The 68,842-nt window shown below is 47.2% G+C and overlaps 5 protein-coding genes across 6 annotated transcripts in view; 3 read left to right on the top strand and 2 right to left on the bottom strand.

Annotated features, from left to right (window-relative positions):
• Nucleotides 1-8,462, top strand: part of NOXRED1 (NADP dependent oxidoreductase domain containing 1) — a 10,844-nt gene extending 2,382 nt beyond the window's left edge. Inside the window, exons 3-6 of the mRNA XM_077820002.1 lie at nt 664-844; nt 2,144-2,298; nt 3,323-3,545; nt 8,228-8,462. Coding sequence (XP_077676128.1) covers nt 664-844; nt 2,144-2,298; nt 3,323-3,545; nt 8,228-8,462 — 794 coding nt within the window. The remainder of the gene's footprint in view (nt 1-663; nt 845-2,143; nt 2,299-3,322; nt 3,546-8,227) is intronic.
• Nucleotides 8,463-10,548: 2,086 nt separating this feature from the next.
• Nucleotides 10,549-17,327, bottom strand: SAMD15 (sterile alpha motif domain containing 15). Its single transcript, XM_077820001.1, has 3 exons — nt 17,052-17,327; nt 16,471-16,569; nt 10,549-10,827 (listed from the first exon to the last, which is right to left on the bottom strand). Exons 1-3 carry the CDS (start codon nt 17,205-17,207, stop codon nt 10,549-10,551), a joined length of 534 nt encoding a protein of 177 aa, XP_077676127.1. The 5' UTR covers nt 17,208-17,327.
• A 65-nt stretch (nt 17,328-17,392) lies between these two features.
• TMED8 (transmembrane p24 trafficking protein family member 8) lies at nt 17,393-37,627 on the top strand. The gene is made up of 6 exons (XM_077819192.1): nt 17,393-17,672; nt 21,840-21,918; nt 24,922-25,051; nt 26,038-26,179; nt 29,069-29,368; nt 30,315-37,627. Exons 1-6 carry the CDS (start codon nt 17,543-17,545, stop codon nt 30,530-30,532), a joined length of 999 nt encoding a protein of 332 aa, XP_077675318.1. The 5' UTR covers nt 17,393-17,542; the 3' UTR covers nt 30,533-37,627.
• Nucleotides 37,628-47,171: 9,544 nt separating this feature from the next.
• On the top strand, nt 47,172-52,794 carry LOC144266567 (kelch domain-containing protein 3-like). Its single transcript, XM_077820000.1, has 7 exons — nt 47,172-47,178; nt 48,462-48,485; nt 49,419-49,541; nt 50,438-50,625; nt 51,594-51,793; nt 52,214-52,305; nt 52,736-52,794. The coding sequence occupies exons 1-7, from the start codon at nt 47,172-47,174 to the stop codon at nt 52,792-52,794; spliced, it is 693 nt and encodes a 230-aa protein (XP_077676126.1).
• Nucleotides 52,795-55,260: 2,466 nt separating this feature from the next.
• GSTZ1 (glutathione S-transferase zeta 1) lies at nt 55,261-67,848 on the bottom strand. Of its 2 annotated transcripts, XM_077820363.1 has the most exons (9): nt 67,790-67,848; nt 63,722-63,773; nt 62,651-62,718; nt 61,515-61,595; nt 60,848-60,973; nt 60,185-60,263; nt 58,867-58,919; nt 56,410-56,459; nt 55,261-55,581 (listed from the first exon to the last, which is right to left on the bottom strand). In XM_077820363.1, exons 1-9 carry the CDS (start codon nt 67,808-67,810, stop codon nt 55,455-55,457), a joined length of 657 nt encoding a protein of 218 aa, XP_077676489.1. In that variant the 5' UTR covers nt 67,811-67,848; the 3' UTR covers nt 55,261-55,454. The 2 variants fall into 2 exon arrangements, with proteins under 2 accessions (XP_077676489.1, XP_077676490.1); XM_077820364.1 differs by lacking the exon at nt 63,722-63,773 and having other exon boundaries at nt 67,790-67,837.
• Between the last annotated feature and the right edge of the window lie 994 nt (nt 67,849-68,842).

Genomic DNA, 68,842 nt, shown 5'->3' with positions numbered 1-68,842 from the left:
GACTCTCCTTGGCCTATCACTGTAGGGTCAGTAGCACAAGATACTTCTTTCTCTCTTTACTCCAAAATGTTAAAAATACAAAGTGAAAAAGGGTGGATTGGTGCTTGTGCTACGTTATAGATCGTAATTGCGTGCAAAATGTCCAATGCCACATGAAGTTGTTACATAAACCAAAATGAACAGAGGATAACTTTCCTATAGGGAGACGCTTACAACAATAAAATCCTCTCAAGGGGCAGAGAGGGAGGGGGAGTTATTAAATGGCTTTTTATAGGTCTTGAAAATCACCCAGATCCTGAGGGTTAGCTGCTTCAGTTAAAGTTTTAATCAATATTCATGACATGGTGCCAGACAACCACATTTTCTGACTATTTATTCCCAGCAGAGAGGCTCATTTCTCTGTTACCTGGCTACCATGGGCTGTGCATCAATAATGATAATGGGTAGCTGCTAATAAAGCTCTGAAGGTCCACCTGGTGAGAGGACCTGGATTACCCCATTATGAGCTGAGGTAACGCATGCTTCTCACACCTTACCAAGGTGTGCCTGAGAGCAAACATCACGATGACCCTACACAAGTGTGGATGTTGCAGACTATCTGGCTGCTGCTCCTGGCCTCTTGGAGCTGGGGTGATGATTGCCTTTTCTGTTTGTCTTCCCTAGCAGAGTTCCAGCAGCTGGGAGTCGAATGTTTTTATGACAATGGCCAGCTTGTGGCCTGGGCAGACATTGTGTTTCTTTGTTGCCTCCCATCTCATCTACAGCAAATCTGCTCAGGAATTCATTCTGCACTCCGGGAACCTTGCATTGTGTACAGCCTGGTCACTGCTGTCCCGCTGCCCAGGTAGTATTGATTGCATCAGTGCTGGTGTGATAGCCCAGCACACTAAATCCCCTGATTTGTCCACACATCAGGCAAGTACAGTGCCACCATTGCCAACGTGCCTGACCTGGCATGGTGGCAGCAGTGTTGCCAGCTCTCATGATTTTATCACAAGTCTCGCAATAACTGGTGGTTTTCTTAAAGCCCCAGCCTCGGGAATCACATGAATACATGAGAATTTCAGTGTTTATTTTTTAAAAACGTAAGTTTCTAGCTCTCATGGTTGAGGAGAAAAGCTTGAAACATGGCCTGAGTGCACCCTAAGGGCTCAAAACCCAGGAGGCCAGAAATAAAACGTAGGCAGTGTGAAGTATTATGTAAAACAAATTCATAATTTTTAAGTTAACTTCATTATTTGCGGGGGCTGACCTAGGATTTTTGAATGTTTGGGGTGGCGATATTGGGAGAGGTTCAGTCTCTGTGGCCCATTCAGTTCTTGGCTGCTCTGCTGAGAGGCTAACAAGGGGACAAATGTAACAAGGCTCTTTGTGCTGTAGATATCTACTAGGAACAGTGCTGAGACCCGCAATCTCATTTTACACAGGCTACTGAACAGCCATTTCATGGGAACAAACACCCTTCAGTAACTACTGAGATGGGCTGGATTTAAACCAGGACCCTAGCAGTGAAAAGCTAATGTCCTATTACTGGCCTCCAGAGCCACCCAGTCCTTCTCTTGGGCTTCTATTATTCTGCAGGATATAGAAGTTACTTTACAAAAGTAGGGAGGGATTAAGGGCCAAATCCTAGTCAGTGGAAGTTCTATCAATATTGGACCAGGATGTAGCACAGACTCACTCCTTCCCTTCCTTCAAAAAAACAAAACAAAACAAAACTGCTAAAGTCCCAGCTGATCAGTGAAATGTCTCAGCTCTAACATGCTCAGATTAGAATCCTAGCAGCATTGACTCAGCCTCCTCTGACTAGTGTATTTGGTGCCCTGCACTTTACTGCATGTGGTTCTTTCAGACAGGATCTTAAACATTTAAAGTTCCGTCCGCTGTGTGGGCATTGACCATCCCTGGAACTTACTGTAAGAGCAGAGATTTGCCTTGTGTCTGGCTATAACATTTACCCTTATCCCCTCATGTTGTCCAGTGTTTGCTTTCTTTGCACCCCAGAGGTGGCAGCATTTCAGTGATGCTGTAAACAGAGTTTGGAATAAATGGTATTATAGAAATGTACTTTTATTCTCCTTTGGTGTGCCACTCTCTGGGCACTAGATACCTTTCTGAGTTATTTGAATGACTTTGCTTTCAGGTTGAAGCAGCTCCTTTCCTACAGTGCCATCCTGAGGCCACAATACCAGTGCACTAGCAGAAACTTAAGGAACATGTGGGGGACAAATGGGACAATCACAGCTGCACTCCAAGACCCTATTGTTATACAGGCTACCTGTCCCTGTGGTCCCAAAGGTGAATGTATTTCTCCTCACTTTGCAAATGTTTTCCTGTGGAATTAGAAACAATGTCTTTGCTTGACATTCACACTATTCTGAGCCTGTCCTAGCCCCAGCAAGATTCATGAACAGGGCTGGCTATAGAGTAATAGCTACTCAGTTTCTATGTCACCTGAGCAGCACTGAATGAGAATAATGGTTTGGAAATGCAGAATATGGAAGAAAAACCTCCTAATAAAAATGCTGGCAGGGCTGTCACTGGCTAGATAAGACTAGACTGGACAAAACACAGAATTAATATCTAGTGGGGGCCAATCCTGTATGGGCAGGAGGATGGAGTAAGTGACCCCCAAAAATCTTTTCCATCTCTGACTTGTCTGATTTTGTTAGAGTTTGCAAGTGCTTGCTTCAGTGCCCCACTGTTACGGTCAGGACAATTACTGTGGAGAAGACCTCTCTCCATGTGTATGCCTCTGGAACTCTTTTCTGACTCTTCTGAGAGCCATTGTTTCCTTTGGTGAGCGAGCAGGAGCCTTGGCACTCTCAGATGGGAAAGCCATGAATGGGAGCTAGGAGGCCTTCTGATGGAGTATAGATCAAGACCAAGTCCGTATTTTGGTGTCAACCCTGACTAAATTCCAACTTGGGAATTGACTTGCCACCCCTAGATTCTCCCATCTCTTCCATGGTTTCACCTGGATATGGTATTCCTCTTAACTTCCTGTCCTAAACTGTTAGCTGTCGTTTTCTACCACAGGGACAGCTGCAGTGGATGAGTGGTCCCTTTATACACAGCTTATTTCAGCCCAACGTGCTTTACATGCTAGATGGGTATAAGCTAGTATATTATTGTTACTTACTGGATTTGAGCCTCTCCTGCCTGGCCTGTAAATAAGCACATTGTGCGTTGTTGCCATGTTGACCCTTCTTGATAGGGAACAAGAGAGGACGAGACATTAAAAAAAAAAATCTCTGCTGTTTCCTTCACGTCAGTATGCATAGTGATAACTGACCACGTTTGTTCTCTGATTGCTGTGCAGAGAGAATTGCTGTGACTGGCAAGTGGTTGGAGGCCATTTTCTACGCAGCCCTGAACAGCTGCGTCTGGTGGCATCTGCCCCACCAGCGCACCCTGAAGTTACTGAATGGCATATGTTTCCCCGAGCACTGCCCCATCTGTGCAGAGCAGAAGACTTCCTGCCCACGCTTTGTGTGTGGGGACTTTGTCAACCAAACTTTTGTCTCCTCCCTGACTCAAGAGGAGTAAGTAAAGTGCCAAACTTCAAATGTTTCTACTTGGCCATCCTCCCTGAACTTTTGCCACATCCCAGGATTTGAAAGCTAGGAGTCTTCCTATTACAGAGGAAGAATATGGTACACGCCCTCCTGACTTCGTGTCATGCACCAGTGAGTGCTGGGTCAATTTTCAAAAGCGCCAAAGTCTCATTGATTTGAATGAGACTTGGCTTCCAAGTTCCTAAGTCATTTTTGAAAATGGGACTTCAGCACTTTTGAAAATGTTACCCTGTGTGATAAGGGATGGACAACCCAAAGTCCAATATACTGCGAGTTGTTAAGCCGCCTGAAATCCACCTATTGAATACTTCAGTATCTCACTCTGAGCCCCTCTACTCCAGTTTTTAGAGATAAGAATTTACTCAGTGAGGATATGTAGGATATTCCAGTTGTACAACTTGGTGTGAAACAACAGAACACAGAAATGTCCATACTGGACAACCCAGACTGGTGGGCCTTCTAGTCCACTATCCCGTCTTTGACAGTGGCTAACCAAATGCCTGAGAGAAGGTTCAAGAAAACTCATAGTAAAAAATTGAGACTAATCTGTCCATAGGGAAAGTTTCTTTCTAACCTCTCATTCAGTGCTTGGGTTCTGCTCTGAAGCAGGCAGGCTTATATCCCTTCCTTTAAATAAATTAAATTAAAGAGAGAGAGGGGAAAAGACATGTAATGTGTAACTGTGGCTGTTCTTAGCCATCTAAATGTCCAATCCTGTTTTGAATCCTATGACCCTGTTGGCATCAATGCTATCTTGTGGCAGTGAGCCTACAGGTTAAGTATGCAACATATAAAAAAAATATTTTATTGATTTGAAATTTGTGGCCTTTCAACTTCATCAAATGTCATTTTGCTCTTATGTGAGAGGACATGATTCACCATCTCTGGATGGTTCATTATTTTATATACCTCTATCATGTCCCTTCTCATTGCTCTTGTGGCTAAACTAGACAGTCCCCATATTATCAATCTCTCTTTACACAGAAATCTTTCCAAGATTTTCAATCTTTCATTGCTTATCTTTGAAACCCCTTCTATTTCTTCTATATTTTCTGCTTGAGATGGGGAGACCAGAACTGAACAGAGTATTCTGGGTAAGGACATATCATTGATTTATGCAGTGTTATTATAAAACTGGCATTAAATATTGTCAACGTTATTTTCCATTCCATTATTTATGCAAACTAACATTGTTTGCTCTCTGGCCACTGCACATAGAGCAGAAATGTTTTTCCTAAGTAGTTACAGGTAATTTAGAACCCAGCGACTTTGAGTAGTTCAAATTACTCTTTCCCATGTGCATTATCTTGCACTTGTCAACACTGGATTTCCCCTGTCATGATATTACCGTTCACTTAGTTTTGCAGGGTCCCCCTGAAATTACTGACTGTCATTTCTAATGTTGACTAACCAAAATAATTTCATGCCATTTGCAAATGTTGCCAGCTTGCTGTTTGTTCCTCTTATAGATCACTGATAAATCTACTAAGCACTGGCTCTAGCATGGAAACTTTGGGGCACCCTATTTTTTGCATGGTGAAAATTGATCATGTATTTGTACTCTGTTTCTGGTCTCTTTCCCACTCTCTGATCTATGACCGAATTTTACCCTAGGATTCTAATTTACAGCAACTTCATTGAAGGGTTTTGGAAGCTCAAATGAATTGTTAGCTGCAGGGCTTTGGAGCTCCACTCCAGCTCCAGGCAAAAACCTGCAGCTCCGCTGCTCCGCTCCAAAGCCCTGGTTCCCTGATTCCTCCATATCTATTGTTTTGTCGATACATTCAAAGAACTTTAGAAAGGCATGATTTTTCTTTACAGAAGTTGTGCTGGTTAGTCCTAACATATCATATTAATCTAGGTCTTTTATAGATCTCTTTTTGACTGTCATTTAAACCAGTTTACCTGGTACTGAAGTGTGGTTCATTTGTCTGTAATTCCTAAGATCCCGTGAGATAGGTACATAATTTCTATTCTGTCTAGTAGCTCCTGCTGCTGGCCTTGCACTCCCACTCCTTTTCCTTTTTCATTCCCAATCCTCAGCAAAACTTTTGGTTTTAATGTTTCCCCCTCTTCTTGTTAAAGAACCACCACCTTTACTAGCAGTCTGGAGAATATTGTCCCTCCCTGTGTGGTCCCTCATGTCCACAGCCCGCAGTGCCACCATACAGTTATTGTTGGGTTTTGGATGAAAATGGTGAACAATGTTCCTTTATCCTTTTCAAGCAGCCAGACTCGGAGTTAGAGAAGAGAATGGGGTGTCAGGAGACTTAGGTCCATTTTTTCAGTCTGTCACAGACTTCCTGTATGACCTTGGGATGTCACTTCCTTTCTCTGTCTCAGTTTCCCATCTGTAAAATGAGGTTAATCCTCACCTAGTTCATGGGGAGAGGAGCGTGTGAGGCTTTATTTATTTGTAAAGTGCTTTGTAATTCTCAGACAATGCTATACCGGAAAGCTTTACTGCTGCCGCCTTGGATGGCTTTAATCTTGTGGCGCTTCTGGCCTGCTCCCACCAGATTTGCACCAGTTTTGTTTTTTTGTTTAAAATGTTTAAGTTAAATTTAGTGTTGGTGGAAGTTGCTAAATGAACAGTCCCAGAGTCTGAGAACTGTTTTTTTATCCTCCCAGAGCCAGTGCAGTGGCAAAGCTAGTTTCCTTCCCACTCCCAATGTGCCTTTGAGGGACAAGTGCTAGGAGGAAGAGGGGAAGTTCAGTCTCCAGGGCCCACTCAGTGCTTGATCTCTCTGCAGAGACTGCCAAAAAGGGGGCTAATTTGTCGGGTGATTTTTCTTATGTGGTCACCTCTCCAGAACAAACAGGGGACCATCTGGTTACGGGCAGCCCTCTTTATCATCTTGATGGTGGATGGATCTGCTTGATGTCTCCAGATCATGTTGCCATGATAGAGTGGCTACATCACTTACCTAACATCTGGTGTCAGAAGCCATATGTCCTAAGATCTGTCCATTAAGAACCAATCTGAGATCCCAGCACATTTCATACAGGGCACTGAACAGCAGTTGGATGGTGTGCCATTTCCCGGTGGTACCCACAGTTCTGAGGCACCTCTTTACCACCTGCTCTTAGTCAGTGTGAGGAAGCCATAGGCCAGTCCTCCGACTCCATGGGCAACACAAACACTTCCCTCTAGGCCTTGCAGACCCCACTGTCACTCTGCAGGTTAGTGATTGGCACACTCTAGCCCTCGAGCCCGCCGAGTGTTTCCCTGGAGTATCCAGCCCCTGTTCCACACTTACAGTATTCACAGATTGGCTGCTTCCAAAGTAACAGCTTATCAGTTCCACCTTAGATCATGGGTCTGCTTAACACTCACCACTTATACTTGATTTCATTATAAATAAATCTCACTTTATTTAACAAAACATAGAGATTCGAGTAATAGTAAGTAGAAATATTGAAAACAAATGATTACATATAAAATAAAATTATAACATGGATTCTAGAGCCTAGAGATAATTAGCAAGATATTCTCATGTCTTGTAGAATGTTGCTTACCCCAAAATCCTTCTCACAGTGCTTTACAGCCAGGCTGGCTGTGACACCCCCCCGCCTCCGCCCTTTTCATAAGACAAAAACACTGTTAGCTTGCCTTCTACATGGAGAAACCTGTGTGTCTCTTTGCCCCCACAAGATATACCAGTCTGATGCTTTGTCTTCATTCACAGACAGGACACCCTCTTGCTCATTGTTTTTTTCCTATAGTTTTTTTTTCTCTCTCTCTCTTTCTCATGCGGCAGCTGGCTCAGTGTGGCCAGACAGAGAGATAAACATCTATTATCTCCTGCCTGGAAGGAACATGTCAGAGGTTTCTCACCACCTGGTAACCTGCCTTAACTCCCAAACCTGAATAACATAATTTTCAGTATAGATACATAACTCCTTAAATATTATCTGTACATACATTTCACAATGATTATGTTGCCCAGTGGGCTACCGGCTCTTGGTAGAGACCTCATATGCCACCCTTCGGTGAATCCTTCTGGCATATTATGCAGTTATCCACTCCAAGGAACCTGTGTAAAACCTTGTGTGTTCCCCTTGTACCCTCTGTCAGTGGGCACCAAGAGATCCCTGGGTCACATGTGATAATGCTTTTGGTCACTACCCAATGAAGGCTTGATTTGAACTGAGTACTAGAGAACTCATTACCAATTCTTGAACCATCCCTCCCCACTAATTCTGTTTTCTGCATTATTGTTTGATTAGTTGTTTGATTAGTTGTAGTGCAGTGTGATGGGCATAGTACAAACATGTATAGAGATAGCTGGAGGATCATCCTGAAGCGGACGGTTCTTATGGATAGTGGAAGAAGATCCAATGGCAAGGCACTGACACTCTTGCTTTGGGGCTGGTCTGATGGATGTGTTTGTTTATGGGTATACTACTGGATGCAGTAGGCCCATTAAATCCAGTTTGTTCAAGATCATCCCATTAATACCAGAGTGAGTTTTGCTCATTGTGGGTGGCTCTGGCTTTGTCCAAAGAACTCAAGGTTCTGAATCACATAGCTTTCTCAATGGGCTAAGACAGAGGACTTAAGACCAAAGAAAGCCATCTTGTTAAATCACAGGTATGGAACCGATAGCTGTTGCCCATAAATAATACACCCTGTTTTCTCTTCCCAGCACCTTCCCCTGGTTTGACCTGACAACTGTACAAATGAAGGAGTCTCCCTTCAGTCAGCTTCTAGCAAGGAGTGTGCTTCTCCAGAACCATCTTACTTTGTTTTACTGTACCTCCTTTGGAGTTTTGCTTGCAAAGAGTGGAGGGATGGCCAGCAGAATTTCTTCTCTTCCTGCCACAGCAGATCCCCGTATGGTGCTGGGTCATGAGTCAATGTCCACCCACAACTGCTATTGATGTGACTTGGACAGAAGACCCAGGGGATGTTCCTAACACTGATTCTGAAGCTTCATACAGTATAACCACAGTGTGATTCCAAACTTCCTGGGGAACTGCTTTGCTAAGGTTTAATGCTGAAGAGAACTGTGACAGAGATTAAGACCCCTTTCCTACCAGTTCCCATTGCAGGATCCATATGGTTATGTGTGGTGGAGGAATGTACAGTGAGGACTTTATCCTGCAGTGGAAAGGATAAAGCTGGAATGGCATGTAAACCTTTACCTGACTATCACCCACAGCACAAGCAAACTGCAAAGTAGTGGGCAAATTAAACAGTGAAAGTGAATAGCGTTCCTGACTCATAATTCTCAAGCACAGGCAAGCTTCCCAACTTGTATGCATCTGCAATCTCTCCTAACTTGTGACCACTTGGTAACATCCTCACAGAATGTGAGTTGGCTACCGCTAAAATCTTTGGGGTCTCTGACTTTTACATGTGTTAGCTCTGAGTTCTCTCTCTGGAAAGGGTCACCGTTCAACAAAGTACTGGACACAGTGAGCCAACAAGCATGGCTGTTACTGAACAGTCCTGGAACCTAACAGTGATGACTATCTGTCCCACAGCAAGGTGGGGAAAAAGTGGGAATTTGCGCTGCTTGCTCTTTTAAATGTTTAGAGTAACACTGCAGATTCCGCTAATCAGTGCATGTTTTTATTTATTTCTAAGAGTTTGTTTTGGTTTTCTATTAAACCTGCTTGCCTGGGAAGTTAGCACTCTGCCAGATAACTGCTTTATTTCAATCCAAGCTCACTTATTAAAATGGCATTTTGTCCTAAGACCTCAATTCAAACTGTTGGACACATTTGTTTTCTGTAGCATTTTTGATAGGTAAGCAGGAGAGCAGCCTTACAGTGGTTGCAGTCCCACCACATTGGGTTTTGAACTAATAAGATCTCACACACTAAAGAGGATTGTGCCTGTTCAGTATTTGGACTGGGGATCAAGGAAATCCCTACCGAATCATCACTACCATTTTCTGCAGCAGCAGCAGGAAGTATTTTTGCCTTTCAGTCAGGATTGAACCACCACTTAATCATAGTGCCAGGAGATGCCTTGCTGCTGAAAATGCTGATGAGACCTAAAAGCGTAGGATGAAATGTAAAACCAAAACCCTAACCATGTAAAAGATTGCATGATTCTTCTCTCAAGAATAAGGGTCTTAGCCCTGGAGTCCTGGCCAAATTCCATCTAGGGCAATTCAGTGCTTCCTCCTTAAATTCTTTCTTCAGTTTCAGTTGGATAAAATGTTCTTCTACACTTCCTGTCCTAATCTAACCTGTTGTTCAATTAATAAAAATATCTATTCTATCTCAAAAGTAACTATTTCTGTGATGAGGAAAGGGATTCCTGCATTATATAGGTTTCAGAGTAGCAGCCCTGTTAGCCTGTATTCGCAAAAAGAAAAGGAGTACTTGTGGCACCTTAGAGACTAATAAATTTATTTGAGCATAAGCTTTCGTGAGCTACAGCTCAATTCATCGGATGCATCACAAAAGCTTATGCTCAAATAAATTTGTTAGTCTCTAAGGTGCCACAAGTACTCCTTTTCTTTCTGCATTATATAGTTTGTAAAGCACCCTGAGGTCCTTTACAACATAAGGCACTATATCATAAGGCAATTATTACATACATCACTTAACTCTTTAAACTTATTTCTGTGTGTGGAGTAGTGAACGAGATTATCTGGATCTGTAAGGGCAAAGACTAGAGTTTGGGGAAAAACCTTACAATCTATCACCTGGGTTCGAGGAAAGTGGGTGTCAATGAAAGGTGATTAAGATTGATCTCTGGTCTTGGTGATAACATGTGAAGTAGCAGCAGTTCAGACATGACTGAGCCACACAGAGCTCCTGCAATGGGGAGAAAGGGAACCTTTCAGTTTAGGATAATGTAACTGCACTAAGGAGTTCGGCGCCTGGCAATATCCCATAGGGGTGTCTTTAGGAGTAGAAGTTTAAATGGCAAACGTGTTCAAGGGAGGAACTGTACATGGCTGAGCATACTGTCAGCACTAAACAAATCAGAGTATCAATGCACCTTTCTTTAATCCGGAGAGGATGGAATTGTAGCTTCTTGAACAAAGAAGGTAAGGGCGTCTGCTTCCACCTTTGTAAAAAGCCCAGACTGCTGTGAAACTGTAGCATATGGCTCTAATCCTGCTTCTTGGACAAACTGAGAGAAGGTGAGGGCATCAGCTTTTGCACCAGTTGGGGCTTTGTGCTGTAAAAACAAGCCCACGTTGTCCCTGTACGGGAGGGCAATGCTTCTGCTCCAGAGAGGCTCCTCAATCCCCAGCAGCTCTCGCACATGCCATGAAATCTCCTGAAATGCAAGAGGAAACATAAGGGAGCCTATTCTTAGTGTGGTGGCTACATCGATAGAGCTCTGTAGTGTAGAGCTGCACAGAAGAGAACTCCTGCAGTTTCGCCTTTCAGAATGTTTTCCTTTCCATAACGTAGGAGCTAGAGCGTGATCTGGCAAGATGAGTCCAATGTGCAGTTATGATTAGAAAAAAGATCATGTAAAAACAGCACATTCTGATTTGTCCAGGGAATTACTGTGTGTTGGGAGTCACAGCTGCTATCTTTATTACCCCAAACAGGTTTGTTTTGTTTTTTTGACTCCTATTAGCACTTGCAGAGCAAACACAGCTATGGGTGAGTGAGCGAGATTCTTTCTTCTCTGCCTACTACAGCATCATCAACATTGTCTGCTAAATTGTGTTTGGAGAATTTTTATTACTGATGAGACTATAAGAGGCAGAAAGGCCCAGTTGGATCAGGAGTGGCACTGCTCACTAGAAAAATCATTTTCTGACTTGTAATCTGAGATAGCTGGACCTGAAGCCACGAGTGGAAGGAGCCTGACTATAATTTTTAATATAGTCACTTTTCAGAATATAAATCTTGTCTTTTAAAACCTTGATCAATTCACCTTTTGTGTTTCTAATCAGTTTTACTATTTGCTAAACCACATCCCATAGTGCAGTTTCAAGTGGGAGGCTATTAGGGTCTTCTACCTGCTACTCTGGGTGCCTTTCATATGATTTAAAATAACTATACAACTAGAACAAAACCAGCAGCAACCCAGAGAAACTCCCAGCCCTCATACAATCTCTACACCAGGACTTCTCCACCGACATTCCACTCCTTGTAAACTGTAAGGTCATACTGCTCAACTGGTGCCTTCGTAATCACTTCTAGCAAGTAGCTGGGTTTTGGTTACAATTACATACAGGCTTGCTCTGGTGCCTGAGTGTCATGTATAGGATTATGGCCTCATCGCAGCATCAATCAGAAATTGCATTGGGTTCAGAGAGGACTCTCATTGGAAAAACCCCCATGGGCCAGATTCTGCTCTCAGCTCTAATTCTGCTCTCAGCATCACTCCTTTGTAGTCAGTGGAGTCATTTTCAATTTGTAACAGTATAGCTAAGAGCTGAATCTGTGTGCCTTCAGTAATAACAAAGGAAACCAGGAAGATAATGGCCAAGGGTGGGGTTCTCAAAAATGCCTAAATTCCACTCACAAGCTATGGGACATAAATTCCTAACTCACCTAGGTGCTTTTAAAAATATTACTCCAAGTTCATTTTGCTCTGACTGTACATTAGAACTAAAGGGTTAGAACCGTTCAGCCAGTCAAGCGTTTAGATTGGCCCAAATGCTTGGTGCTTTACAGCATAAAGAACACAATGTTCAAATTCCTGCCACAGTGCATAAAGATTTTATCTCTTGTTGCTTGTGAGCTGCAAACTCTTTGAATTTCCAGATCGTGCCCTGTGATGGAGGCAACCATAAATAATGAAGATTTGAAACAAAATTGTTATGGCTCTGCAAAAGCAGCCTGTGGCCCATTTGAAGTTCAGTACCCTCTAGCTCATGAGGATGCAGCCAGCCAGCTCTTTATGTGACAAAGAAGGCAACATACACATGCAGTCAAAGAATAAGTATGCCTAGTGGGTTTAAAGTCCTTTTCAAACAATCCCCACAGCCTCGCTATGAGATTGGGAAAGGATTTTTCAGGTGGGTAACTGATATAAAGAGAGGTTGTAGCCCAAATTTTCCAACTCAGGTGTTTAAAGTTAGGCATCTAAATCACTGACGTGATTTTCAGAGGTGCTGAATGATTTAAACAGCCGCAGCTCACAATAAGCACATGTGGCACTCAGATCGCTTATGTGCCTAACAATATGGAATTGAATGTCTATGTTTAAATACCCACTTTTGAAAAATCTGGGTTAAGGAACTTGTTCAAGGTTACACAGAGTCAGTGGCAGAGCCAGAACTCACAAGATCCAGGCTCGCTGTCCTGTTTTCTGTTCACTTGATTATGTAAAAACCTCAGTTAAAACCCCTGAAAAGGAAGACAGCTAGGGGCTCAGCTTTATATAAGTAATGGGAATAGGGTGACTTAGCAATCAAGTTGCAAACACTGAGAAGATAATAAGGTGATAAATGATAGTCAGCATGGATTTGCCAAGAACAAATAGTGTCAAACCAACCTAATAGCTTTCTTTGACAGGGTAACAAGCCTTGGGAGTAGAGGGGAAGTGGTAGATGTGGTATCTCTTGACTTTAGTAAGGCTTTTGTTACTGGCTCGCATGACCTTCTCATAAACAAACTAGGGAAATACAACCTAGATGGAGATACAGTAAGGTGGGTGCATAACTGGTTGGAAAACCATTCCCAGAGAGTAGTTATCAGTGGTTCACAAGTCAAGCTAGAGGGGCATATAAAGTGGGGTCCTGCAAGGGTCAGTTCTGGGTCCAGTTCTATTCAATATCTTCATCAATGATTTACATAATGGCATAGAGGTTACACTTATAGTTTGTGGATTATACCAAGCTGGGAGGGGTTGCAAGTACTTTAGGGGATAGGATTAAAATTCAAAATGATCTGGACAAACTGGAGCAATAGTCTGAAATAAATAGGATGAAATTCAATAAGGACAAATGCAAAGTACTCCACTTCGGAAGGAACAATCAGTTGCACACATACAAAATCAGAAATTACTGCCTAGGAAGGAGTACTGCCAAAAGAGATTTGGGGGTCATAGTGGATCACAAGCTAAATATGAGTCAACAGTGTAACACTGTTGCAAAAAAAGCAAACATCATTCTGGGCTGCATTAGCAGGAGAGTTATAAGAAAGCCACAAGAAGTAATTCTTCTGCTCTACTCCACACTGATTAGGCCTCAACTGGAGCAGTGTGTCCGGTTCTGGGTGTAGGGATGGTCTAGATAATACTTAATCCTGCCATGAGTGCAGGAGACTGGACTACTAGATAACCACTTGAGGTTCCTTCCACTCGTATGATTCTATATGTTTCAGAGTAACAGCCGTGTTAGTCTGTATTTGCAAAAAGAAAAGGAGTACTTGTGGCACCTTAGAGACTAACCAATTTATTTGAGCATGAGCTTTCGTGAGCTACAGCTCACTTCATCAGATGCATACCGTGGAAACTGCAGCAGACTTTATATATACACACAGAGAATATGAAACAATACCTCCTCCCACCCCACTGTCCTGCTGGTAATAGCTTATCTAAAGTAATCATCAGGATTACTTTAGATAAGCTATTACCAGCAGGACAGTGGGGTGGGAGGAGGTATTGTTTCATATTCTCTGTGTATATATAAAGTCTGCTGCAGTTTCCACGGTATGCATCTGATGAAGTGAGCTGTAGCTCACGAAAGCTCATGCTCAAATAAATTGGTTAGTCTCTAAGGTGCCACAAGTACTCCTTTTCTTTTTATGATTCTATATGTGTCTTAGAAAAACTTCCCCTTATTCTGTTAAGGGCTCTGCTGGCTTAGGCAATGTATTTTGGTTGGGCATACAGAAAACATAGTCACATTCAATTATAGCTAACGTTTTACCAGGTTAACTTTTTACTGCATTTCCCCTGCTGGAGCACTTGAATGTTATTATTTAAGTCAATATTAGTTTCTCAGCCACGGATTGAAAGTGAGGAAAGAAGAGCCTGATGGTTAAAGCACAAGATAGAGACAGGATACCTCAGACTTGCAACATGACTCTGGGCAACTTCTTTCCTCTCTCACAACCCTGTTTCAAAGCTGTGAAATGGGGATAGTAGTATCAGAGTTTCTGATTTAACTGTACATCCGAACCCCTTGTGGCCTCCTCAGAGGCGCTCCACATCAGTCTTAGGTCTCTAGGAATCACCTTTCCTGGGGTGAAATCCCATGATTTGCTCCCTCCAGACGGGGTCTTAGGCTGCAGACTCCTGCACTTCATTATGATCATCTCAGTCAGTCTTACTTCAGTTCAGCACCTGCAGTTCTGCTCTCTCAGGAGCAATGACACGGTTATTCAGTGACCAGCCAGCTTTCATAAAACAATGTACCATTTATTCAGAAAAAAAGTGTTTCAGAAAAAGTCAACAACAAACAGCTTATATGTATGCCTGGCTTAGCAGGTGGTCACCCACCTTCCACTTCCACTTCAGTCCACAGCAGGGCCTGTCAACATGCCTGTCAATTCTTCGATAGCATGTGAGTGACCCTCTCTTTAGGCCAGAGTTTATATTTTATACAGTTTCAAGTCCTTTGTTGTTTTAGGCCTTTTGAACCAGGTCAAACCAATCTGTTATTGTGGGGAGAAGGGCATGGCGAGGAGAGTGTGAAACTTCAAAAGACTTGTTCCAGTATTGTGGAGTTGAATTAATTTCACCCCCTCCCTGGCCAGAGATTTTAGTTCCTGCAGGAAGCATTCCTTGTCTGACCCATTTAGCCAGGATTACAATCACTAGCAAGCCCATAAAGATACATATAACATTAATAGAGTAGTGTTTGAATATTCTTCTGTAGTATTTGTCACAAAGAGTATCTCATTAGGGAGGGCAAAAATCTTTAACATCAATTTGCAGTTCTCTGATGCCTTTCATTCAAAGCTCTCAAAGTTCTCTTCTGAGTATTATCAGTACACATTCCTAGCGTTGGGCTGTGCCAACATCCTCCATATAAGCTCAGAACCCTCTAGAAAGGCTCTGACCATTTGGGAGGGAACATGGAACCTTGAACCATGGAACATTTCCTGTGAGGCTGCATAAGAAGGTGAGGCCTCTGTCCATCCCCAATGTAGCAAGTAAAAAGTCCTTCCTTATTAGCTGATTTTGGGATCCTTTAGATGGGGATTTTTCTACAGTTTTAATTAGTGAAGGCTAGTTTGTTAATTTTAAAAATTAGGATTTTGTAGACTATTTCCCCCCTATATACACATCTCTTCATTAAGTGGTAGGACAAAGGTGGGCAAAATACTGGAGAGGTTGGACTAAGCACCCAGAAATGCAGGTGCAGATCCAAACTACCTGACCCTGCTTCTCCATTCTTAAATCACTTTTACACTAGTGAGCTTCCATTGACTTCAGAAAAATTACACCACACAAAACCAGTGTAATGCAGTCAAGAATCACTGTGTCTCCAAAGCTGGGTTGTAATTGTCAAACAAACAAGTGTTTGGGCAAGATTTCTGTTGTTTCCTACTTGTGCACACACAGGAAGTACTGCCACAGCAGGCTTTCTTTCTCCTTTGTGGCCCTTCTGCCTCAGGTCCTATATGGAAACCAGATGGGCATAAAGGCATGGAAATAATTTTTTTTTTAAATACAACTTCATAAAAGATTTGGGGTCAGGGTTCATCTTGAGTTTTACATGAAGCTTCAGAAAGATTCTTACTGTAGGCAGAACAGTGTGCCCCATCGTTCGGAGGAAAATATTGTTGCATTCTATGTACAACATCCATCCAAGCATCAGGTCTTGGGCAGGTTCTAGTTGTCCTATTGAGCATGAGTGTTTAGATCCTGCTATTATCATTAACAGAGACGGAGCAGTGTTACATCTTACTTGATGTAGTCAGAGAACAAACATGAACATATAGGAGATGGGATGGGAAATCATAAACACTCCTAATGGAGGAAGGCAACTCTGTGTGTGGCACTCACCTTCATGTGGTCAAAGTCTGTTATGCCCATCTGTGGCAGGTTTGAGCAGTTAACATGGATGAGTTTGCGGCCAGTGATGCAGTTAGTTGTAAAGCACTCCTGGCAGGAAAATCAGATGGAAACACTATACAGCAGTGAGCAGTACTGCCAACCCCAAGCATTCAAAAACCAACATTAGTCAGCCGCCCAGCTGCCCAATCAGGAGACTGGCTTAAAAGCAATGAGATCTTTAAAAATAAGGGCTTCCCCCCCTTCTGGTTTCTGAGCCTTTGCGGGACCCTGGCCTCACTCTTCCTAGGTCTTCTCCACCACCACCAGGGCTAGAAACTTGCCCTCAGTTTTCCAAGAACGCAGAGATCCTGAGTGCTCTTGATGCCAGGTTCAGGGGCGCTGCCAGGCCGCAAGGCGGAGCAAGGGAAGCGGGAATTGCTCTCCAGCTCGGGCCTAGAGGGAGCTCAGGGATGGCACCGCGAGCGGGGTTAGTAACGGTCCGAGCTCGCCCCCCTCTGAGCCTGCAGCTGGCCGCGCAGCGCCCCCCTCACCTAGCTCACGGCCCCGCCCCCCTTGCCCCTGCCCCTCACCTCGTACTGGGGGAAGCCCAGCTGCCGAACCCACTCAGCCACCTCCACGGGGCTCCAGGCGAGGCAGGCCGGGCCAGGCTGGGACTCGGACTCGGGCTCGGATCCGGGCTCAGGCCCTGGCCCCCAGGACCCCTCCTCCTCCGGGACCTGCTCCATCCTGGGCGGCTACGCCCCGCCATGGAGCCATAGCAACGCGTCGGAACAGTCTCCACGGAGACCTCCACTTCCGGGCGTCAGGCAGCTATTTCCTCCCCCGCCGGGCCCGGCCCCCTGTGTGAGCTAAGCGCCGCCGTGCCGAGCAGCCCGCTCCCGCCGCTACCCTCGCGCCGCGGAACTGCCCGAGGGAAGGCCCAGGCCGGGCGATAGGCGCCCAGGCGGTCAGCGCTCGGCTCTTTCCGCCCCAGGCTCGGCTCTTCCCGCCGTTTCCGCCTCTGCCCGCTGCTGACAGCTTCGGATCTTTCCGCCGCCTCGTCCTCGCGCGTCGGCTGCCCATGTCGGAGGTGCGGGTGGCTGCCGACGGCTCCTGCTTCGAGCCCCCCGCGGCTGGGGAGCCGAGGGGCCGCAGCTGCTCCGTGTCAGAGGGGGATGCGCAGGGCCGCCGCTCACCGTCTGAGACTCCAGGTACCGGGGGGCGGGGGCGCACCGGGACGCGTGCCCCGCACACGGACCCCGGGGCGCGGGCTCTTCCCGCTCCGGTCCCTCGGGTGTGCTGGCCGCCGCGCACGGGGGCTGGAGGAGCTGCTGTGGGGCAGGGCTGCAGGCCGCGGCTGGGGGACACCAGCTGAGCTGTGTGCGTAGCCTTCGCTGTGCAGCTGGGACTCGTGTGCGCGGGGTGTGGCGGCGCCTCCCCGCGAGAGCACCGCGGCTTGACGGGGTTCCTTCCCTCCCTCCATCTCGCCTGCTCTCCCCCTCGCCTAGGGGGGACCTGTAGTGCTTGCCAGGCAGCCGAGGGAGTACAGCGCCTGGTACACCACAAGGAGCAGCAATAGGGAGAGTGGGCTGGGAGTGGGAGCTTCCCAAGGGGACTTAGGAGAGTTACAGCCAGTAACAAGATAGTCTGCTTTTACTCCAGTTAAGCTATTGCTGCAAAATCGGAGCTTTCTGCGGCTGCTACTTCCAGCCTCCTAGCATAGCACACTGTTTTCAGTACCCATCTTGAGAGCCGATTTGGCTGAGGTCTTGGGAAGACGTTAAGAAAGCTGCTGCTGACCTCTTCTGAGGTCTAAGGGTATGTCTACACTGTGTAGCCTAGCCTGTGATGGTATAGCTATGTCAGCACAGCCCCCTAGGATATGTCTACACTACAGATCCTATGCTGACATGCTCCACTAGTGTAGACACAGCCTATGGAAGAAGCCTTCCTGTCAGTGTAGGAACATATCTCCCCTAACCACATTGTCTATCTCCATAGAAGCTCTTTTCCATCATAGCTGAAACTATACTGGGTTTTTTTCCACACCCCTCACTGATGTACCAATACCGACATAACTGTTAAGCATAGACCAAGTCTAACTTGCCTCTTGATTGATACAGTTGTTTTTGAGTAGTTGGTTTCCAACAGCCTCTATCCCTAAGGGTACTGGGTTGTTTCTCTGTTCCCTAGTGTACCAGCTGCTTTATATTTAGAGAAATGTATTATGGTGTAAGCATTGCCTCATGTAAGGGAGATAATAATAACTTTGATTTGCTTAAGTTCCTAGCACTTTGGTGCCTGGAGACCAGTAAAGATTCCACTACAATCTTTAGACTAACACAGCAATACAGCTCATTATAGGGAACCAATTAAGTTTGTTTTTTAAAAAGCAGCACTGTTTAGTGTAGGGTTAAGACTTGAGATTCCTGGGTTCTAATTACATTTTTGCCACTGATTTACTGCATAACCTTGAGTAAGCCAGTTGCCCTCTTTGCCTCACTTTTTTCATCTGAAAAATGTGGCTAGTAATCCTGACCTTTCCCCCCGGGTTTATGAGATTTATTAAATGTTTGACTGGCACAGTGGTATCCTGTAAAATGCACTGTAGACATGCAAAATGTTTAATACTTGATGTGAAATCAAAGGTACCTGCCATTGTGGTACCTAAGCAACTATGGAGTTGGGTGTTAGCTGGTGACCACATCCCATGTGTCACCTCAAGAGGATAGGATGCTGGGCCTCACTTTGAAGGGCCTGTGAGTCTAGAATTTATTTCTCCTTTGAAGCACACATAGAGAATGTCTATGGCATCCTTGAGAGCAAACCTTGGGATGTTTGTTTTCTCGCTGACTCGGTCGAGTGGGTGGCTTATTACTATATGTGTAGGAGGAACGTTCTCTTCCCACCGCCACCTTCCTATCTGCTGTCTTGGTCTCAACTTCCTTATTTTGTTATGTGCAATGGTGTTTTAGCCATGTTGGTCCCAGGATATGAGAGAGACAAGGTGGGTGAGGTCTTATCTTTTATTGGACTGACTTCTATTGGGGAAAGAGACAAGCTTTTAAGCTTACCCAGAGCTCTTCTTCAGACCTTTAGAAGAGCTCTGTGTAAGCTCAAAAGCTTGTTTCTTTCAACACAAGAAGTGGGTCCAATAAAATTATATTACCTCATCCTTGTCTCTCTTTATTTTGTTATAGGCATTTCTGCATAAGGTGTTTACTACAGTATCTAAACCCAGTAATATCTATGACCTCCCTCTAGTTCTCCAGAACTTCAGGCATGTTCTCTTCCCTAGTTTACTTCTCCTTTAATGTCCCCTTTAAAAACTTCCTTATCTCTTTTAGATCATAACTGTGTGAAGCATTTTGTAATTCTGTGTCAGATCACCAGATAAAAAATTTCTCCCCACAACCAGAATCAGGAGCATGGAGCTTGCCTGATTTAACTTGTCCATCACTGCCAAATTGAGTCATATGACACGCAATCTTGCTGGCTATTGCTTTTTCAGGCCATATTTTCTCCAGCAGTTGGCAGTAAAATGTTCTCACGTTGGTTACCAGGTAGAAGAGAAGTTTTAGCTGTGCAGTAACTTCAACAGTTGTTGAATCATGAGAATGACAGATATAAAAGATCTGCTAGGTTCCCTCTAATCTGTTTCAGGGGGAGGGGCATGAAGTATTGTTTCCTGCTGTATTCTGTAGCAACTGAGATCTAGGCTGTTAAAACAGTCTTTCTAGGCATTGTAGTTCCTTTTAGGTACTCTCCCTTGGAGACTCTTAGGGGGCCGGAATAGGAACGCATGAGCAACAAGTTCAAAAATCAACCTTGTCTATTGCTCTATTTATAAAGTTGGAGTGAACAGAATTACTTCTCCCTGTTACACAAGTCTTACCACTCCTCAGATTTTGAGGCTTATTCGTGTCTCAAATATAATATACTTTAATGAGTGTACCTTCCAATGAAAGGTTCTTAACATCTTGCTTTTTTTCTAAATGATCAGAGAACAGATCATTAATGAGCATAAAGATGAATATTTATTTGGATCCTATACCCAAACAAAATATACGCTTGGGATAGTGGGGTTTCAATTCATTTCTTGGTGGAAAAATGCTTTTCTTTAAAGCAACAAAACAAATACCTCACTACCCTGGTACTAATTAGTCCCCTTGTTCGTTCTTGTCTAAAGCCCATCCCTCTCTTCTGCCTAGAGTTTCTCATCTTTAAAAGCAGTCCCTATAGGTCAGGTTGCAGAATGTTGGTGATGGGGTATGCTGCTTGAACTGTACCTGTTCTGTGGATCAGAGGCCTTTAATGTATGGGGCTATTAATCTGCTGTCTTTCACCAGCACCAAATTCCCTCTATTTAAACCAAGTAGAAGAGAATTCCTACTGTAATGTGGAACTTTAAAAATCTGTGTAATTGGGAGCCTGTCCATGCCCAATTAACTATCTTCTATGGGTAATGGAAGCAGACAGCAAGACTGTAGAGCAGGGGTGGGCAAACTTTTTGGCCTGAGGGCCACATCAGGGTTCCGAAACTGTATGGAGGGCCAGGTAGGGAAGGTTGTGCCTCCCCAACACCCTGGCCCCCGCCCCCTGACTGTCCCTGTCAGAACCCCTGACCCATCCAACCCTCCCTGCTCCTTGTCCCCTGACTGCCCCACCTGAGACCCCACCCCCTATCCAACCCCCCTGTCCCCTGACTGCCCTGACCTATCCACACCTCTGCCCCCTGACAGGCCCCCCAGGCCTCCCATGCCTATCCAACCACTCCCTGGCCCTTGCTGCCCCCTGGGACTTCCTGCCCCCTTACCATGCTGCTCAGATCAGCAGGACTGGCAGCTGCGCTGCCTGGCTGGAGCCTGCTATGCTGCCTGGCAGGAGCTTGCAGCCCCACCACCCAGAGTGCTGGCAGCATGGCAAGCTGAGGCTGCAGGGAAGGGAGGACAGCAGGGGAGGGGCTGGGGGCTAGCCTCCCTGGCCAGAAGCTCAGGGGCCGAGCAGGACAGTTTGTTTTCCCACCTCTGCTGTAGAGCATGCACTGGAGTCATGTGGGGACAGAGCTTGTTCAGGAGACTAGGGGCAAACCTAGAGCCTACATCTGAACAGAAGCTTGTTTTGATTGATCCCTATGTCTTGTGTCAGAAACTGTGTTATCTTTTCCCTTCCACTTAGGGCCACTGAAAGCATTAAAAACCCTTTCTCTCTGCGGGGGAGGGACAACATATAATACAGAAGGTTGCCAGGCCCAGCTTTAAGCGCCAAGGCTGCATGACCTTGGTGACTCTGGATAACTAGAGTTTTGCTTTATTGCCTGCACATTCTCAAAGGTTAAAAGCTGTTTAATCTTCTCTCCATCTTCCACCCATTGCTAGAAGATGAAGGTTCAGCCCCCAAACCAGCATCTGCATCCCAGACAGTCACCTCGTCAGAGTCCGAGACCTCACAGTGCAGGTAGGAAAAGATCTTTGTGTGATGACCCACATTAAATGTTCCCCAACGTCAAGGAAATGAAGGATAATAGGTCTCTCCCCCACCTCCTTCTCTATCAGTGGTGTCTGGCAGCTGTTCCTCTCCAGGGCATCGGAGACTCAACTTTCTGTTTTCAGGTTCTGTACACTGTAGACTATATTGGAAGAGCTATTCTTCTTGACTTTGGGTTATTTTAATGCTTATAAAACCTAATGCTTGTAAAATGCTTTTAATTTAATGCTTATAAAATGCTTGTAAAATGTAACCCATGACTCACCTCAGGCTTTTTGGATCACAGAGCTAACTAACTTCCAACAGGAAATTGTCTGAGCTCTGGCTGAAGGATATTTTTAATTAAAAAATATTCTTTCTGTATCTAATCCCCAGGGAAGCTGGATCGGAAACCTACTTTTTTGCTGCTGCTTTTTCAGTACATTTTATACTCTGAATATCAGTTGTTTGGTTTATTATTGAAGGATTGCTGATGAGCATTTGTGTGCATGCATCCTGGCTTTTGTTGGGGTGCTTGTGAACATTAGAGTTGCACACATTCAGCTTTTCTCTAAAACCGTTGAAGGTTTTGTTTTAACATTCCCTTTCCTCCGCCCAAAAATAACTCTCCCCTACCCCCCCAACACACTCATAAAAGCTTTCAGAAACAGATGAGTTAAATAGATCAAAATTTGGGTCTCAGCAGTTATTAGTGTCCTCCATTTTAAAAATCCCTCACAAAAAACACAATTTGAGGTAATCCTGGCTTTGCTAATGAAATCTGCAGCACAGGAGAGACTGAGATTCCTGCTGCCTTCATAATTACAGTTTCATCCAGAGAGACTGTACAGCAGCCCAGTTGGCTCCAAACAGGCTTTTGCTTTAATCTGATTTTATCATATATTCTAGGTAATTATGGAATTTAATTTTCTTCAGAGAAACTAGTTGGGCATTAAGTAAAATGCCAACCTATGTTTTAAACCCATGTGAATGTTTCCTGATAAATCTGTTTAAGGTCTGAGGGGGGTGGGTTTTTTTTGTTTTTTTTTTAAGGGAAGAGGGTAGTGGGCAATATGAAAGAGGCTTGAAGGGGGAGCTGACTTACTTTCTTCTCTTAAATCTGATTACAAATTTTCTGCAACTCTTTTCACCCTCTCCACAAAATCCAAAGCCTTCAGTGCTGTTTTTTTTTCAAAAAATTCAAAGTCAGCCCCAGCACCTTAGAATCATAGAATATCAGAGTTGGAAGGGACCTCAGGAGGTCATCTAGTCCAACCCCCTGCTCAAAGCAGGACCAATCCCCAACTAAATCATCCCAGCCAGGGCTTAGCCTTGTGGGGAACACTGAACCTGATCTGTTGGACCCACCTACCAGGTTATGTAGCATTCATGTGTGCTAGAATGAGATTGAACTCCAGCTAGGTCTGTGCCACACACCTGTTCTTTTGAAAAGAAAACATAGTGGAAGATTTCTGATTCAGGCTTCCAAAAGCATGGCTATAAATAGTTAAGTTTTGTAACAAAAATATATTTAAAGGGTCCCTTTTTAAACTTTTTTTTGCTCGGCAACCTAGTAGGGTTATCTTTGTATCCTGACAATCGGCTCATGTGAACCACTCTTTTAGTGGAAACTGGTGGTGAGACATTCCCTTTCTATCAACAAAAAATGAGATTAAGAGAATTTAATTAGTTTTTAGTTCTTTCTGTTTTAGGGTCCAAGGTTGCATCCTCAAGGGAGTTCAGTTTCGGAAAGGACAGTCATGTCTGTCTTTTCCAGCCTTCTCTTTATTTACAGAAACAGTACAGAAAGCATCTGGACGATTCTGTTTTTATTAGACACTTCCAATGTAGCTTGGAACAATCTGTCCCAGCATTAGTCAAAGCACTTCATATTCCTAAAACTGAAAACTTCACTTGCTTTCTACCATTGGTGCTTTGCATGGAGCTAGCCTGGTGCTGATCTGTTTCTCATATGGTAAACCAAGGTGGCTGGCTTTGGATTTCCATTGCTGCAGGCAAAGGTTTTATGTCTTTTAAAAGAGACTGTTTCTATTCCTACTAGACTTGAAGTTTCTTTTCATGAAAGCTACATTTAGTGCCTAAGATTAAGGGTGGTTCTTTAACCCCATCCTGGATTAGTAGCTAGGATTATTTAATCTCAGTTGGCATAATTGACTTTTTTCAGGGATGGGCAGGGGTGCTGCAATGACATAGTAATTTAGAGGGGAATTTCAGGATGTAGGGATGAATAGGCAATATGCATGCAGGAGGCTATTGCTTTGCTGTTCTGTTTCTCTTGCTGCTGTTGTAGCTTTCCAGGTTTGACTAAAAGATCTCCCTCCCTCCTCCCATTATCTTTTCTTGTGGAGAGGTCCTAATCCTGCATTTGTGATTGTTAGTTTGTTACCGTGGCATGGTTTATGGCTTGCCAGATTCAGCATTCTGTACAGGAGGAGCAGGGATGCAACCATATTAACACTTGTTGATTATCTGTAGCAGAGTTACGGTGTTCTCAAAACGTGATCTGTTTGAAGTCTTGTCTCTGATATAGATGGCCTGTGTGAGGGGTATATAGATGCCATCCAGTGCCTAGCAGGGGGAGAGTTACTTCTCTCTGAGATGCTACCACTGATCCCTGCCGTCAGTGCAATGTTAGCGAAGTAGCCCTTCTATGAAAGGAGTGTGGCTGGGCTCAGTTGGAGTGAATTACTGCTACCTAAGGGACTATAAATGGGGAGTGAGCTCAGGAAAGTTGCTCACTCTGGCTTGGATGAGCTAAAGAGGACAGCCGTCTGGGGCTGAGAGTGGACCTTGGTTGAGAGAGAGCTTCTTGTTTTAATGCAGTGAATGCTGGCTCTAGGAAGCCCAGTTCCCTTAGTTTATTTGCATTCCAGCCCCTGAGTGGGGTGGTTCATCACCTGTCCTTGGCCCACCTGGCTCAGTGTCTCCTGTTCTTCAAGCATCTTGAATTGATGTGCTATCTTTCTCTGAGAGGCCGCAGATTGGATCACCTGTGAATGTGCATGCTGCAGAGGATTCTAGAAAAAGTGATGGTACATCAGAGGACCAAGAAGTGGCTGGACAAGGAGAGAAGCTGGCTGACCAGATCCAGCCCCCCAGGGAGGTAGGTGACTTGCCACTTTCATTTCTGAAAGGAGAGACAAGATGCTGCAGTGCTTTTCCCATCTGCTGCTGAGCCTGTACATGAGGAACTGGGGCTCTGAGCATTTAGTTATGGCTGTTTCTGCACAATGAGGGAGTTAACAGTGATAATCTAACCTTTAAAACTCAGAATGTGTCTCTCGCCCACGGTGTATTGGACCAGTCTTTGCTCCCTTTCAGTTTCCACCATTCCTAAGGCTTCAAGACTGTTCTCGGCTACTGGCTTTTGTCTAGGGTTTAAGGGAGTTCCTGTGAATTTTAAATAAACTAATATAGTCAATTTTTTTTGGGGTGGTGGTGATGAAGAAGCAGTGTTTTAGTTCTTTCAGGGAACAAACAGCTCCTGGTAATTTCAAATACAGCTTTGGAGAGACATCATGTAATAATACTCTTGGTCTGTAAGCTCTGTATCTGCCTATGTGAGAAGGGGGAATTGGCAGCACTGTGTTAATCTGGGCAACAGTTTTAACAAGTTCATAGTAGGCATCTGTTTAATTGTGATTGCAGTCTAAGTACTGGGAAAACTGAAGAGGCTGGTTCCTAGAACTGGAGCAGCTTCAGCACTTGAGAGGGCATCTGGGTAGATCTGAAATCTTTTACCAAATAAAGCAATGATAGCCCCCAAACTTTGAGGCAGTGCAAATAGCTAGACTTATCTGTCTGTGGAGATGATGCTTCCCTTGGGAGACCAGTGGTCGCTAGCACAGTGCAGCATTTGACTCAAGAGTTTCACAGTTTTGGAGGCAGAGAAGACCATGCACAGAAACTGTCCTCTGAGCCAGCCAGTTATTTAGTAAATATTTTATACTTATAGCAGAAACCCAATGGGAAATTGATGTGAATTCATGAAAATGGCTCCTTCTTCTCCCTCAATCCCTGACAAACCATTTAAAATCCAACTGGAGGCCCCCAGAGCCACTGAGGAACTTGCTTATGTGCCCTGCACAGGAGGCCGTAGTGCGGATGACCAAGTACCGTGCCCCACAAGGACCAGGGGATATAGTCATGATACAGTCAGAACACACAGGTGCAGTGGATGTCCTCTCTGCAGAGCTGGAGACTGCAGACCTCCTTGGTGAGCAGAGAAAAGGTGAGGACTGCGATGGTAATATTTCCTTTGGGTAGGAATGAGGCCTGTACACACAGATCTCATGTGGCAGCAGGATTGGAACTGTGGATGCTCTCCTTCAATAGGGTGGGCAGAGGCAGTCTACTATACGTTACCAGCTCTGTATCACTGGGAGTGGTCTGGTGGCTAGAGTAAGGGACTCCTATTCAGGATTCCTGAGCGATTTTGCCATTGATTTGTCGGTGGCCCTGGACAAGTCACTGCTTTAAGTAGCTTTTGGACATGTCACATCACTTAATATTATTTTCCTTCTCCAGTGCTCTGCACTCATTGCCATTGAGTATCTAACCTCCCATGTGGGACCATCTTATACCCCCTCCTCAACTACCCATCTCTTTAGAGCAGAGGTGGGCAGACTATATGGTCCACAGGCCACTTCCGGTCTGTGGGACTCTCCTGCCCAGCCCCTGAGCTCCTGGCCTGGGATCTAGCCCCCAGCCCTTCCCCTGCTGTTCCCCCTCCCACACAGACTCTGCTCACTGTGCCGCTGGCGCAATGCTCTGGGCAGCAGGGCTGTGAGCTCTTGCCAGGCCACGCAGCTGCAGAGCCGTGACCTGACCCAGTGCTCTGTGCTGCGCGGTGGTGTGGCTGGCTCCAGCTGGGGCGGCATGGCTGCCTGTCCTGGCGCTCTGGGCGGTATGGCTGTAGCGCCTCCAGCCACCGGTGCTCCAGGCAGCGCGGTAAGGGGGCAGGGAGCAGAGGGGGTTGGATAGAGGGCAGGGGAGTTTGGGGTGGTGGCAGTCAGGGGCGGGGGGTCTGGGGGCAGTCAGGGGATAGGGAGGAGTGGATGGGGCAGGGGTCCTGGGGGGGCTGTCAGGGGACAGGGAACAAGGGGGGTTGGATGGGGCAGGAGTCCTGGGGGGGGCTGTTGGGGTGAGAAACAGGAGGGGTCGGATAGGGGGCGGGGGGCCGGGCCACACCTGACTGTTTGGGGAGGCACAGCCTCCCCTAACCGGCCCTCCATACAATTTCAGAAACCCAGTGTGTGGCCCTCAGGCCAAAAAGTTTGCCCACCTCTGCTTTAGAGTGTGCATCTGCTGAAACATTTCTAAGGGTTGGTCTTCACTACGATCTATGCTGCTGCAATCGATGCAGCAGGGATTGATTTAGCGGGTCTAGTGAAGACCCGCTAAATTGACAGAGCACTCTCTGGTTGACCCTGGTACTCCAGCTCCCCGAGAAGAGTAAGGTACTGTTGGCGCAGTGCAGTGAAGATACCGCGGTAAGTCAGCCTAAACTACATTGACTCCAGCTATTTTATTCACATAGCTGGAGTAGCGTAACTTAGGTCTACTTACCCTGGTAGTGAAGACAAGCCCTAAGTAAAGCAGTTTAAAAACAAACCCTCCTCCTCTTTATGAATCTTAGCTCAGAGACACAGGGGTGAGAAGATCTGTGAATAGGAAGCTGAGAGCAAGAAACTTAGGCATTGACAGGAGAAAGGACCTCACTGAGTGTTACTCAATACAGCATTTAATGGGAATCCCATGTTTGCATTTAGAACAGACTGGATCCTGCTGTGTGTCGGGGCAGGTGAATTGGTGGGTGAGCCATCAAATAGGCCATAGAGAAACCTAGGAACAGACAGAGCAGAGGAGGGCATGTTAGTGCAAGATACTGTGTTCGTTCTCGTGCGCGTGCTCTCTCCTTCTCCCTCTCTCCCCTCCGCACATGAAGACTGAGCAGGAGGAAGGGCTACAGACAAATGACCTGTGAGGATTGGTAATAGATCCTAGCTTGAAAGAGAATAGATCTAAAATAAATTATGCAATGGCTGACTATCCAAGGTGTTTAGGAGATACTTGGATGTTTGTGGAAACCTTTGAACTAGAAAGGGGACTGGTGATAGCATCAGGACTGCTGCTGTTATCTCTTCTCTCTGCTGCCCTTTCAGAACTCAAGATGTCTCTTGCCATCATAAGCCCAAGATAGTATCTAGTAGCCCCTGACCTAGCATCATCTGTTTAAAAAAGACCAGACTAGTGAGGGAGGATAATGTGTGGTGTGCTCCATGGTTGGCATTTGGATGCATGTGGAGTTACTCCTTCAGGGTGGTCTACGGAGTTTTTCTTAGAATTTCCCCTCCATGGTAGCGAGGGTAGAACTTCTAGTGTCAGTGAGGTGTCGTCGTTTATAACCCTGTTCAGAGCAAGTCTGTACGTAGTGGGGAAAATACCAGTACCTTATCTACATTGGCACTTCCACTGGTGGAGCTAAATCAGTGGGAAATTCGGAGGGCTCATAGATAAGCCCCATGAGTCATGAGGTTATGCATCTGGGTGTGAAGAATAAGCCATGGGAGCCCCTCCCACTTCTCCATTCTTATGAATGTTGGATTGAATTACATAGGCTTTGGATCAGCTGAGGAGGCAGTTTCTGCATGCATGATGCTAGTTGGTTTCTATCTGGTTGCTTAGGCTATGTCATAATGCTGTGCTGCCCAGTAACTCTGCCTGCTACTATTGAGTGTCTGTGTGGAAGCAGCAGAGTTAAGCCATAGGTGGAGCTGAGGTGTTGGGGTATTGTGCAATGCACTTGATGGGATGGAATTTTCAGTTAAGCCTGTACCTAACTTTTGCAGTCTGACTCTGTCTCTAGATAACCAGATAATTCACAGGAATGGCTTTGCAAGCTCTGGAGGGAGAGAAGAAGGTTGGAAGGGAAAACCGAGAGAGTAGTATGTCCAGTTCTGAGGGCAGTGCTAATGGAAGGCACTTGTCCTCGCCTTGAGAGGAGATGGAAGGTAAAGATTGGAGTTCAAGAGCTTTATCCAGAATAGTCGTCTTGTTAGCAGAACTCTCTCTGGTTGCCTTCTGACCAGTGATGAGTGGCTTGTCTTGTATTTTTCAGCTCAGCCTCCTCCTCTGGCTCCACCCTCCACTTGGACCACTTGCAAGATAAGGGAATTTAAAGCCAAAATGGGAAAGGAGAAGAATGCTCAGTTGGTGGTGAAACGGGGTGAAGTAGTGACAGTCCGGGTGCCAACACACCCAGATGGGAAGCGTGTTTGCTGGGAATTTGCTACGGATGATTATGACATTGGCTTTGGGGTCTACTTTGACTGGACTCCTGTCACCAGTACTGCCATTACTGTGCAGGTCAGCGAATCAAGTGATGAGGAAGATGAAGAGGAAGAAGATGAGATTGAAGGTCAGTGCAAAACTTTACAAGATAAATTAATATTGTGTTCATCACCATGGTACCCAAGTACCTCCAAATCAGGTTATGTAATTCCTCACCACTTTGGCTAGTCAACCTACGTGTTGACTGCAACCTTTTTGGAGTTCCAAGCTAGGTCACGATGACAAGACCCTTCCTAATGGCTGCTCTTCTCCCCGACTCCAGGTGTATGCTCCACCAATAACACCACATACCCTTGCATATTGAACATTGAACACTTGCTCCCACTCTGTTTTCTATTGCATGATCAGTTTCTAACTTGTAACAGGATCAGGGTACAGTATGAGACTCTGACTTAACTCTTTGATCATCAGCCTAACAGATTGCGATGCCGATGCAATTGCTGGGTGGGGAGTAGTGTTTTTCTCACCGTATCAGTAGCTCTTGTTGATTGCACCCAGAGGGCATGCTGCCCATGTCCTTGGAGTATCTGTAGCCTAGAAGGTTTAGGGAGTCTCAGGACCAATGCAGGTCCCATCTCCGGACCAGTGATGACTGAAATTAAGCCCCACTGAGAAGAATTCCTCTTGGAGAAGTAGAAAGGAAGACTGAGAGACCACCAAGGCCAGAGGTGAAACTCTCCATTGCATTCCTCTTCCCACAATCAATTTCTCTCTGGCATTGGGCCACCTTGAGGAGACCCTGCTGTTTAAAGGTGTCTACTGGGTGAAGAGGAAAAGGAGGGAAGTGGTGGGGAGAATTCAAACTATTCCCCAGTGTATCAGTCCCAAAGAGTGCCCCCTCTCAAAGCAGGTGTCCTATGTGGAGAGACTTTAGGTTGTGCATTGGACAGGGTGGGTATCTCAGCCAGTCTTCGTTAGCTAGATCTCATGTCCCTGTCCGGTAACCATGCCTTATTGATCATTTCCCCTCTGTTGGTTTGTCTGATTCTGCTTGTCTCCTCTCTCCCACTCAGGACTCACCCCAGTTGGAGATGTGGAGAGGGGCTCTAAAAGCTCTCTACGAAACCGTTATCGGGAGATCATGCCCGTGTACCGAAGGGACAGTCACCGGGATGTGCAGGCAGGCAGTCATGACTACCCGGGCGAGGGCATCTACCTGCTCAAATTTGACAACTCCTACTCCCTCCTACGCAACAAGACTCTCTTCTTTCATGTCTATTACACCAGCTGAAGGAGGGGAGGGAGTGGGGACAGCAGGCAGGTAACACTGAGCAAAATAGGCTGCCATCCAGGTCTGGCACCCCCTAACTGGCACTTCCCTATGGCTGAGTGAGAGGCCTGGCTCTCTGCTCTCCTGTGGATAAGAACAGGTTTTCCCCCATTCCCTCCCAGCTTACTCACAGGAAAGGGTAGCTGTGGCTGCCAGTTGTCCAAAGGCAACTCCTCTCGCTCTAAATTTCAGGAAGCTTGCTCTGTGAAGTCATCAGGCCGGGACTTTTCATTACAGCCAGTAAATTGTCAGAGGGCAGATTCAGATGGCAGCAGTTTCTTTCTATTGCACTTGTATGAACTGAAGCTGAAATACCCTTTTATTTAAATGGATCACCAGTGGGTAATTGCCAACTACGCTCTGCTAGCAGGCAAAGCCACCTGTACCACAGCCACTCTCCAGCTGCATCCTGTCTGCATTGCTGTACTTTACACACTAGCCAAACCTCCATTAATCTCTGTGTGAGGATTCATCCCTCCAACTACCTGAGTTGCAGCCTGCATCATCTGACCCCATTCATGGTGGTGTAGTCATGTCACAAGTGCCAGACCCAATCATGTGAAACCTTTATTTTGGATCCTTGCAGAGGTAATCAATAGGAAGATCTCCATAGAAAAGGGAAAGCAGGTGTGGATGGGGAGGTGGATACAGATCATCCTGACTGTGGGGATGTGTAAAATTCCTGTCACCAACAAAACTTTCTCTTACCTGTGGGGAAAATTGAGCTGTAGCCTCTTGTGTTAATGTAAAACGGTTAACGTCCCAGGTCAACACACTTTGAATCTGAAAAATATGGGATCAGCCTTTCCCTTATATACCCACCTGGAGTTAGTGAGTCCCTGAAGTTATTGCTAACTAAGACATTGAGGAATGCAGCTCCCTGGCCCACCTCAGGGGTTAGCAGTGGCAATAGTGGTCAGCCTCTGCTCAGCCCTTGGCAGGAATAAGCAAGGATCACATTAATCTGTCAACAGATGGGTTTTAAAGGGTATTTATTTGTAACTCTTCAAGATTCGAAATGAGTATTTATTTGATTTTATTCAAGAACCATTTCCCTTCAAGGTAGCTGCTGAATTTGCTCTGAGGTGCCTCTGTTTGGAGTTACTGAGTGACTTTGTGCAGGATGATTCTGGTGAAGTTCCAGTCTGACACCCTCCAGATATTGCCCTTCTGTGCAGATCTAGCCCTCGCTGCAGATGGGGATAGTGTGGGGGTGTATAAAGCCAAAGACTTCACTCTCCTAAGAAGCCCAATAATTCCCTGGTGATTCCATACCTCTTGATTCAGGCCCCTCTTTTTATCTGCTCTGCCTACTTAAGCACTCAGGAGCAATGGGTAGGTCAGGGAGGTAAGAGCAGAGGGAGGTGTACCATTGAGCAGCCCATGCCAATCTGCTGCTTCTGCAGTAGTGGGTGGGGAGGACAAGGCAGCATAGGCTCAAGCACCAACATGTGTTTTTTGTTTTTCAGGAGAGGAAGGAGGCAGGGAGCACAACTGCTGTTCTAAAAAGTAGGGGATGAGCAGCAGGGCTGCTCCTCCTTTAAGGGGCACAGAGGCAAGGAGGGAGCAGCTGCAGCCCTTTTTCTCTTCCCAGGAAGGGAGAGGGGAGTGAAGAGCAGAGTGGCCCAGCCCAAGAGGAGCTGGAAGGTAAAGTAGCTGCCTAATTCCAGGTAGCATCAGTGGAGGGCCCTGCAAGGAAGAAGAGAAGCAGGATTTTAAGGGTGGGGCCCTCCCTTCCCCTCTAAGCAGCCTGGGCATGGGCTCCTCTCTCCCTGACCCCCTAACAGCCTGGGCATGGATGCCTGCTTCCTCCCCAAGCCCTCTTGAAGTGCCAGGGCAGGTACCTCCCTCTCCAGTTGCTTCCTTCCACAACCTCTCCCCCAGGGCCTGATCAAGGAACCCCTCTTTTACTTTGGCTCTCAACTTCCTAAACACCAGATGTGGAGCAGGGCCCTGCCCCAACCCTTAAATATTCTGCTTCTGACTGTAAATCTCCGTGTTCCCCCACCCTGCTGTGAAATGCATCAGTGACTGCTATGCATTTGGCCTCTTGCTACATATTTTGGAAGGTCCTGCATGCATCTGAAAGAGGAGAGGTATGCACTGTCTAGGCCACTAGCTGCTGTCTGAAATAGGACTTAGTAAATAAGGAAGACACACCTGACCTGTGTATATATACCAGGTATTCTAGAGACTGCTGATGTCATGGATTCTCATGTGGAGAGTTCTACTCAGGGCCAGTGTTCTAGAACTGTCTCCAGGATAAGTTGTTCCCCTTGAGCCAATCAGAGACTGGTTCCTTTCTAGGTAATTGGCAGCTGCTCCAAATAGTCCTTAGTAAGGTGGACTGTACAGTAGATGGGAATCCCAGTGTTCAGTCCTGCCCTTCTGAAATAGACACAGATCTTTCTTCTGAGGCTCAGTCCACTTCATCAGATTTGCCCCTTTCTTGCCTCCTTGATTAAAGACAAATGGTCCTTGTATATGGTGTGCAGTCCCAAGCTGGTATATGTGCCAGTCTTATTACCTCATTGTGTCCATAGCCATGTTTGCTGCTGACTGGAGTACAAGGGCCTTGACACATCTTCCTTCATTGTTGATATTTCACTAGAGTAGCTTGTATTTCCCATAAGTGCTAAACAGCTGTAAGTGGAGAATATTTAATCTACAATAATGAAAGCTTCACAGCTTCCAGAATAAGTCACACTTTTCTTTGGTCTTTTTCATTTCCAAGTTATGTGAACATATTGGTGACCTTGTCACGCAGGTACTGAATGAAAATATATAGGTGACTGACTGAGAACCACTTATCTTTGGAATGATGTCCACACTGTGTGCAACGGCAGTCAACAAAGCAAATGAGATGTTAGGAATAATTAAAAAAGGGATAGAGAATATCTTATTGCCCTTATATAAATCCATGGTATGCCCACATCTTGAATACTGCATACAGATGTGGTCCCCTCATCTCAAAAAAGATATACTGGCATTAGAAAAGGTTCAGAAAAGGGCAACTAAAATGATTAGGAGCTTGGAACGGGTCCTATATGAGGAGAGATTAAAGAGGCTAGGACTTTTCAGCTTGGAAAAGAGGAGACTAAGGGGGGATATGATAGAGGTATATAAAATCATGAGTGGTGTGGAGAAAGTGAATAAGGAAAAGTTATTTACTTGTTCCCATTATATAAGAACTAGGGGCCACCAAATGAAATTAATGGGCAGTAGGCTTAAAACAAACAAAAGAAAGTTCTTCACTCAGCGCACAGTCAGCCTGTGGAACTCCTTGCCTGAGGAGGTTGTGAAGGCTAGGACTATAACAAGGTTTAAAAGAGAACCTCCATGAATGTATCCAGTTAAGTCCATTAATGGCTATTAGCCAGGATGGGTAAGGAATGGTGTCCCTAGCCTCTGTTTGTCAGAGGGTGGAGATGGATGGCAGGAGACAGATCACTTGATCATTACCTGTTAGGTTCACTCCCTCTGGGGCACCTGGCATTGGCCACTGTCAGCAGACAGGATACTGGGCTGGATGGACCTTTGGTCTGATCCAGTATGGCCATTCTTATGTTCTTATAAATGGTTTGCAGTTGTCCCTAATTGTTCTTAATAAAGTCAGTAACTCAGCCTTTAGTCTTGTTAAGATACTTTAATCAAGTCTCTAGCAGAAAGCATATTCAGTTAGCAAGGAAAGGATGCTGTATAGCCAGTGGCTTTCAGCAGTCATTTCCATTTAGTGTATGGCCCAGTCAGATCAAAGGAATAATCTCCTCTCCTTGTCTCACTCCTCATTAAGCTACAGCTTCCTTGGTACCTCTGCCCACAATACCTACTAGGCTTGTATCCAGCTCTGGTACCTGTAGCTGAAGCAGTGCTGGGGAGACCTCCATTCTAACTGCAGACACTGGGAACTGTGACTCCTGAGTCTGAGACGAAAAGTGAATTCTGAAATAGATTCTAGTTTTGCAAGGACATTAGTAACCTAAAAATGTTCACTTCAAGGAAAGTTCCTAACTTGTTTCCATGGAGTGATGCTTTTGTGTGTTTTCCTCTCCTATAGTTTGTGACTAGGAAAAAAAACCCTAAAACCTCACCAGAGAAAAAATTTTTATATTTGGCAAACAGTGTGTGTCTTCCTCCTGTGTGTGGCTTTTGTGACTGAAAGAAACAAACTGTATTTTGTGTACAGAAACAAATTGTGGCTGGACTTGGGTAGGAGATAAGTGGGGAGCCATGTTACATGTCCAGTGGCTGTGCCTTGGTGACTCTGGAGCTGGAAGGAGCTCATTAAATATCCTTGCAGGGTGGGGTTTTGGGAGGGATCTCTATTCTAGTTCACTTGCATCCCAGTTGAATTTTTTTCTTCTTTTTCTCCTCCCCCCCCCCCCCCCCCAAAAGCCACTCCCTAAGCATTTATCATGTGGTGCCTTGAAACAAGAGGGAGTGAAACCAGAGCCATAGACTTTATCATTTACTTTCCCCAGACCCTTAATTGCAAGGGTTTCTTCCCCCTCACTTCTCTACCTACCTTCCAAATAGCACACCTGGAAGTTAGGCTGGTGATCCCCTATAGTCTGTCATAGTTTCAGAGTAACTGCACCTGTATCCACACACCCCACTGTGGTCTGCTCCAGGAGTGCCCAATCAGGTCTCCAACTGTCACTTGTCTCTGGGCAAGGACCTTTGTCCCACTCCCTTTTCACTGGGGGTTTTAAAGCTGCACATGTCCTTGCCTTACACTGTGGTATCCCCCCAAACCAGTCTACCTGACAGCCAGTGGCTGTGTGTTGCTTTCTCTCTGAGGGCTCTGTACAGTGTATTGACAGCAGTTACAAGTTATCACACAGCTCTTTCTAAGCAAGCACCTTTATTAAGGTAAAAGCATTACAGAGAAAACCTATTAAAAACAATAAATTCCTATACACATGCTAAAAGCTTATCAAAGGTTACCCTGATCAGTCAAAGGGGGCGCTATTAGGCGAAAGTTTTTCCAACCTTCTGCAAGGATTGGGGCTTCCCTCAGATATAAGATCTGGTCTGTTTGCAGGATCAGAAAGGAGGCCTGAGTCAGTTTAAACCTAGCTGTTTTATATCAAAAGCCCTTTCTTTGTCTGTTCATCTTCTAGTTTGAACCAGTAAGTGTGCAAGCCTCCCTGGGGGTGGTATCTTTCTACAGGTGTTTACAACCTAAGTGATTCATCTTAATCACCCCCACTATTTTTGGTTCCTCAGGGGGCTGTGATGACCCTCCCACCTGAAGTTTCATACAATCCCTGGCCCACAGTGATACGTAAACTTAAAACAATATGGTCCCCAAAGATTGCAACTACATGCAATATATGTCAGTCTGTTCCTGGCAAATTAAAACTGCTTTAACTGAGACCTTCTCACCAAGGAGGTGAGGATTACAACTGAAAGCCTGAGCTCTCTGGCACCACAGGGCTATTGCCTTCAGAAGGTGTCTTTGTTACTACTGAGCATGCATAGTGGAATGCTTAAGTGCTATTTTTTCTTGAGGGAGTTGTAGATGGGTGGATGCCAAGGCAGTTAAAATGAGAAGGACTTGTGACAATGCTAACCGAACACAAAAGTAGCAGATCTTGTCGCCACACTCTAGTGGAGTGTATGAATCCAGAGTTGGAGTTGATATGTGCTGCTGTGTACTATGGAACTAGATGAAGGATCAAAGCTGCAAAAATCTCTAAATTTTAGATGACTTGTTCTCCTTTCCCATATTTGGTAGAACCATGGCTACATGCTGTAATGGGCAGTGCATTGCTAGGCATATCCATATTAAGACGGCATGCAGATCAAATAGGGACAGTCATTGAAATTGTACCATGGTAAATTCAGAATTCGGCTCCTTGACAAGAATTTAGCAAGATTCAAAGAGCGATGGGACACTTATGGATTACAAGAATGTCCAGGGTTATTGCAGTAAATACTAAATTAAAATGAAGTTCTTGAAGAGGTCAAACACCACACGCTTCAGGGCTCAAATCAATCTGTTACTATCAGGAGTTGGGAGGAGACTGCCTGAAGGGACAGACTATCCCCTTGTTTGCCTACTATGGTGTTTCTTGCACCTTCCTCTGATGTATCTGGTGTGGGCTGCTGCTGGAGACAGGATATCATGTGAGAAGGTCTGATCCAGTATGACAATTCCATATATTCCGGTCTCCTATTTACCTGTGACTCTTGGAAGTGTCAGCTGAAGAAATATGTACTCCTCTCCTGTCTGACAGTTTAAGACTCTGTAATTCATATGGAATAAGAATCTGATTTGTGACTGGCTAGAATGGATGATGGGTAAAAGTGAGACCAGTGGTTTGAGCATTGGCCTGCTAAACCCAGGGTTGTGAGTTCAATCCTTGAGGGGGCTGTTATGTTGATCTGGGGCAAAAAACGGGGATTGGTCCTGCTTTGAGCAGGGGGTTGGACTAGATGATCACCTGAGGTCCCTTCCAACCCTGATATTCTGTGATACAGACTGAGATGTTAGATGCCAGCCATCATGCCAGGAGCTATAGAGGCATCGCCAAGTGACCACTTTGAATTTTAGTTACTTTTGAAAACTTTCAGTGGTTGAAGGCAGCCTCCCAGAGGCCTCTAAGGTACCCTCGTGACAGCAGTCTACAAGATGGAAAGGCCAGTCCCCACCTCTGCAACGTGCCCCTCAGTAGCCTTGCAATGGGGAATGTCTTGTATCTGGACACACCTTAAAGGTTTATTTTCTTGATCTGTGGTCTTTTTGTCAGTCCTCATCTGTGTGATGTGAAATGTTTTTTAATGTACTGTAGTTTCAAACTGAGTCAAGTTCTTTGCACCAAACTGCTGCTCTTTGTCCTTCCAAGGGATTGTTTTTAAACATCAAAAGGATACTTTACCAAAATGTGGCACTGAATGTTTTGCTCTATGGCCCAAAGAAAGTCTATTTCTAGTGTGTTTGCATTTCCTTCTACAGCTGAGTTAGCGTGTTTATCTTCAGTATGGTGTGGCTGTTTTGTGACATGTATTGTCTGAGTTCCAAACTCTTTAAATAAACTTTTCACTATGCAACCATGACTTTTGTCTTCTGTTAAGGGGAGTGGGTGCTTCAGAGCTAAGACTCAGACTTCAGGCTTTCAACAAAAAAATCCGAGCTGAACTTATTTTTGAATTGCAAAGCAGAGAGGAATATTCACAGTGAACTTTGCAGCAGTGCTGGACTTCAGCAGTTGGCAACTAGGGATGTTCTCCTTACTTGTCTTAGCTGGCATAAGAAGGGGCACTGCTATTGGGAAGCTCCCAATGCTGGAGCTCCTCTGGCATTGGGCAGTGGTCAGATGCTTCTTTAAGAAGTTCATTGTTCTGTTTTAAGATGGTGCTGTGAGAGGTCTTGTAGTCAGGTGTCTTACCTCCTTTGACAGTGACTTCTTACAACCTGGTGCAGGCAGGATATTCCTCAACTTTGAAGGAGTATGGGTGAATTAGACTCTGAACCCTTGTGCTTAAGTTTAGTAGTTTTCCCCCCCCCCCCCCTTAATACAATGGAGATTGCAATATAGTTCCCTCTCCAGCATGACTCCATTCCTCTGATCTCCAACAGCCTGGTAAGCGGCTTGCCAAAACCATGCAACGTGGAGACTTGCCTACGTTTGGTCCAGCATAACACTCTGCTCCTTGAGTTGCAAATAAAGCTGGTTTATATGTGATGCTGGGGAATCAAAATATCTACAAAGCCTAATATAGCTGGTGGAGCAAGGCTAGAGGCAACATATTTTATCCAAACTCTTTTTGTCCAGATGGCGTCAACGTCTTGTTGGAATTTTCTTGCCCTTCAAATGAATGTGATTTTTAGCAGCAGCAGCAGAGGATGCTTGCAGAGCTGGAGTCAGAGGGCAGGAGTACAGAGGCTTTTAAAAAATTAATCAAACCCCCTGTTCCACAAGTTAGAGCAGGCAGAGCTGCCTCCTCTCCTCTCTTCCCCTTCCTCCCCCCCCCCTCCCGGTTATAGTATCTGTACTGTAACCCTTAACAGGAGAGGAGAGGGCTAATGGACAGTCTCCATTTCATCACCTTTAGAATTGTTGGAGGGAGAGAGTGTTGTTTTCCAACTGCGAGAGACTGATTAAATTGCCCAGAAACCATGTTTTCCTTCTCTACCTCTGTAGGTAGGGGGGTGTAAGGAGAAGCACTAGGCCAATCTGAAGACTGTATTTAAATATCCCCAAGGAGCAGGCTGTTTGTAAAGAACAGCTGCTAGATAAAATAAAAGCAGAAACACAGCTATACTACCTGTCTGTGACCTTATGTACCCTTCACCATTTATGCAGCATTGGGTGCTTTTAGGGAGTTCAGAGTGGAGTGACTAGTGCAAATGTGAGGGCTTCTTTCACAATGTCCACTTGGTTCTAGTTTGTATTTTTACCTTTCTGTTTGCTCTGGGTATTGTAGTGAATGAATAGATGGGCAAAAGTATAGAGGGTAGTGGTAAATTTAAAAGATATTTGTACAAAGCACATTCTGAATTTATTCATGCTGGAAACTAACTCTAAGAGTTGTGCTTATCCAGTCATGGAAGAGAAAAAAGGCCATGTGCTCTGGGCCAGACTACCCACTGAACATCCACAGTGACCTATCTGCACCCTCATAATTCTGTCCCTGTTCTTTAATAATTTCAAATGGTAGAGGAGGAAAACCAGCTTGTGGACAACTTTTTAACAGAAGTAGGTGTGAAATTTACCACATGAGTTAATTGCTCAGCTTTGTGGCTCTCTTACACTGACTGTACCACAAACACTTTCCTAACCATAACTCTTGGATACACAGAGTGGGAGCCAGGAAGGGACATAGCCATTGCAATGCTGAGCATCATAGCACCAGCTTTTAGAAAATCATAAGAACAATACTGTGATTCAAAGTCTGAATTAAGCACTAATGCTCCCTATACAATGAATGGGGAGAGAAGGGTGCCTAAGAATGCAAGCCACAAAAGCCAGCATACTAGGTGAGTATCTGCCTAAACTAGCCAATGGGAGATGCCAGTCCAATGCATGTGTCCTAAGCTTGTTCCCTCTCAAAATTAGGTACCTAGCTCTGTTTAGCAATCAACCAATGGAGCTGCCTGGATTCAGACAGCTTAGGTGTTTCTTGTAGGAATGAGTTCAGCAGCTCCCTTGCTCTACACACAACAGCTGGAGGAGGAGATGGGTGCCCTAACCACTGAACTAGAGTCATTCTCACATTCTCTCTCGCTCTCTCTCTCCTGCCTGGAAAGTGATGGATCTGGAACACCTTGTGCTGGGCTGTGAGGATCCTTCTCTCTTTCATTAGTCTGAATATTTGTCTGAAATCAGGCTATTAGTTTATTGGCTTCTGCTGATTTTACTGCTAAGGTCCTCTGTTGTTCTGACTGTCTTCGCCCCAGGAGCCACATGCATTGCACGGGTAAAACTGTGGTCTACACTTGGAAACCTGCTACCTTTGACTGGGTGTCAGCCATAATCCTCTTCTGGTACCCCTCCAACCCAGCTCACAGACAAAGGGCTCAAGCCCTGCTAGAACTAGATCCTGCTGGGCACTAAGCCCCCAGATCTAAAAAGCACTGACTTCTGCAGTGCTCTAATCACCACTGGGAACTGGCCAATCTCTGCTGCAACTGGGGCTGGACTTGCTTGCTGCCATCTCAGTCACTGCCAGGACCACTTTGCACAGGGGTGTGGGCTCAACTGGGTTTGATGGCTGACGTCCAGCCTAATGACAGGACCAACTGGTGTGCCCCCTTCACAGCTGGGGAGTGGTGGGTGGGGTTGTGTTTGGGGAGCTGTGGAGGGGGGGTGGATTGGGGTCAGGCCATCTACAAGAATGAATATAGGAAGAGAGGAAAAAAACAAGGCCTGGGTGAAGGGATTTGTTCCCCACCCAGTTATGGGGGTACCCCGGTTCCTGTCAGCTCCAGTATCGGGGGCCGCCAGGTGGGGCTGTCCTGTGCCCCTTTCTCTCCGAGCTGAGTATAAAGCCCCAGCTTCCCTCTACCTGCTCCGCTGGCCATGCTGCTTTCCAGCCCCAGCCTCTCGGCTTCAGGCAGCAGGCGGTCCCCGCACCGCCGATGGAGCTGGGCTCCCGGGGGCCTTGGGCAGTGGGATGCACCGGCCGAGGCGCCCCGGAGTGCGGCTCCCGCTCCAAGCACCAGCCTCCACTTCTACGTGCTCTGGTCGCTCCAGGAGCCGCCCCGGCAGCTCAGCAGGTGAGACCCGGGGACGAGCTGAACGGGTCACTATTGTAGGCCCGGCCCCATCTCCGGCTCTCTGGAGTTCCGCGTGGGCCTGGGCCTTTCCCGGGGGCTCGGCCTGCGCGGAGCGGGGGGATCCCGGCCTGGGCTCCGCGGGACCTTCAGCCCGCACGGGTCAGGGCCCCCAGCTCCGGCAATTTCCCGCTTCGCCTGCGTGCGACGCTTCTGCTGGACCCATCCCGCGGCTGTGCCGCTGCCCCCGAGTCCTGGCCTGCGGCCCCGGCGCGTGAAGCCCGCTGGACGGACGCCCCCGGCCCCGCCAGCCCTTAGCTCGGGGCTGTGTCAAGCAACGGGGTGTAAACTAAACGCAGCTCCCTAGTACCCGGCCTTTGACGCAGGACTTCCTACGCTCATTGCCGGGCTGCGCTCAGCCCAGCGCAGCTGGCGCTGTAATACTTTGGTGTGTCTGATCAGAGACCTGGCTGTCTCCCTGGGTTGTGGGCCCCTTGCAGGTGACAGGTATGTCAGTGATCTGGTACTGAGTGCCACCGTTTATTTGTGTGGCTGCCGTGTCCAGAGGTCCTAGTCAGGATTAGGGACCCACCGTGGTCCCTTCTCTAAGGAACTTGTACATATTTAATCAGTTTGAAAGGTGTTGCCTTTCAATTTAATTTAGTTGTTGTTGTTGTTTATTTGTATACACCACTGTGCGTGGTGCTGTACAAACACAGAACAGTAAAGCTATGTCTACACTACCAGTTATGACGCCCAGGGGTGTGAATATTCCACTCCCCCAAGCGACCTAAATTACTCCAGCATAAGCACTAGTGAGCACAGTGCTGTGTTGCTGGGAGAGCTTCTCCCACTGCCAGAGCTTTCAGCGCTCACCGGGGTGGTTTAATTAACGGGAGAGCTCTCTCCCATCAGCATAGAGCTGCTACATGAGAGATCCTACAGCAGTGCAGCTGCATCGGTACAACTGTGTCACTATAAGGTATCTAATGTAGACATAGCCTTACACCAGAGGTTCTCAAACTTGCGTTGTGTGGAATGTATTCTGGATGGGGGGGTGGGGGGAAGCTTTAGGGAAAAAAACCTTCCTGCACACATTCAGAGCTGGGTAACCAGAGAGTGGTGGCTGTTGGCCGGACAGTGGTATGGTAGCCTTACTTCATACCACTGAGCGACATAAATTTTGCCAACATAAATGGTAGTGTAGACATGGCGTAAGACAAGAGACAACAGCTGGATATAGACAGGGGAGTACAAGGACATGGTGAAATGATACCGATCAGCATGATCGGCAGTAGTCTGTGTACACCAGCTGCCCATCCATTTTTAAATTGATTGAATACCCCTTTTCCCTTATATTGTGATGAGAAAGGGTAATAGAAGCATCTGATTTGCCCTCTTTAGCCCATTTATTATTTTCTGTAGGTTAATCACATCCCCATTTATTCATCTCCTCTCTAAACTAAATAGTCTTAATCCTTTCAGTCTCTCCTCACATGGACATCTGCCTAGGCCTCTCCTTGTTTTCATTTGGGCTTCCTGTATTTCTGCTACACTGTTTTTTTTTTTTTTTTTTTTTTTGTCGTCTCTTCAAGCAAATCCAGCCAGATGTGTTACCAGATTCAGCTGCCTCTGCCTTTGCCAAAACAACTTGTAGTCTTTGGTTTGGGTGACTGGAATTGTTATTCCCAAAACACAAGCATCACTGTGGAGGTGCTGGTGAATCCAGATGTCAAGCCACAAAGGATTGGCAAATTGGGGTCTGATGTGAGGTAAATGTTGGGGCTTGGATAGGCACTGATATGCTGCCAATTGTTTAACAGGGGGCTCCTTAAAAATGCTCCACATCGGGGGCTGACAGAAGTCAAATTTCCTGGGTATATAACATCGGTCTCTTCCCATCACCTCCCAACTCTGTCAGCCCTTCCACCCCCACCCCTCTGTCAACCCATGCTACCCCATCCCAGCCCTTCCAGGAGGTTCTTGTGATTGTTCCTTATACCGGTGATGGAAGTGAGAGGTGGGACCCTGTGGTCCCTGGCTGAGAGGTGCTTTGTCACGTGGGGAGTGGATCCCTGCTGGTGGATGGTTGGGGACTAGGTCCTCTTTGTTATTTGAGGTAAATCTGAGCTGATTACTGGCCGATGTTTTGTTTGGTGTGGGGGGGCAGGTCTTCCTCAGCTAACAAGGGAATAGAGGATGTGGAGGGAGTGCGTCCCTCCTAACTTATATGGGGAGTAGTGGGAATAGGGCTCCAGGTCTCAAAACTCTGGGCTAGGGCTGAGCACTAGCAGGCCAGCCCCAGCGGGAAACTGCGCTGTAGCACACTCAGTCTGTCAGTGCCGCAGCTGCTTGGTCCCCTCTTCTCCCTTGTGGTGGCCAGCTTTGGGGTGAACGGGTCTGACGTGGTGCAGGACCCATGGGAGATACAGGCACGAAGCTCCCCTTACAGCAACTGTTGTAGCAGGGGGGAGTACAGATGTAGCATGGCCGCTGCCAGCAGAAAGCACCCAGCTCTGTGCTAGCACAGAGAGGGTTGAACATTTTTGCCGGCAGAGCTGACACATAGGCAGGGAGAACCTGCCAAGTTCTTATTTTTTGGCCATCTTTCCCCTCTCAAAAATTGTAACCAATTCTTTTGTCTGCTGTGATCAACCCTCTCTGGCAGAGAGGGCCAGACTGTGGGCAGGAGAGCATGGTGATTGTCAAAAACACGCCCCAAACTGAACATAAGAAGTGTGTGGGCTCCTATGGAAAAGGCCTGTAGAATAGAACTGCATAGGTTTTTCTGACCATCCAATAGAACTCAAGTTAGGAACTTAAGATGGGTGGGAGAGAATTTGGAAGGGCTCTCCAGCTCACCTTTTCCCCCCCTATTGGCATGCCAATTCCCCCCAGGTCAGCCCTTCGCCCCCATAGTGTTACGAAGGTGAAAAAGAATCCGAATGGCTCGCTGGTGCATTCGCCGCCATATGATTCTTTCATTTTTCCTTCTCAAAACTTCCATTATTCCTTATTGCCTCAAGAGTGTCCGGGCTTCCATGTCCCTTTTGTGTCCCTGAGTCTCTCCCTGACACTGGGACCCTTCCTTTACAGCCAAGGGATCTGGAAGGAACAGAAGGTGGGGGAAAGCTTCCTCCCAGGGCTGAGTGCTTAGTGGCTTGGGGGCACTGAATTCTAGGGAACATTAGCACTGGTAGAGGAGCAGGATGTCTCCCTTGGGCAGTGTCCATTGTGAGTTGAGATTCCATGGTCCTTGCACAGGTCCCTTGTGTGGGAAGGTGACTGGAGGGTGGACATTCTGATGGCTTCGTTGAAACAGAAGGATTGTGGCAACCCTGTTAAACTTCTCCTGACTGTCAATGGGCAGGTAAGAAAGCAGTTCCCTATATATCCTGCTCTTCCTATTGTGGGTGCTGGTTATGGCCAGCAACACCCACTGCTATTCCGGTGCTTGGTCTCTTCCCACAGATCTGCTAATGCACCTCATGCCTGACCCAAAGCCCTGCTGTTCCAGACCTATGTTCTATGCACAGGTCTGCCAGTGCACCTTTGACTTTTAAATGCCACAGATACTAGTAGGTAAAGGAAGTTTCAATTCCATTCTGCCCCCAGTTCTTGGTATCCAGGCAGTTGGTTGCCCATGTGTTGAAATCATTGGATCAAGTGCCCCTGAGATGGATCCTCTCTTTCTTGCTATTGACCTCCTTTGTAAAGCACTTTGAGGTCTATGGATGAAAAGCTTTGTAAAGCTAGGTATTATTATTGATGAGAGGCTGGAAAGTTCCTGATTGTAGCACTCCTGAATAAGGCTCCAATCCATGGGCTGAGTTCATGCTCTTCATCTGTGTGTCCATCAGAGCATCCATGTAGCTTTCCACTCGTAGTCCTGCAGATTCTGAGGCCTATGGAATGGCTGTCAAGGTTGGGGATGGTGACCTAGGGACCTGGCATGTTCATATTTGCAATCTTTCAGAGCCAGTACCTGTATCGGTTCCAGGTACTGAAGATTCCTGCCTTGTTTCACTTCCTTGGGGCTGTTACTTTGTAGCTATCACAGCACTGGGTGCTCTGCTTAATTCCCAGCAATAGCTCTGTGACCGTTCCCCCTAGACAATTGCCTAGCCCCATGGGCAAGAAAGAGAAGCAAAGAAGCAGTCCACGTGCATGAGCATCCACTATGATAAATACCTCTGGGGTGAGAAACGCCTTCATCGCCACCAGTCCAAGTTCCAAAAACTGGCTAACTGCTAGGTCTCAAAATGTGAGTGTAAATTGGGAGTCGTCGTCTAGCAGGTGTATTTCCAGCGGGGTCCCACAGGACTCAGTGCTTGGGTCTACGTTATTTAACATTGTTATCAGTGACCTGGAAGAAAACATAAAATCAGCACTGATAGTTTGCAGATGACACAAAAACTGGGGAAGTGGTAAATAGTGAAGAGGACAGGTCACTGTTTCAAAGCAATCTGGATTACTTGGGAAATTGGGTGCAAGCAAACACTGTTTTAATACAGCTAAATGGAAATGTATACATCTAGCAACAAAGAACATAGGCCATACTTACAAGATGGGAGACTCTAGCTTGGGAAGCAGTGATTCTGAAAAAAGATTTTGGGGTCATGGTGGATAATCAGCTGAACATAGCATCACACTGGGAGCTCATGTCCAAAAGAACCAGTGCAATCCTGGGATGCATAAATGAGGGAATCTCAGCAAGGAGAAGAGATTATTTTATCTCTATATTTGGCACTAGTGCAACCACTGCTGAAATACTGTGTCCAGTTCTGCTGTCCACAATTCAAGCAGGATGGTGATACGTTGGAGAAGGTTCCGCCATGAGAATGAGTAAAGGATTAGAAAACGTACATTATAGTGATAGACTCAAGGAACTCAATCTATTTAGCTTAACAAAGAGAAGGTTAAGGGAGTAACTTGATTACAGGCTATAAGTATCTACTTTGGGAACAAACATTTAATAATGGGCTTTTCAATCTAGCAGAGAAAGGTAGCCTACAATCCAATGGCTGGAAGTTGAAGCTAGACAAATTCAGACCAGAAGTAAGGTATACATTTTTGACCGTCAGGGTAATTAACATTGGAACAGTTTACCAAGGGTCATGGTGGATTCTCCATCACTGACCATTTTAATATGAAGATTGGATGTTTATTCTAAAAGATCTGCTCTGGGAATTATTTTGGGGAAGTTTTATGGCCTGTGTTATACCGGAGGTCAGACTAGGTGATCACAGTGGGCCCTTCTGGCCTAGGAATCTTTAAGAGCTGGACACTAGGGCTTTTGCCTGCAGTTGATCTCTCTTGTAATTTAGCTTTTCACTCACTCTGTGAGTGAGGGAGACTAGGCCCCTGGTGTGTGTGAAACATGGGGGCAGGATGAGAATGTTGTTCTTATGCTGCTCTGCGGTCCCTGTCTGTCCCTTAGCTGCTCAAGGGCATCTACAACAGCACCCCCACTCGCCCATTTCTGGCACCGGAGCCCACACAGTCACCAGTCCTCCCGGAAGATACCATGTCCCCCATCCAGGTCTTGGACGATACCACTGAGGTATGTGCACGTTGGATATCTCAACTGTTCCTTCCCACCCTCTCCCTTGCTCATAGCCACTCGGAGCCAGTAAACTCTATTGGCAGGTGAAGCCATTGGCACCACTCTCCTAGCAGGGCCCTGGCTGAACAGGTTAGTGAAGCTAAGGTCTGGTCTGTGCTAGAAAGATCAATGAATTGTAATGTTCCTCACTTGAGTCAAATGCACCTGGTGTCTACAGGTAAATGCTTCAGCTTGTCACTGTGCCGCTCTCCCACCTTCCAATAATGCCCCCGTTCTTGCTGTGCCACTCTTCAGTTGGCAATCCGAAGAATCTCTCTCCAGCGCTGCTGGCTGGGCATGCAGCAGGAGGAACAGCTGGTGGCTAGATCAGCTTGGTTCCCTCTCTAAAATTAACCTCCACTACAGTAGTGGGCCAACTATGGGGGTTCTGGCCCTCCTGTCCCTTTGTCATCTCCAGCCATGGATGAGGCTGATCTAAAGAGCCAAGTGAGATATAGAACAGGCTTACTTTTTCTCCCAGAAGCCTCAGGCAGCTGATTCTGCTGTGACTTCTGTTGGACAGGTTAAACGTCAGAGTTTGGAGGCAACTGCCAGAGCACAAAGGACCAGAAGTAAGGATTTATCTCCACTGCCAAAAAAGCTGTCGATGCCCTTTGCTCCAGAGTCACCCACTGGCCAGAAGGCACCCAAGGAGGCCAGGAGGAAAATCTGCAAGCCTAGACCTATCCAGCTAAAGAAGCCTAGGAAAGTCTTGTTTGAGCCCAGGGCATGTGAAGGGGAGCAGGATGCTGAAGGTAACTCTGGCTCCGTAAATGCGGAGTGAGATGCAGACATTTGGGTGTCTATTCTGGATCTTGCCTGCTTGACTCCCAGACCTGTGTGTGCTGCCTCTGGGGACAGTTGCCCAGTTAGTTCCTAACCCCAGCCAAGAGGTCCCCTGTGTTCCTCTCAGAACCCTGAGAATCTCTCTCCAGTTCTGTCCTTGAACAAACGGCTTGAGTGTGTCACCTACGCCTGTTTGGTCAGAAATGGAAGCTGGAGTCTCCTGATGTCACTGCACCATGTAATAGTATCACTTAGTTCTTCATCTGTAGGTGTCAAAGCACTTACAAATGAAGATAAATGTAATTCTCCCCATTTATAGCTGAGGAAACTGAGGCACAGAGAGCATCACCCACTGTTACACAGTAGATCAGTGACAGAGCTGAGCTGAGATCTCCTGTCTCATGAGCTCTAGTCCAGGACCCCTTACCAATACTGTACCTCTCGATCCATATCGGACACGTCATTAATTGATGCCAAATGCAGAGCGTGCCAGAAGAGTATTTTTAAAAATGTTCTTGCATTGAGCTTCTTTTGTATGTAACAGTCTGCTGGGAGTTGGCTGGCTTACAGGGACTGGGGAATTGGAAACGGAACCTTTCTCCTTAAGAGCATTGGTTCCAATTCAGCCCCAGCTTGTGACCAAAAGCTGTAAGCCTTTGAAGGCTATTCATTGTATGAAATGAGTTGTTGGGTCTTGGTCCCATTCATAGTGAAACAAGTATCCCCATCCCCAAACCACTGTCACAATGGTTCCCCTTGTTGGCAGTTTGAGCAGAGACAGAGTCATGGAGCCTGAGCTCCTGTCTCACCATAGAGGGGTCCCCCCCAGGAAGTGGGTGAAGCACAGTGGCAGAGAGGGGCCCTGCTTTACTTGTACCTGTTCTGGGGATACAGATGCCCTCTCTCTCCAGGGCTCGCTCTCTTGCACCTTTCACCAGCACTGACCTCACCTACTCTCCTATGCTGTTTGAGACCCAAACCCCTGAACCTTGAGGTTTGTGCAGGCAGGTGAAATGAGCTGGTGGTGACTCTTCACTCCCTGTGAGTCAGCCTGTCACCCTAATATGTGGCTGGATTGGAACCAGTGTGCTAACTGTGAGAGGCACCATATCCACTCCCATGGATCTCCATGTTCAGAAGTGTTGTTTCCATGGCTGTGTGCCAGGGTAGGGGGAAGAGGCACTTGCACCATATCACAGGATTGAGCCCCTCCGAGGAGGTGACTCCCCGCTGCTGCTTTCAGGGGACCATCACCTGTCTGTGTTTTCTCTCTGCAGACTTGGAGGTGAAGGAACTGCAAGGTGAGAACCTGGTGCTCAGACTCTGGGCTGGCTTGGAGATATCATTTGTTTAATGTCGTAGGCCTTAGAGTGAACATTCATGCTTGTTCCCTTAAATCCCTAAGCACCTGGAACTGTGAGCAGGCTATGCGTACTCTGTCTGGCCTCATGGGGTCGCCCCGAACTATACACCCCGGGCATTGTGAGAGGGATAGGAAGAATCTCCAGTGCCCATTGCAGCCTCCCTGAAATCTGAGCTGCCCCACTGTGTGCTTGGTGGGTTTCACTAATGGGGGGCGGGTGAGTAAAATGATACATAGACTGACCAAACTTTTTCCAGCTTCCCCATCAGTTAGTATGGGGGCCTGTTGATGAGGGAGGAACCTTGGAAGGGAAAGGAGAAGGAAATGGAATGGGGGAAGGAGCTATCCTAAAGAACTAGCTGGAGGGAACCCTGGCCTCTCACCCCCCACATGCCTTAGGAGCTGGCAGTCCCCTAGTCACCAGACTCTCCCAATACTCTTAAATGTAGGAGAAAAGAACTGGGCCTGTCCACAGCTGAGGATCCTTTCTGGCATGGCTGCTCAAAGGGATCAAAATGCCCCACACCTGCTTGAAGTGCAGGGAGCATGATCCTGCAGCTAGCCAGACTCCCCACTGCTGGCTCCCTGTGTTACTGAGAATGTGGAGGGGAAACCCCATGATTACTCCCTAAAGCTAAAAAGAAAATCCCCATGCCCAAGGGGTCCTGGCCTCTAGACCACTTGGGTGTAGGTATGTAGTGCTTCTTGCCCTGCCATCTGTCCTCGGGGGTTCAGGGCCTCAGGCTACCACCTTCCCATGAGAGTCCAGGCCCCTGCCTCCTCACTTTGCTTTCTCCATGGAAGTGAGGAGACCCTGAGGCCCCCTTATCTGGTCCAGTGACACAGTTCGGTTTCATCTCTCCTTCTCCAGTCTGTCCGAGCCCACGATGGTGTCACGCCATGTGCCTCAGTGACTCAGAAACAGCCATTTTGATTGGTGGAGAGGGAGCCAATCAACAGCCTTGCAAGGATGCTCTCTGGAAACTAGAGATTGGTGAGAAGTTTGGGGCTGGGCAGGGGAAGGCAGAGGTCCCTAAGGGTGGAAGGCATCTCTGGGAGAAGCAGGAGCTGAGTGGATTTGGTCTGCTCTGATCCAGGCCAATGAAGCATTCCACTGATGCCAATGGCATTCTGTGTGGAACCCTCCACAGGGAGGGCTGCATTATTCTGCATGGATAGGCTGAAAGCCTCTGGCTCCCTCCGCTGGGATGAGAGAGTGGGAGGGTGCCCCCTTGGCACCTCAGCTCATTCTGACATGGGCAGCTATTTCTCCATTTTCTCTCTTGCTCATCTTCCTCCTTGTTCTCTGTTTTATTGTTGTTACATGTTCTTTGCTGACTCTCCTCCTCCCTGCTCCTTTCTGATAGTGCCATTTCCCCCTCTTCGTCCCTCCACTCAGCAGAAGGCTGCATGCTGCTGAGGCTGGGGGCCATCCATTGGTGCCACCTAGTGCTGAGCTCAGTGCCATGGGCTGCAGCCTGAACCTGCAATCCTGCATGTGTGAGCTGCTCCTGCTGTTGGCTGTTAGGACTGGGAGTGTCAGTGGAAGCAGGGACAGGGAGATGAGTGGCTTTCAAGGAGCAGAGGCTGAGGCACACTTTGCAGTGTCTGAGGGGTTTGTGGGGTGAATCCAGGGTCCTGCCGCTTTCCACACACACACTGATCTTCTTTTCTGCCCTGCTATTCCCCAGCTATATGCTGCCCCCATGCCCTCCACCTCCAAGCCCAGAAACAGTGCTGTAAGCCCTTCCCTCTGGCACTGAGTCAAGAGTGGGGGGGTGGGGGGGATGAAGGGAGCAGGGTCCTGACCAAAGGCTGATAGGGCTTTTGAGGTGTGGGGAGTGAAGGGAGGGTCTCTGCCCCCTCACTAGAATGGCGTTACTCCGACAGACAATGATTTCTGGTTCCCCGTGGATCTGCCACCACTGGGTTCTGTGCCGCCCTGCTCAAGTGGTCACACTGCCACCTACGACCTGGACACCAAACGGATCTATGTCTTTGGGGGCATGAAGGAGGGCAAGCCCTACAGCACCATCTACATCCTGGACACAGCCACCTGGAAGTGGCTTCTCGTGGCTGTGAGTAGTGGACCTTCTGCAGGAAAGAGACAAAGCATTGGGAGGGGGGGGAGAAGTGTGTTTCTGTTGGGGGACCAGCTGGGAACTCAAGAGCAACATGCCCATGTCCTTGCTCTTGTGCTCGCTCTTTGGCCCCAGGCCCACTGTCAGGCACTGTGTGTTGGTTACCATTTCATGGTCAGTGGAAGGGATGTGGTTAGGATCATTGATGGGAGCCTTCAAAAGGACAAAGGGGAAGTGGGCTGTTCTGGGTTCTAATCCCCCACCTTGCTTTGTCCCTTGGGGTGAGCCAGGTCAGACCCAGCCAGGAAAACTAGGTTAAAAAGCTTGAAGCTCCCTGGAAACCAGATAGTGCATCCAGCGTGAGTGAGGCTGAAGGCAGAATGGATTGACACTGGATGCTGTATCTGAGCCAAGCTACATGGGAGAACAGCACACAAATTGCAGGGGAAATGGTCCCCCATTTGTGGGGGGCTAGTGAAAACCTGGTCTGGGCACCAAGATAATGAGCTGGCTTTCTTGGTTCAGAGGCCCTCATCTTATGCTTTTTCCCTTCCCCTTTCCCTCTTTGTTTCCTGTAGAGAAACTTTTCCAGCTGGTGACCCCATGTACCTTCCTCCCTTCCCTTTCTGGGCAGCACTAAAGCACAAGGAAAGCCAAAGGGCTGAGAGAGAATGGCATATGTGGGATTAGCAGTGATTGGGGCAGAAATGTTTCCAGAATGACCTCCTCTTCCTGTTTGTGTTCAGAAGCAATTGGGATCAGTGGGGTGATGCCCCGTTCAGGTCAGAAAAAGGTGGGACATAAACTGAGCAGATATTGTCCACCTGCATCTTAGAGTTCTGGTCATGGAGCAGGTAGAGTGGCACCAGGACTCACTATGCCCATGACCAGCAGGGAGCTGACCCATGGTAACCTGTGTACTTCATTTTCACACATGAAACATGACTGGGAACTTTCTTCCTCAGGCCAGGGGGAAGGTGCCGACACTGGCCTATCACAGCGCCACCATCTACCGCAAGGAGCTTTTTATCTTTGGAGGGACTTTCCCCAAGATGGCATCCCTGGAGTCCAGGGCCTGCAGCAACACACTCTATGTCTTCAACCCTGAGTACAAGATTTGGTACCAGCCCATTGTGGAGGGAGAGAAGCCCTTACCTCGGCTCGGGTGAGACACCTTCATTTCAGCCCTCAAAGACAGAGGGAGGGAAGCACCAGCAGGTCCCATCTAGTTAATCGCCACACCTGGAGGGCAGGGCATGATTGTCCCCCACAGTCACATCCCCAGGGCTGGTCCAGTTCTAGTTTTAAATGTCCCATGCGAAGCAGCTCCCCGCCCTTTCCTGGGGGACTGTCCCATGTTGATGGGTTGTGCACCAGCAGGTGGTGCTCTGGTATTAGGCTCTCATGGATGTGGAGAGCACACAAGTGGGGAATGGCCATGTGTAAACTCAAGCTGCCCCAGCCCACAAGAGTGTAGCCGAGTTAATGGCTCTCCTGGAAGCCTGCTTTTGTGAAAAGAGCCTGAACCCTCAATTCCAAGAGGTTCCCGAGGCTGCCTTGCTCACTCACCCCCCTCTCTCCCCAGCCATTCAGCCACTCTGCTGAGGAACAAGCTCGTGATCTTTGGGGGTCAGAGGACCCCTTTGTACCTGAATGATGTGCACATCCTGGATCTGGGTGAGAATGGGACATTGCCTTCCTGTCAGACTATACTTGGCAGTTGGGGTGGGAATCCAACGGCTGCCTGCCTTAGGAAACATGATTGGGGACAGTGGGTGAATGAGGGCCCTTATATGATATGGGAGGAGGACAGCATGGCTCTGAGGTGTCTGGACTAGAGTAAGGGGGATGGGAAGCTGTGGATGTAGGGAAGGCCCTGACTGGGTGGGTAGGAGATGGCTTGGCCCAAGACGGGGTAAGAAACATTAGGCACTGGTGATTGCAAGAAGCTGGATAGCAGATTAAACCAGTTGCTGCTCTGATTTGATGCAGCAAACCCTATGTTCCCCACAGTCAGCACAGAGGTGTTTGTCTTGCTGTGGGGCTGGGCAGAGCTGCTAGGATTGCCATGCATTTCAAGTGTCTCCTGCTTTTTCCCATGCTTCAGGTTACATGGAGTATGTGCCGGTCCCATGTCTTTCGGGACAGCCTTCTTCGCGCTGGTAAGATCCTGTTGCAGGATCAAGAGGCCTCTTCTCCCTCCCCCCTCCACTCCCCCCATCTTGCTTTGTGGCTGGAACTGTGCTTCCTGCATACTTGCAGGGCTATCACCCAGCACAACTCATCCTCCCTGGTGCCTGGGCAGCAGCAGAGCCAAAGGAAGGGAGAAACCCTTATAAGGAGAATGCTCAGTTCCTGAAGGGAGGCCCTTGGGTACTTGCAAACATAAAACCCCCTGCCCTTCATTAGCACCTTTTGTCTGAGGTTCTCTGGTGCTTCTCAGACATACCTTAAGCCTCTCGGCACCTGCAGAGGTGAGTTAGCATCTAAGGCACAGACAGGGAAGTGAGTTGCCCAGGGTTATGCAACAGTTCAGGGGCAGACCTGGGACTAGAACTCTGGAGTCCTGTCTCCCATCTGTGGCATGAACCACTATCCCAGGCTTCCTCTCCTAGGTAAGTAGAGCCCCCCTAGGTGGTGTCTGGGGGAGGAGAGGAGGGAGGGTGGGGAAGGTGGGTCCCCTGCATGTTTTGCTCTGGTTATTGTTATGCTTTGCTCTGATTCTAGCTTCCATGCTGCAATGCCAGTGTCTGACCAGAAGGTCCTGATCAGTGGGGGCTGCAATGCCAAGGGAGCCCTGCAGGATGTATTCACCTTTCACCTTGGTGAGTAACTCCCCATCCCCTCCTCAGAGCTGCTGACTGACAAAGAATTGCTGAAGGTGGCTGTTGTGCTGCGGTGAGAAGGCACTTGCTGGTATTTCTGGCAGCCTTGTGTCCATCTGTCTGTTTGTTTCATCCCTGGTGCAGAGGATAGGTTTGCCAGCAGCGATCGTTCCTTTCTGTTGCAGACACTTTTGCATGGAGCACAGTGACACACAGTCACCTCTCCTTGGTGCCCCGGGCTGGCCACACGCTGCTCAATCTCACAGCTGCTCACCTGACAGATGTGGACAAGGAGAGCCAGGGCAAGTGCAGCCTGTGCACTGTGCTGGTTTTTGGTGGCTCCGACTGCGCTGGGACCTTCTACAATTGCACAAGCAAAATCCAGCTGGACCTAGAGGAGAGCCAGCCCAGGACAGCAGGGTTCTGTCATGGTAAATAGAGACACGTGGATAGACAGTGGGTGGCAATAAATGAATCAAAGCAAAGAGGTGAACAAAGTCTCTGCATGTAGGTGAAATCTGCCTCACATTTGGAATGTATCCCTGAAATCTGCGGGCCCATTGACATGCAGCCTGAGGACGGCACAAATCTCCAGCCTCACGCTTGCTTGGTGCCTATGCTTTGACACCTAATTACTCTGTGAAGCCTGAACTAAATCTGCTGTGTCCTTGTTAAAGGAATTTTCTCCAAGGCCTTGGGCAGAACTAGTCTCTTGCTTTCCTCTCTTCTCTTCTCTGCCCCAAATCCCAACTTCTGTGGGGCAGATGGCTATTGGCATAGAAATGAAGGTGACCCCATATATTCACTCTTAGCTGGGTGAGGAGAGGGGGTTGCTGCAGCCTCTGAAGAGAGGGTTGTAAGGTGGGGATGTGAGTCACCCACCAAAGCTGGCTCGATCTCAGCTGCAACTTGGCAGTTCCTCTCTGCCATCCAGGAATGGGGTTCTTCTGGCTTGGAATGAATGAGAATTTACCACCCAGAAATCTCCCCTTGGGAAGGAAGGGGGACAGTATTGCTAGAAAGTGAGTGACTGGCTTTCTACAAGTGGCTGAAAAGTGTCTGATGCTGTGTGATGTCTGGGTGTAAGTGGCATGCCATCTGGGGATGGGGAAGAGAACATTGTCATCTTTGGCTAAGGGGGGAGCTGGCTGCTATGCCAGCAGTGAGGGAGACTAGTTCTACCAGGTTGCTGCTTGGTGAAGGGAAGACATATAGATCACCCAGAAGCCTGGGACAACTAATCTCCTTCATGCTGGCATGGCAGGCATGGTGTGGTGTAGCTGTCAGCTGTTCCCTTCAAGAGAAGAGAGACCCAAGGTTTGGGTCTAGCTCTCATTATGTTTGCAGGATGAGAGGGCGGGCCTGATCTTCCTTGCACTTACACCCATGTAAATTGGTATTTACTGAAGTCAATGGGGTTACTGTAATTGTGGTGTGGTGCTAGGACAATCAGGCCTAGTGTGTTAATGGCCTAGTTTTACTCTATGCGCTGAGTGGTTCTTTGATATTCTTCCATGGCTGGTGAAAGTGAGGCATCCTCAAGCTGGCCTTGTCCTATAGGTACAACTCAATCTTGCTATGAACATTTCCTGTCAAAGGGTATTGCCCTCACCCTCCACAATAAAAGAGCTAAGATATCTTCAGCAAGCCCATTCTTGGGTCCAAAGCCACACAAATGCAGGGCTCAAGATAGCTATTGATGATGTTTCTCCTTTAATCTACTGCATGGTGAGACTGAAGGTAGTTAAACATTGATTGGGATAAGCATCACCTTTCCCTACCATACTCAGGTCTGCAATGGGCCATGCACAGCTACTTTCAGAGTAAAGGGGCAGTGGTGCTTGCTCTCTTTCTTCTTTGCAGCTGGCAAGGATGCATCAGTGCTATGGGTGCCTGCTGGGCACTTGTGTGGCTTTCCTTTTCCAGCAGGGTGTGATCCGTTTCTCTGCTACCCCTGCCCTCATGCTTTAGAGAGGAACAGAGCCCGCTTGTAGGAAGGCCTTAGGCTCGCAGCTCTGCAGGGGTATCAGGCTGCCGGCATGGGTGGCTCACTTGGAATGCCTCTAGCTCCAGAAGGGCTTTATTGATTCTGGTTATCGTGGGGTATGGAGCCAGGTCCACTTTAAATCTACAAAGGGCAGAGAGATGCAGTCAGATACTCCCCTCTAGACAGTCCAGCAGCAAGCACTAAGGGGGAGTTCTACAGAATCCCTGCTCCACGGACCCAGGGCAACATGATCAGCACACAGCTCCAGAAAAGTCAAGCAGGGGAGAATCATCTGGCAGAGTGGGGCCTAGTCTGCACCAGGAAAAAAGGTGTGTTCTGATCATGTGTTAGCTAAGCTCATCCCTAGGATCTACCTTGGCCTGCTAATGTGTGAAAGCAGCCTTGTCTTCACTAGGATTTTACCTCCTGTGTGTTACATTGTGTTGGTTAGCACGTGGCAAGAAACGTACCTTTTTTCCTAGAGTGGATGCCCGCACTGGTGTTACAGCCTCTTCCCCCCCCCCCCCCTTTTTTTTTTTTAAAATAAGGTTGCCAGTCATTATGGTATCCAAGTATCTTCTCTCTCCTAGAGTGTGCAGCACTGCAGTTCTGGCTGCAAGAGGCCCTTTCAATAAGGGCTTCTACTAGCCCTAAGAGGCTGTGTTTCCTATGCTTTCTGCATAGGTAGGGACACAGAATCTGGCCTGTCTAAGCTCATGTGAGGGTAGCTGCCAGTCTTGCTCTGGGGGTCTTAGGGAAGAAATCCCAGCTCCTCGTTTTTGTGAGGGCTCAAAAGATACAGGGGTTAGGAAATGGAAAAAATCATGGTGAGAAGAATACCCTGATGGCGCTGTAAGCTGGGTGGTGGGGAGTGCTATCCCAATTGGCCTGAGCATCAGCAGGAGAGAGATCAACTAGGCCTCTCGTGCAAGAAATGGGGTCTAATGGAGCTGACCAGCCGTCATTTACCTCTCAGCATTGTAAACCTGAGGGACCAAGCACAAGTCAGCTATGGAAACCTGCAATGGAGCAAAGAAAACTGGTCAAAGCAATTCAAAACCCACCCTACCTCCCTTTAGTGCACTGGCTGGAGCTACAGCTTGGCAGGCCTGTTTTTTTCCCAAAAGGCCCTTCTCAGCACTCACCCTGTTCTGTACAGTTCTGATGCTAGAGTAGGCCCTATGAAGAGCAGGAGGCTGCCTCCCAGTCCAGTTCCTTTCAGGGCCTGGAATCAACAGTGGGTGGTTGTTTCAATTGCGAACTACAGCTACCCCAAACCCAATCCATGCCAATGCAGGAGAGGTGACCTGCTGACAGATGAAAATGATTGTACATGTTAATGTTCAGTGTTTACTTTCCACTGGCACCAGGTGTTACACAAAATGAAAGAGGAGGGGCCTGACGGGGTGGGGGTGGGATACAAAGCTTTTCACCTCTAGGGCAGCTGCCCCAGGGCTATCTGGAACAGTAGTGACCATAAACTGTTACTTTCTGATGCCTTTTGGGGGCTTGTAGGCTCTCAGTCCACTTTCTACTGGGACGGGTGTTGCCATGTTGAAACTAAGCTTGTTTGCGCCTTCCACATTGGAGGGAGGGCAATTATTCTTTTACCAGCTTCCATGCAGCATGAAAGGGTCAAATTGGGAGCTCCAGGGCTGCACAGAAGGTCTCTTTCTACAAGCTGGCTCAGTTGCTGGGCGTGGGAACAATGCAGAATGGAACCCTGGGGATCACTTGCAGCTGCTTGCCGTTGGCCCCAGGAGAGCTGCATGATTATGCACCATGGAGACCAATTCATTAGTTCAGCCCTGCACCATGAGATTCCTAGGGCAACCCTGCCACTGTGCAAACAAATCCAGGTGCCCCTCCAAAGAGGGACGAGACAGCCAGTTGGAGATGGAGAGTTGGATGCATGATAAGTGAACCTCGCTTATTATTTGCATTGCAATAGCTCCAAGTGGAACCAACCAAGACCAAAGACCCATTGTGCTTGGCTGTATGTGTACACACACAGTTTAACAGACAGTCCCTGCACTACAGAGCTTACAACCTAAATAGGACAGACAAAGAGCGTGGGGAAAAGTACTACTATTTCCATTTTAGAGATGGAGAACTGAGGCATAGAGAGAGTAGTGATTTGCCCAGGGTCATTTAATGACACTGTGGCAGAGCAAGGAATTTACTCAGATTTCTTCATAGAAATATAGGACTAGAAGGGAGGCGAGGGGTCATCAAGTCCATCTCCCTGTACTGAGGCAGGAACAAGTGAACTTAACTATCCCTAACAGGTGTTTGTCTAGCCTGTTCTTAAAAACTCCAGTGATGGGGATTCCCCAGCCTCCCTTGGAAGCCTATTCCAGAACTTAACTACCCTTATAGTTTGAAATTTTCCCCTTATATCTAACCTAAATCTCCCTTGCTGCAGTTTAAGCCCATTACTTCTCATCCTACCTTCAGTGGACATTAAGAACAGCTTCTTTATTATGCCCTTAACGTAGCTGAAGACTTATCGGGTCCCAGTCCAGTGCCTTAGCTACCAAACCAAGCTTCCTCCCATGGGTTAGTGGGGTGAAGCAACTGCAGGACTAGGACATTAAGCTAAGGGATTGGGCAGCCACCTGAAGTCTCTCATACTTTCTGCTCTGGCTGGAAATGGTAGCAAAATGAGCTGTACTGGTTAGGCTGTTTGGTTTTCTTTAAAATGTTAGTGATAACTTGGTGCTGACGTGGCAGGGCTGGAGACTGAGCCCTGTGTCAATGGGCATCACCACAGCCACTGCTTGGACCAGGTGTGGCCACCTCAAAGGGGTTTTAGTCCTTAGACTTTAGTTGGCTGGTTTGTGCTGCAGATGCCTACCCACCAGTGACAGGACTGAGGTGTCACCAAGTCATTTCACGCAGGGGGCCATTAACCTGCTGGTGAATGAAAACAGCTGTGTTTCTATTGATAGGCTAGTTTGGATCCGAGGCCCATGAGATGAAAGACACTGTATCCTATTCCCCAATCTCCAGCCAATTCCCATTATCTTATCTAATCAGATAGATAGCATACGGACAGGGCCAAGCAAATGTCTCTTATAGCCCATGGCTTTTTGCCATCCCCACAGAGCTGGGAAATGGAGAGCTGTCCTCCTCCTGTGTGAAATGCAATAACATGGCTACTCCCCAAAGGAGAAGGAGCTAGAGAAGGAGAGCAGGCAGTGGGTTGAGTAGGATGCATGCAGCCCTGCTTTCTATGATGAGGCCCAGGGAATGCTCTGTCTGCATATACCTCAAGCACAGGGTATGGTTGTGCTGGGACTCCACAGCCTCTATACCCAAAGCCTTTGACCTCCACCACTGTGTGGGAGATGTTTTAACCCAGTCCCAGATAGATGCTAGGCTGTCGGTGCCTTCTGCAAGCTGTGCTCTGTCTGATCTCCTTACCTCATCCCCAATGCAATAGCGCCCAGCTGTGTGCTGCAGGATCTGCTCCAGAGCTGCAGAAAGAGACAGTACACTGTGTCAGGAATCAGCAACTCCCACTTTCAGCAGCTTAAAGGGGTATGCTGAAGAGCTAGATTGCCAGCAGCCTTTTGGATTGAGTGTTGTGCACCAAAGTACCCCGAGTTGAGCTAGAAGAAAGCAACCCAGGGCAGCACTTACAGGGAAGGAGACTATCACTGGAGCTGAGGAAGGAGGGTGCTTTGGGACTCAGCCATTTTGGACCCAAGATGGTTTCAAAAGGACAAAATAGGCTTCCTATTCTTCCCCTCTGCCCCTTACCTCTGCTGTTAGTGGCAGGGAGAGGGGCTTCCCCACACAAAGAGACTAAAGAGCAGAACTGGAAAGAAGAAGAACAGGAAGGTTCAGGATACAGGGGTATAAATTGAGTGAAGCAGGGAGGGCCAGTCAGACTCCTATAGTCCTATCCCAGGGCACTCGGACAAGGAGGCCCACAGTGAAATTAAAGGCAACCTATTGAAGAGGAAATAGAAATGGTATTTTATGCCTACTAGAATTAACCTGTGGGACACTCTGCCATGGATATTGAGGCAACAAGCTTAGTACCGTTTAAAGTAAAGGGTTGTACAGTTTATATCAGGGATCGGCAAACTTTGGCATGCGGCCTGCCAGGGTAAGCCCCCTGGCGGGCCGGGCCGGTTTACCTGCCATGTCCGCAGGTTCAGCCGATTGCAGCTCCCACTGGCCGCAGTTCGCAACTGCAGGCCAATGGGTGGGGGCTGTGGGAAGTGGCGCAGGCCGAGAGATGTGTTGGCCACCACTTCGCACAGCCCACATTGGCCTGGAGCGGCGAATTGCAACCAGTGGGAGCTGCGGACACGGTTGGTAAACAAAACGGCCCAGCTCGCCAGGGGACTTGCTGATCTCTGGTTTATATGAATGTAAAAGGCATCTGCTGTGACAGCTGGGATAAAAGGTTAAGTGTTGTCAGTCCTTGTGTGTCAGGGTGTGAGCGGACTGCTACAGGGGTCAGGAAGGAATCCCCTCCTCCCTGCTTCCAGATGCAGCATTGAGCTCCCTCTGGAGCATCAGATATTTAACCACTGCCAGATGTGAGATTCTGGGTTAGATGGGCCTTTGGTCTGCTCCAGCATGGCAGCAGATGATACCAGACTAGATGATTTATTGTTCTGTTCCTGTGCAGTAGAAAGCAGGACTTTGGAGCAGATTGCCCAACAGACTGCTCATCCAGTGCTTTGTGCTATTTGCAGATGTGCTGATTAATTCAATGCAGACGTACCTTGGAAACCACGTGCGATAGAGCCTTGAGCCCATTCCAGCTTCTTCTCTCCTCCCACTTGTTTCAGGAAACTCAGGTTCTGAGGAGGCCAAAGAGTCCCCAAATTAGCTTGATCCAGCAGGCTGAACCGTGCCACAGGTCATACACAAAACAGGGTCAGCTGGGCTTGTACGGTGTCAGTCCCTAATCCCCAGTCCCAAACTCAGCCCTTTGGGTCACTCGAGGTTTCAGTCTCTGAATCACAGGCCCACACATCCCAGTTCTTTCTCAGAATTGCCCTTCTTACAAAACATCACACTTCTTTGCCTGGAGCTCTCTCTGCCCCCTGCCAAGAGGCACTAACCCCTGCAACTAGAACCTGCTGCGCTGCTTGTAAATTCAGCTCTTCTTGAATAGAAGCCCTGGGAACCAGGGTTGTTTCTCAGGGTCAGAGCATGTGGTCTTTGCAGGAAGTGCCTTGCTGTTTTCAATCAGCAAAACAGGTAGATGCTGCTAACCATGCTGAGTCTGGATTCGATCCTATGCCAATGTCTGTGTGAGATCTGCCACTCTATTTCCCATCAACAGTTTCAACAGAATGATACTGTCACAATGTTTGAGAGCCACAGACAGCTGCAAACCCAATCTGGAAGTCCCATCCGCCTGTTTGTGACAGGACAGTACCTGCAGGGGCTGAATGCCAGAAACAATGTGATCCGAAATCATCCGGGCTTGGGCTCTCTTCTTCAGATCTTGAGGCAGCAGCCTGGGGTTAGGCCGGGTCTCTTCCAGGTACTGAATTATGGCCAGCTGCAAGGAGACATGGGTAAGATACTGGAGGGCTGGGGAGGAGAGGCCAGCCCCATTGCATAGCAAAGGAGCAGAAGTTAAAGACAGATTTCCTGTCTGAGGTCTGGCCTCTTCTGATCAGAGGTTACCACCATGCCAAACAGTGTGCTTTTGTGATGCGGAAAAACTCCCTGAGGAACCTGGAGCCCTCCTGGCTCATCTCACAAGTGATCTCTCTCCCTGGCAGAAGCTACGGAAAGACAAATTACCCAGTAAAAGGTGGGACTCTGAGACAGCATCTGAGCTGTGATCACTAATGTCAGGTGCCTCTGTGCCTGATACAGAGTAATCTCCCATCTGAAGAGGAAGACAACTTCCCCTGGCAGTCTCCCTGCAGGCGCTGCTTGGTATACGCTTCCCAGCCGGGACCATTTTCCTCATCACAGAATGATACCCTGTGCTCTCTAACTCAGAGACCAGGCACTCTGTGGGGGCAAAGTCCTCCCTCTGGGCAGCAGGACACGGTAAATGATTAATGAGCAGAGCTGGCTGGGCTACTCACCGACTGAGACAAGGTGACGCCATCGATTTTCAGGGTTGGGACCTGCTGCATTGGATTTACTACCTGGAATTCAGTAGAAAACTGGAGAGAAGACACTGGGATTACTATACTATAGCCAAGAAGAGCCAAGTATTCCTCTTTGAAAGGGAAGCCTCGATTGTTTGGTGGGAGCTACCCTGTCTCCCAATTCCCCTGCTTGCAAATGGATTTGCAGTCTTGCTCTCTCTGATACTGCTGAAACCCTGAGGCTTCTCCACTATGTTTTCTCCTTGGCTCCTTCCTTTGCTTCAGGCCTAATGGTCCTGGTACATTATGACTCTCCTTTGGGCACCAGGAAGCACTCCTGTTGGGGCCTAGGGGTCACTCCACGTGCATTACCCCCACATTATCCATTGATCCAAGTGACAAGGCAAGATCCATCCCTGATCCCCCGCAGCAGTGCAATTGCACTATCCTTATTCTTGGCTTGGCCATGTTGTCATATGCAGATTTCTGCCTCAGTGGTGCTACAGGGCTACCTGTGCCCCAGGCAGTCACTCCCTACAATGTGGTTCAGGCATCTCCGGGACAAATGCCTCCATTTTCTGGTGCCACCCATCCACAACCCAGGACTATACTTGGAAATCGCAGCACTTGATGAGCTTGGTTCCCCCATACCGATTGAAGGCAGAGAGCCTCCCTGCAGCCTCCTGGATAATGTCACAGACATTAGAGAGGGAAGGAAACTATTAGGTCTTATGCAATCTCTCTCTATCATCCTCCCTCCTGGAGGCTAAGGCAGGACGGTGAGCTTCCCTAGCATGCTGTCCAGTTCTAGTTTTAAGTCCCCTAAGCAATAGTGCTAATGCCCCTTCCCATGGAGAGACAACTCTATGGCCTGATACATGTGAGTTTCAGGACATTTTCTTGATCTCAGCCTATACTTAAGGGAGTTGGGGATGCTGAAGAGGTCAGAGGCTACAGTTAGCTATGGAAAAAAGTCTGAAGTGAGCTATTGGACAGCTCTTTTTACAGCAGGCAACATATATCCCATTTCCTTTGCCCTCTGATAATCCTGGGCTGCCAAATTTCTAGTGATGCCTAGGCTTAGCCTGTGTGCCAGCTTAGGGAGAGGCTGACTGTAGTTGCCCTCTTACCTGCTGTCCTCCATCCTTCAGGAGGTTCACTGGTTCCTGATCATAGGCGATTCCCTTCAGAGCCAGTGCTAGAGGAACACAACATATAGATTGAGAGGCAGAGAGAGTTAAAAAGCTAGGTTCCAAGGAAAATGGGCTCATAAAGTTTTAAAATCTCAATTGAAGAGTATTTAAAAACAAAACAAGAAACCCCTTTCCCTTCAGAATGGTTGTTTTAGATCTGCTATGGAAGACAGTGGCTCTGTCATACAGTGCCCCCTAGTACTTTGCTGGGGCACGGAGGTCAGTACTAACATCCTATTGAATAACCCCCATTATGCCCTGCATTAAAGCACCTTGGGGTGTAGGGTCAGTGGTAGCTCACAAGGGAGATTGCTCTGTGTCACCCATGTAACTTCTGGCAAAACCTTGTTTTAACTTGTCCCCATCCAAGTGATGAGCAGGCCCCACCCTGCTTAACTTGCAGGATCAGATAAGATCACACACTTTGAGGCGGTATCACTGCAAGCACAGAACACGGAGCCTCTTTAAAGAATGTGGGAATCTGGATTACATTAGCTTTATGAAGGAAATATGTCCCTCTAACTAGCTCCAGAGAGCGTCTGAAAATAAAAAAGGAACTACTGAGGGCAGGGGGAGTCACCCAGAGCCCACTACTGAGAGTCCAGGGCTGAGAAGAAAGGACAGCAGAGATCCCCCCTTATACTACCAAAGGTGGGCAGATGGTTAAAAGTTTGTAACAAACACACACCAATATTCCTTCAGCCCCAGTAAGTATCTTGTCTGTCCATGGTCACTGGAGTTTCAACTGGGTACATGAAATGGTTATTCTCTTGATCCCCTACTAGCCTTCCCCTTCACCAAATGCAAATTGATTCTGGTGTTTGTTCTCTCCTCCCGCTGGAAAAGTGGAGGAAACCGTCACTGTCTTTTCAGTTGCATGTCTGCTGATCTCTCTCTCACTCACTCAGTGGGTCACTGATTAGTTTGGTTAGTGAAGGGAATTAGTGTTCAAGAAAGGTGGTGGGTTGACAGTGCCAGAGCAAAGAAGTAGTAAACACCAGATCTTACCAATTCTCACTCTCCAGGAGCAGGAACTTCGGAAATAACTATAAAGAACTGGCTGAGGGGAGAGAGAGGAGAGTGGATTACATGATGGTAACGGTAGCAGTTTCTCAGCTAGAGGGAAGCATTTTTCCTCTGCTCCTTTGAAAATTTGACCAAGTTTGATGCATTTCAACAAGGATACAAGTCAGGTGAGTTTGGGCCCTTCAAAACATCTTTGTCACTTTCAGATGTGGGCTTCTTTATCATGACATTGATTTTTAAAGTAAAATTCCCTTTTGTGTACAATGAGAAGCTCCATTTGAAACCTCAGTGGCATGAGCCAGCCCTTTGAGCCATTCACCGACATGCATGTTTTCAGTATGGAACAGAAGTTACTCATCCAAGCAAGTACTGAGTGCAGGGAAGCTAATCTCCAGTTTAACTATGGAACCAAGAAAGCTCCCACAGCTGCTTTAAACCCGTTGGATCTCACCTTTCCAGAGGAATCCATGGTCTGTGTGTGCAGTTCACTCCAAAGAGTGAAAGCCACATGACCCTGCCTTCTCTTTTCACTCAGCTGGGGTGGGGGAAGGCTCGGTCCCTACAGCCAATGAGAAAAGTGCCAGAATCCAAATTCTTAATAGCTTCCTGTGTTCAGAAGTTTCAGCAACAGGAGCTGGCAGGATTCAGTTCTGTTGTGAGTGAATACCCTGTACTAGCCACACCTATAATTCTCTTTAGGTTGCTATATTGAGCCCATCACTGTGATATCTGGCTTTTGTCACGATGGGTAAAATATTTATAGAGACTTTTGGGTTGCTGGAAGCTGCCAGTGCAGAAATACAACTCGGTGGGATAATAAAAGGAGAGCAGGTTCTAAAAACAGAGTTTCTGTTATCACAAAGATGCCAGCTCCTCCAAGCAGGGACTGTCTTTGTGTAAAACTTGGAATACACTGTGTATAACATGTAACAAAGGTTCCTCCTCTGTACACATGGCTTGTTTGTATTTCTTATTAACGAATAACAAACCTCTAGCTCCTGCCTTTGGAGGACGCCAAAGCACTTCAAAAATGTTAATAAATTAACTCTCGTATGCCACCCCTTCTTCTCCCCCCCCCCAAAAAAAATGCAGTGTCATGATATCCTCATTTTACAGAGGGGAACACTATCAGAGAGAGAAAGTGATTTGTCCATTGACTCGTGTGACAATGGCAGAACCAGAACTAAAATCCAGGAGTCCTGAGTTCCAGTCCTGTATCTAAGTACTAAATCATTTTCACAGCTAAATATTAGATTAATTTAAACTGTTTACAGAATGTAAATGTTTGACTGAATTATCCCAGCCAAAGTTCACCAGAGGAATGGTTGGTAGGAGGGCAGGGAAGGAAGGAATGCTGCAATGTTGCCAGCTCTTGGGATTTTCCTGTGACATTCATGCTGTTTGGTGATTTTTCACAAAGCCTCAGCTCCTGGAGTCATTAGATTATGTGAAAATCTCAGCTTTCATTTACAAAAATAGTAACTTTCTAGCTGTCATGATTGCAGATCAAAACTGGAAACCACAAACTCTAAGGAATCAAAAACCAGAAGGCAAAGAAAAAGCATCCAAAATGTATTAATTTTGTTCATCTTTCTTTGGGATCTTGCTCAGAATTTTTGAACACTTGGAGTTGGCAATATCTTCCCTTTGCTTCTCTGTTCCCTGGCTGTAACCTCCCAGTCAAGGAAGACATTTTCCTGCTTGCTCTCTCTCTCTCTCTGTTTCTGCAGTATGCCTGATCATTTGCTAACTGACTGTCATGCATGTAAATTGTGTCATGCTGATGACCTTGCTCTTTAGTTTCAAGGCCCCTGGGGATGAGGGGAAAGCATCACATTTACTTTACAACTTGGGACCCTTTGGCACTTGAGCCAGTGCCAGCTCAAGTTAACACTGCCTTCCAGAGATGTGAAAAGGCCCAAAAAGTGGTGGTGAAGAGAAGATCCGGGGCAGTAAGTCCTCCCAGTCACATGCTGGGTGTGCAGAAGTGCGATCAGATTCCAAAGAAGATTCATGACCCTAAGAACATTAGAACGGCCATACTGGGTCAAACCAAAAGTCCATCTAGCCCAGTATCCTGTCTTCCAACAGTAGCCAATGCTAGGTGCCCCAGAGGTAATAAACAAAACAGGTAATTATCCACTGATCCATCCCCAGCTTCTGGCAAACAGAGGCTAGGGACACCATCCCTGTCCATCCTGACTAATAGCCATTGATGGACCTATCCTCCATTAATATATCTAGTTCTTTTTTGAACCCTGTTACAGCCTCGGCCTTCACAACATCCTCTGGCAAAGAGTTCCACAGGTTGACTGTGAGTTATGTGAAGAAATACTTCCTCTTGCTTATTTTAAATCTGCTGCCTATTAATTTCATTTGTCCCTAGTTCTTCCTTATTTACTTTCTCCACACCAGTCATGAATTTATAGACCTCTATCATATCCTCCCTTAGTCATCTCTTTTCCAAGCTGAAAAGTCCCAATCATATTACTCTCTCCTCATGAAGAGTCCTAAACTCCTTCACTGAGAAGAACCATTGAGTATTGTTTCTATTCACATCTCATTCTTTAGTGAGGAGGTTGGGAGTAGTATGGATAAAGAACAGAGCAGCTGACAGAGTCAGGACTCCTGTGTTCTATGCTTGGCTCTGCTTGTGGTGTTGCAGTACATGACCCAGGACATAACCTCTATGTGTGAAATGGGGGATGAGAACTCTTACTTAACTAGGAGGCTGTGAGGCTTAATGCACTGATGGCTGTAAAATGCTTAGAGAGCATCAGCTGGAAGGAGTGATCCTGGTGACACTTATACCTCGGAGCTCATTTCACTGGCTAATAACCTGACTCTTCCCCCCTAACTTTGCTCAGCTGAGGATCACATTGACAGCTGGGGGCAGTTGAAGGCTACATCCTACATGGCTTAAAATGGATCATATTGCAGTAGCTTACATCTTTAATAGGGGCATACAGCCCACACAGCATATAGGTTCAAGTATGCAGCAATACTTCTTGAGGCTCAGTGGGAACTTCTTGGCTCAACATGGAGCACCATGGGCAGCATGTCCCTGTAACCCTGTTTCCTCCAAGTGTCACATCTTCCCAGGCTCTCACTGATACCTATATGTCTCAGGCTGTATCAGCCCGACCAGGCTCTTTGCATCCTGGCCATCTGTTGATTCTGACCGCAACATTATAACAGCCCTGTGGGCATTACCTGCCTCAAGACAGCAGCCCAGACAACAATGGATAACATAGGACTAGAAATGGAAAAAGTGGTCCTGTGAGGCATGCCCGAGGGTTAGAAACCCAGCCGAAACTCTCCACCTGTATTTTGTTAATTATCATTTATCAGATCATAACCCAAAATCACTCCGCTCTTAACCACCCAATACATGTGCAGAGGGTTCCACTACTATAGGTTGTGGGAGACTAATATACCATATATTGTAATTTATGATGGTTCTATTTCATTTGCTGCACATGCTATTTAACCTCTGATTCAAATTCCTTGCCCTCCCCACAAATACACATGCCATCTGGGGGGATGCCTCTTGTTAGATGTTGAAAGCCGATCTGATCACTTACAAAATTTTCTGTGTTCTGCAGCTGTCCTTATACTAAGCAGTTTATTTCTTTCCTGGAGACGTCTATGTGGAGGCACCAGATACTAACTTAGGTCTCGATCCTTCAAGTTGTTCTACCTGGGAAAAGCCCAAGTGCAGTCAGTGTGGCTCTGTACAGGCATAGGGGTCTGCCTGTATGTGGGATATTGCAGGACTCAGGGTTTAAACTGAATCCACGGATTACTTACATCTGATCAAGGGGCCACAATTTCAACCCATCTTCCATAAAACATGTGGGGTTGAGGGTAGCTACATCCCTATTTGAAAAAGCACAGTCTGCACTTCAGATGCTTCTGAATTAACCTTAAGATCCTCCAGCTGAAGCTGCATTATCTGTAGGAGAAGTAAGAGCTTCTCTTTGTGCAGCCAGAGTGAAAGAAAAAGCCCCAATTCTGCTCTCTGTCTCTGGGCCCTGTAGCAGTAAATACCTTCACTAAGGCAGCACTCATCTTGCACTTTCAGCACCGCTCTGTTCTGTCTCTCCGCCTCTGAATGAACAGAAGTCACACAGATGCTAACATTGCACTGGCTGACACAGCCTCCTTCACGTGCTCTCTATAGGTCTGTTACTGCTGCCAGTCTCATTCACATGAGGCCCCAGCCATGCTGCCAGTTGCTGGGATTCTGGGAGTAGTAGTTCTAGCTGCTTTTCCAGGTCTTAAAGCATCTCAATTTGGCTAGTTTATGCCCAAAGTTTAGATTTTTGTAAGGAGGAAAAGATTTTTTAAATCCTCATATTAACTGAAATGTTTTAATATTATTTTCTAAAATTTCAGTGAAGAATTTGAATTTAAACATCCCCCCCCAAAGTAATTGCAATGCAGAGAGTGCAGCATACAGGTAAAGAACCAGAAAGTGAACCTGGCTAGCAATAAAATTGAATCTGATCAATTAAGCACCATTGTATAGGCATGACAAATATTGCAAGTGCTGTGTGTGCCCAGCAGATGTGTGTGTGAGCAGTGGAAGGGCAGTCACTGGGTGTGTCTGTCAGTGAATGGGGATGGGCAATGGATGTGCGCACACTGTGTGCACACCAGATGTGTGTGGTGGGTGGGGTCTGTCAGTGAATGGGGGCGGGCACTAGGTGTGGGCATGATGTACATGAGCTGTGGCTGTTTGTAGACAGCGCAGTCACTGTGTGTGTGTATGTGTGGTCTGTCAGTGAATGGGAGGCAGTTCGTGTGCACAGTGGGTGGGCAGGGGAGTCATTGGGTGGTCTGTCAGCAAATGGGGGCAGTGGGTATGCGCGGTGAGGGGCAGGGCAGTCATTGGGTGTGTGCGGGGAAGTCTGTCAGTTAATGGGTGTGGGGGGGAGTCACTGACGGGCAGTCACTGGATGTGGGAGTCTGTCAGTGAATGTGGGAGTGATTGGTAGGCAGGGCAGTCACGGGATGTCTGTGGAGTTCTGTCAGTGAATGGGGAATGGCAGTCACAGGGTGTCTGTCAGTGAAGGGGGCAGGGCAGTGTCGGGGTGTCTG

Source organism: Eretmochelys imbricata, chromosome 6, assembly GCF_965152235.1.
Source record: "Eretmochelys imbricata isolate rEreImb1 chromosome 6, rEreImb1.hap1, whole genome shotgun sequence".
NCBI lineage: Eukaryota > Metazoa > Chordata > Testudines > Cheloniidae > Eretmochelys > Eretmochelys imbricata.
This window is presented reverse-complemented; position numbering and strand designations above follow the sequence as displayed.

What these genes read in the sequence shown, in the direction of transcription:
- LOC144266567 (XM_077820000.1), top strand. An exon ending in GGAAGTGGCTTCTCGTGGCT is followed by an intron (nt 50,626 to 51,593) that starts GTGAGTAGTGGA and finishes TTTCTTCCTCAG; the next exon opens with GCCAGGGGGAAGGTGCCGAC. An exon ending in TGTGCACATCCTGGATCTGG is followed by an intron (nt 52,306 to 52,735) that starts GTGAGAATGGGA and finishes CCCATGCTTCAG; the next exon opens with GTTACATGGAGTATGTGCCG.
- TMED8 (XM_077819192.1), top strand. Translation starts at nt 17,543, where the DNA reads ATGTCGGAGGTGCGGGTGGCTGCCGACGGCTCCTGCTTCGAGCCCCCC. An exon ending in CCTTGGTGAGCAGAGAAAAG is followed by an intron (nt 26,180 to 29,068) that starts GTGAGGACTGCG and finishes TGTATTTTTCAG; the next exon opens with CTCAGCCTCCTCCTCTGGCT. An exon ending in GGAAGAAGATGAGATTGAAG is followed by an intron (nt 29,369 to 30,314) that starts GTCAGTGCAAAA and finishes TCTCCCACTCAG; the next exon opens with GACTCACCCCAGTTGGAGAT.
- GSTZ1 (XM_077820363.1), bottom strand. Translation starts at nt 67,810, where the DNA reads ATGAGTGCTGCCTTAGTGAAG. An exon ending in CTCCTGGAGAGTGAGAATTG is followed by an intron (nt 62,719 to 63,721) that starts GTAAGATCTGGT and finishes GTGTTCCTCTAG; the next exon opens with CACTGGCTCTGAAGGGAATC. An exon ending in TGAAGGATGGAGGACAGCAG is followed by an intron (nt 61,596 to 62,650) that starts GTAAGAGGGCAA and finishes TCTTCTCTCCAG; the next exon opens with TTTTCTACTGAATTCCAGGT.
- SAMD15 (XM_077820001.1), bottom strand. Translation starts at nt 17,207, where the DNA reads ATGGAGCAGGTCCCGGAGGAGGAGGGGTCCTGGGGGCCAGGGCCTGAG. An exon ending in TGGGCTTCCCCCAGTACGAG is followed by an intron (nt 16,570 to 17,051) that starts GTGAGGGGCAGG and finishes TTTTCCTGCCAG; the next exon opens with GAGTGCTTTACAACTAACTG. An exon ending in CAGACTTTGACCACATGAAG is followed by an intron (nt 10,828 to 16,470) that starts GTGAGTGCCACA and finishes CTTGCATTTCAG; the next exon opens with GAGATTTCATGGCATGTGCG.